The sequence below is a fragment of the Artemia franciscana genome, unplaced genomic scaffold, assembly GCF_032884065.1.
Source record: "Artemia franciscana unplaced genomic scaffold, ASM3288406v1 PGA_scaffold_50, whole genome shotgun sequence".
In the NCBI taxonomy this organism is placed as follows: Eukaryota; Metazoa; Arthropoda; class Branchiopoda; order Anostraca; family Artemiidae; genus Artemia; species Artemia franciscana.
In genome coordinates this window covers 103-72,191 of record NW_027062691.1, presented here as the reverse complement: position 1 = coordinate 72,191, position 72,089 = coordinate 103, and the positions used below count along the sequence as shown (strand labels likewise).

General features: G+C 35.6%; 2 long non-coding RNA genes across 2 annotated transcripts; one reads left to right on the top strand and one right to left on the bottom strand.

The window, feature by feature from the left end:
* Positions 1 to 29: 29 nt before the first annotated feature.
* LOC136041938 (uncharacterized) lies at positions 30 to 37,840 on the bottom strand. The gene is made up of 7 exons (XR_010621133.1): positions 37,732 to 37,840; positions 34,205 to 34,307; positions 32,398 to 32,496; positions 27,257 to 27,569; positions 17,987 to 18,089; positions 11,386 to 12,970; positions 30 to 469 (listed from the first exon to the last, which is right to left on the bottom strand). It is a non-coding gene; the product is annotated as an uncharacterized LOC136041938 (long non-coding RNA).
* A 3,372-nt stretch (positions 37,841 to 41,212) lies between these two features.
* Positions 41,213 to 70,463, top strand: LOC136041943 (uncharacterized). Its single transcript, XR_010621134.1, has 2 exons — positions 41,213 to 41,302; positions 70,229 to 70,463. It is a non-coding gene; the product is annotated as an uncharacterized LOC136041943 (long non-coding RNA).
* Positions 70,464 to 72,089: the final 1,626 nt, after the last annotated feature.

Here is a 72,089-nt window from a genome sequence, read left to right as displayed (position 1 = left end):
AGGCTTTGCTGGATAAAATGCCTTCTAGGCTGTTAAGCCTTGGTCTTGTCATCGTCATACCTTGATCCAAGTTTATTAGTAGTAGTAGAACAATTTTATTAGAAATAAACATTTCTTAATCAATGGCACAACATAAGCGAAGCTTGCGAGAATGTGCTAAATTCAAGAAAAAAAAAGAATATGGAGAATGAGACCATATACCGAAACCAACAACCATAAACAATACATTACCTTACGTGACCCCAAGACAACAACAAATTACATAAATATTACAAATGAATAACCTATAGAAAATTTAAGCTCCGTATATAAGCTCTCCCCGTAAATACTCTCGTTAAACTCTCCGTATATAAGCTCCAATTCCTCCATGTTTTCGAAGTTGACGATTCCTATGATAAAATGCATACCCCGGGATATCCAAGAGAGCAGAGTTATGCTCATTTAGCCATGTTTCTGTGAGACCAATAACCTGAAAAATGGAAAGTTCACATATCTCGCTTAAAAAATTAAAAGATGAATTCAAACCCTGGCAGTTAAGATTGAAAACTCTGAGATCTTCAGAATCACCACCACTATACCCGGACCTCAAACCCTCTTTAAATAGGTACTTCAAATTACAAGAAACATATTGACCAGCAATTCCAATATCATAATTCCGGTGGAGCTGCTCCGTAAACATACTAGCAAAATCCACAAATGAAGCTTCCGACAGTTGTTGCCCGGGGTGCCACGATCACCATCAACCATATTCATATACTTTTACAACAAAGTAATATGGCCTCATCTCCACAATAAGACAAAAAAAAAAAAAAATAAAAAACAACTAAACATGAACAAAATAGAATATAACAAACAACAACAAAATGACACTTTCCATCTCGGAAAAAAAAAGAAACAGGCCGTATTTGATTTGCCCGTAACGACTCCATATACAAGTCACCAAATACAGCGGCTCCAAGTTCCATAATCACACAACCATAATTATTGGGACAAAATAACAAGTTTTATTTTTTTTTTAAATTGGTTATTTTCAATAACAAATAAACACTCACTAAATTTAACAGCAGCAAACAAAATTTAAGAAGCCAACAAACTCTTAGCATTGTACCAAGGCTCTTTAATAACACGGTTGTCCTTTTTAACAGAGATGCTGTGTGGTAGGGTAGGAGGTACCCAGCATTCCACACCTTTATCCACCAAACGCTTACGTAACCTAAGTAATTCCTTACTCAAAGCCAGTACACGCGGTGTAACGTCGTCACTAATAAAAACAGACTTATAAACACCGAACCCTCCCTTTTAATTTTTTCGTGTTGCTTAGAATCAAGAAACGTGCCTGGACACTGTTCACCCTAATTTTAACAAAATTCTTGGAACAGTGAATGGTGGCAACTTGTCAGTTGGGAGGGACAAACCATCTACAATCACTGCCTCATTCAAGGGGACATCATCAAGGCCCCAAAACAGCAATTTGTACAACTTGTCCCAATTTTCATCAACAAGAGACTGGGACACAACCACTTTCATTTCCTCGTTGCATTTCTTAATCAGCTGTGACTGGGCTTTCACAAAACTTTGTAGAGCTAGAAGTTCCGATTTCACTGTTGTAATTTCATTGTCCGTTGCACTACTTTTATTTTTTAGCACCACAACACGACTGTTAACTATACCCAAATCATTCTGAATTTCAAGTACACTCTGTTTTAGGGTTTCAATGTTTACATAGATGGATTGGACTATTTCCAAAATTTTAATGATGTTCTCTGCATTCGTTTTCTGGCAATCCGCATTGACACACTTACTCGAATTACTAGTCGAATTGATAACCGGATCCGATAACTCAGCTTCTGTCCGGTTGCGTTTGAGTCTGGATTTCCTTCCCATTCTGACGTTATCCAAAATAGTATAAGTCACCTACCTTGACAAAAACACCCACATCCGGATTCCTCAGGAACTATCTGGAACGTAGAACTCACTCCTTTGTATCCAAGATTTCAATTGTAATAATTAATTAAAGCAATTATCACAATATCATTCATATAAGTCTACAACATAGCATAGCAACCGTTGTAGCCGGGCAAAAGCAGTCAGACAAGTTTATCCATTGACGGTTAAATGCTAACTGAAGTTTCAAGAAAACGCATATCTCTCCCGAGTCATCAAGTCCCTTTAATCCCCATTCTTATAGATTATGAACAAGTGTTTGACTCAGCTAGTAGAAAAGCTTTAGTGAAGCTCCTATCCTTGTTTTACATACCCGATAAATACATTAAGGTGATCAGTGCTATACACAAGAATAATATTTCTGGGGTCAAAGTTGGAGATTAGGTTAGGATTAAATCAGGGGTTTAGCATATTTAGGTTCTGTCCTGTTTGTATGGATATTTTTTGATGGACTTTGTCCTAAGGAGCTCCGCAAAGGCAATGCGAAAACACGGAATCAATAGAGGAAGTAAAACTTTCCTAGACTTTGATTATGCTGATGATTCGAGCCTCCTAGAGGAAAAGGTTGGCAAAATAAGTGGATTTTCATTGTTGATGATTAAGGGTTTTCATTTTTTAAGAAGACCAAGTTGCTAAGATTGGGAATAAGTGAAAGTGAAGAGGTGATGTTGGGTAAGGAGAAGATTGATGAAGCGGAAAGCTTCCCGTACCTAGTACTATTAGTAAAGAAGTTGGGTGCAGTGAAAATGTTAAAAGTAGAATTGCCCAGGGTGTTTTTTCACTGTTGAAAAAAGTTGGGAAGAATAAAAAGATTAAAATATTAGAAGTTGCAGTGATGACAGTGGTCAAGCATGTTTCCTCCCCAAAACGGAGGAAGATTTGCTTGATCTTTCGACAGAAATTGACTGCAGATTGTTTTGGGTGCCTAACTGACTGACCGCATCCGAAATAGTAAGCTGTGCGGAAAGTTTTTCAATCCGGTTTTCTAGGGCTGTAATGAGAAAAAGACTGAGATTGCTAGACCATATTAAGTTGATAAAGGATAAAAACTTTCCAAAGATTATCCTTATGACCAACCATGTAGGGCCGAACAAAAAACAGGTCATCCCTGAAAAGGGGCAGAATTTTTTAAGGGAGGCGTAGTAACATAAAGTTTGGAAACCACTGGCGCAAAGAGTGAGGTATTGAGGAGGTCGCAACCCCCTCATATGCGTAATAATTTCTGTTCGTTTTATGTATTATTGTTGCTTCTTTCTTTCGTTTTGAAAAACCTGCGTTTTTTCTTTAGCTTAATCAGAAATAGTCATGTTTGAAGCCCCTTTTTTTTAATAAACCACAAAACATTGAATAATGCTATAATAGTATTAAAATGAATAATATATATTCACGAACGAACTTCCTATAAAAAACAATTTAAATTGAAACGTCTTCAATAGATAAATAGCTCCAAAGATATCGACTTGGAAAGAAAAGAAAATTGACATCAATATGAAATACTAAAGTAACAGCGTTTGGAGTGAAAAACTTTTGTTTCTCTGAAGATTTTTTTTTTACAATAGAAACGTAAAAGAATGTATTGGGACTTTAATAACAAGTCCCTATAAGTACTATCGGGGCTTTAATAATAAAGACGAAAGTCAGGTATAAAATCATAGAAAAATTCGTAGAAATTAAATCTAAAATTGATCAATGGCTCATAAAGCGGTGAGCAACATATGATGGTATCCGGGCAAAATTAATTATAGCACCCCCTTCCCGACTCAAATATCAGCAAAATTAGTGCGCACTAATTAGTTAGGTGTTTGGTGATTTTTAAAAATCAGTCATTACAAACTTAAAAAACTTATTCGGAAAAAGAAGTTTTGTAAAAATAGTTATCAAATGTTGTTAGAATGATGTTGGTTAGAGTCAGCTGGTAGCTATAACGCCACATTATTATAGTCATCGTGGTTTCTTCAAATAGTTTTGATTCTACGCTATTAAGAAGCAGTCAAAAGAGTAGCATTTGCAATGAATGTTATTAATAGCTCTCATTAGAGGGAGATGTGGGTGGGAGTGCTTGAGCCACCTAACCAGCAAGCCAGCTATGCATTAGACCTTCTATCGTAATTTGATTATAAAATTTCTGGTTCAATCAGTTAGGGGGATCTAGGGTTGGTTTGAGGGACACGTGTACCCTCCTCCAGAAGGTCAAAAGTTGCACTAATTAAAGAGGCAGATAGGCGAAGAACAACACGGGAGCGCAAGATCTGTTGGTACACCTTCCAAACACTAATTTTGTAGCCATCCCTGCAATCAGCTGTTCGAGGATGTCGCACGAGACCCTACTGCAAAAAGATAGCATTTACAGCAAGGGTTTCAAGCTTCTTCGAAGATTGTGTCTCAAAATAAAATCTTCTGACTATGCACGAGACATGTTGTTGCTTTTTGCAAGCCTCATGACAAAATTTATCAAGTTTAATAATAGCACGGTTGTAAATAGTAATACGTATTGGGTGGGTCATCAAGTAATCAAAAGTTTTTGAGCTTATATGTGAAAATTTGTGACAGCAATACTGGTGGCGCCAGTGAACAAAAATGTAAAAGGGGAAAGCCGAGGATTTTTATCAATTTTCAAAGTAGAGAGAAAGAAAAAAAAAACATCACTGAGAAAAGATGCGTAAAACAGCATGCTACACGGTGTTAGGCACCCTTCCCCCACCCACGAAAAATTCCCAATCGGGTAATTTCTCCCCCGCATATTCCTCCAGATAATCCTGGATGTTCATTAGAAAGGAAACTGAAAGTTCTAGTCACCTATTTAAGTAACAACATAAGATTGTGCTATAGTGGAGTGGTATTTTGTGGTGTCAAACCACAATTTTGTCCCAAAGGGTGCTATAAAGCCATGGAGCTAATATTACGAGATAGGTAATTAATTTCAAATTACCAAAAACCACCCGTTGAGCTTTTCAGAGGCAGTAATATTGCGCAGTGGAGCACACGATTTTGAAGATGCACGAAGTCCATACAAAATAAACGGTCAAAATATATATTGGTTTTCAGCTTCATTTAACTAAGTTTATTCGTGTGAGGTTTGATAAAATTACCTACGGTGGTATATAATTTTTCAGTAATTATTATGAAGGATGCCCCCTAGTAGTTTCCATGGGGGATATCCCAAAAAGAGGTTGGTTCGAGGAATCTACCTTGAAATCCGAGGAAACGATGCCCTTTTAAGTAGATTTTGATATTTCATGCCTTCGTCCTGATAAATAATTGAAGGTTTTTTTTCATCAGGGATGACTATCATTGTCGCAATGTTTTTTTTCATATGATTATTAAACAAAGTATTCGCTTAGGCATCTTACCTCCCCCTCCCCCATACACACAATGACATACCGCTCCTATTTAATAATACATCACAATGTTGTGAAGCACATCCATTTAGTTAAATAAAGCAATAAATTAAGCACCAGAAACTAAGGGTGACGTCACCCTGCAGCACCTCTGTGGACATTACCACCTTTTTCCACGGCAAAATCCCGCCTGAGAATTTGATACCCGCTGAAAATGTACCCCATAACCTTCTCTCCATGTGTAAACTTGTGCATCTAAAGAAAAACACAGACAAATTAGAATTAAACTGTTTACGAATTCAGGGAAATTCCTCCCAGAAAATTTCCTCCTCATAGAAAATTTTCCCCAAGGAAATCCCTCCCCCTCGCAAAAAATGTCTGTATTTTTCTCAATAACAAATACTATCTGTAAATAACGGACAAATTGCAATACTTACAGGCCTTTCCCTAGGGAATGGGATGGGAAGAGAGGGGTCATTTCATCGCTAAAGATTTATTGGGCCTTTCAATTATAATGAAGAAAGTGGCTATCTCCAAATTTCATTCGGATATCTTATGGGGAAGAGGGGCATGAGAAGGGTCTAGTTGCCCTCATATCTATTTGATCGCTTAAAAGGGCAGTTAAACTTTTATTTTTTGTTTGAGTGAGCCCTCCCTCGATCTTCCAGGACCTTTGATTCAACACGATCATCCCTGAAAAAAAAAACAAAAAACATATCTATGATCTTTCTTTGGCAAAAAGTACACAGTTCCAAATATTTATAACTAAGAGTATGAAATCTTTACTGTTGTGTTGTTTGATCATTTTGAAATTAGGGAGAGGGGCAGATACCTCGAAGTATGCATTTTAATAACAAATAATTGTAACTCTAATTGAGCCTTTTGATAATTACAGAATTAGTTTTAAAAAAGAGAGGAGTGGAGGTGGAAATTGATATATAATCCCTTTTGATTTCCGGGAATATTTCTTGTCTACACTGTTATTATGAAAGTAAACAGTAGCATGAAATCCCAAATCAGCAGAATTTATTTCGTAGAGAAGACGGGCTGCCCCTTTCTCGTCCCCAGCCTCCACCTCATGGTCTTAGAAACTTTAAAGGATGTACATTCGATTTAAAATTTAGAGTTCTAGTCCTTTTTTAAGTCGATAGTGATTGGATACCTACCATCGCCAGTGCTAGAACTGTTTTTGATATCTGGTCCATTTGTTGCCCCTTAGGACATCTGATTGATGTCCACTGTCCCTTAGGACAGCAGAGATGCCGGTGATTAAAGAAATCGTAGACTAATCTATCCAAATCCTAGGGCAAGGGAAAAGGGGATCTAGATGGGGAAAATCCTTTCTACTTGAAAAACATTACTTTCCTTGTTTTTACTGCATTTTATCCTAGCTTTTATTACGTTCGGTGCTTTAGTCTAACATCCGAATGGAGTTACTTGGAAACAGTCGTAAAAACTATCTCTTGGATCATTTTCGAATATAACTTCCAAAACTATCCAATATTTGGTGTACTAAAGGATGTGTTAGCTCCTAGGGTAACTTTTAAACCTCAACAAAAAATTTTACAAGTTTAAAATAAAACACATAATTTTATTTCTATTTCAGCGATAGCGATAAAAATAGATCTCAACTTGAAATCACTTAATAAAGATCTCTTTTCCTTCTTGTTTGGATTCTTTTGCAGACTATTTTGAATAATCTTGTCTCTAAAACCAAAATTCAAGCGCTGGACTGGGTTGCTGCAGCTGGATTTGGGGTTCGGGTTCCTTATTAACTAAGAGAGATACATTCTGCTGCGTCACTACAGGACTAGAAAAGGGACGCTTATAATTGCTTATCTCTTTTTCTAATGCCGCGATTTCCTTTTCATATGTATGAATATCTTCCATTAAAAGTCTCCTGTCAACCGTTTTATTAATTCTGTACTTCTTAGAGGCTTTCACCCACCTTGGTCTTTTTTCTAGTAAGGATTTCTCTTCTTTATCATTCAGGCAACTATTTGACTTCCTTTGTTGACTCTTTTCCTGAATAGCTGTAGCCTTCTGTTTTTTGTTTAGTGGCTGAAGTTCGATTTCAGTATTTGAAGAAAGATCATCTACATGGTATTCAATGTGGTTTGATGGTAATTTCCTTTTTTGACATGTTCCCTGAGCCATCATATCTTTGTTTTCACGTTTACTATCAAACTCACTATCACAATGATTTTCTAATGCCGCGCCATTCTGCTCCGTCACTACAGGACTAGAAAAGGGACGCTTATAATTGCTTATCTCTTTTTCTAATGCCGCGATTTCCTTTTCATATGTACTAATATCTTCCTCTAAAAGTCTCCTGTCAACCGTTCTATTAATTCTGTACTTCTTAGCGGCTTCTGCCTGCCTTGGTCTTTTTTCTAGTAAGGGTTTCTCTTCTTTATCATTCAGGCAACTATTTGACTTCCTTTGTTGACTCTTTTCTTGAGTAGCTGTACCCTTCTGTTTTTTCTTTAGTGGCTGAAGGTCGATTTCAGTATTTGAAGAAAGTTCATTTAAATGGTATTCAATGTGGTTTGATAGTAATTTCCTTTTTTGACATGTTCCCTGAGCCATCATATCTTTGTTTTCACGTGAACTATCAAATTCACCATCACAATGATTTTCATCATATGCTTTTGGTGGCTTCAATTTATCCCCATCATCTTCGAAATTGCTAATATCATTTAGCAAATCATTTAGCTGATCTCTTAGCAAATCTCCCTCACTTTTTGGTGGTTTCATTTTATGTGCACTGCCTTCCAAGCCATTAAGATCATCCGCGCTGGTTCGCTCTTTTAGTAACTCTTCATGAGATTTAGTTGGCTTCAATTCAATTCCACTGCCTTCTATTGGATCAAAGATGCTTTGTAGATCTCTGAATAAATATTCGTCATCACCTTCATCTGGCTGCAATTCCTCTGCAGGTTGTAATATCAAATCAATGGCGATTTGTAATATATCAGAAGACTTGGGATCGCTAGCTCCTTTTGTTTGCACAACTTGACTGGATTGTTCTGGCATTTCTACTTGCATAATTTGTTAAGGTAAATTGATTATGTATGATGTATCCTGCTACAAAGTAACTCTGGTACTGAACTCTGATAACACTGTAGCTGTATTTATAGCCGATTATATGACGTCATCTATGTTTAGACGACTTCATTCATGCTAATGACGTCATCTATATTTAACTTAGAACCTTTGGATCAGCCTTCGAGTTTGTTAGTATCAGAAAATGACGTCATCTAAATACTATTGCTGTTAGCTTGGTAACTTAAACTAAGAAATAAATTGTCTTTTTTGGTCATACTTTTATTTTAAAGTGTATCAGTTTTAATAGTAGTTATAACTTTATTTACGAAAGAAAGGAAAATAAATAAAACATGCTAAAGTTTATCCTATTAGAATCATCAAACTGATCAGTATAGAATTAGTAGGCAACCTTTTCCTAAAAATTTAGTTTATTTCTTATAAACTATTTGACTTGTAATTAAAACATGATACTTCAGCACTACCTATTAAGAGTTAGTAAGAACAATTCCTTGTAATTTATATAGAGTAACATAATTAGAAAACATCTATAGGCTATTTACTTTTACAATTTTTTCTATGGATTAGGCAAATCAAAACATTATTCCAGGGAAATACTATCTAATGGCTTAGTTAGAAATAGTTAAAGTTGTATTTGAAGGGCTACTTCCTGTATCAGAAAGGATATATAGGCTAGCTTAGATGATCTTAATGAATGACACTTTCAGGGTTGAAAGCTAATATCAAGCTAATATGTCTACCAAGATCTTATACTAATAAATATTGCCTCTACCGGATTCCATTGTTGATGCAGAGGCAAGTAGACCACACTGCTTGATGCCTTTTGCTCTCACTAGGCCCTCTAATTGTCTTGTTTGTAAATCGGATTTGGAGCCCTTAAGTGAATCCTAAAGTGATATTTATCTAATTTCTTACTTTTTAGAAGCTTTTTTGTTCTAGAAAGAACATTAAAACACTTTAAAACTCTTAGCCTACTTAGGCTTGGCTAACTTAGCCCATTGTTTCAGAATGGAGACTAATGCTTTCCCAATGCCCCCCACCCCCATGTGTAGACTCATACATATAAATTACTTTGCAATAAATCAAATCATTTATTACCTTAAATAGCATTTTCCAGCAAAATAAGGATAGGAAAATCCTGTAGAGTTGCTGGTAGGGATGATGGGGAGCCATTGACTCAATTGCATTCTACTCTGTCTTCCATGGCTTAATAGACCAACTCTTGTTGACAGCAATCTTAAAGGTGTCAACAGAGGGAACAATTCAACCCTTTCTGAGATAGCAAGAAGTCAATTAACTAGAATTTTCCCCATCTTTTTACTATGCCCCCTTGTCCTGGAGGATTTATCAAACTGAAATAGCCTAGATTTTTACAGGAGGAGTCAGTATTCAAGAGCTTATAAGTTATTATGACATCCCCTCTGATGCCTGTACACAAGTGTTTTCAAAGGTCTATACAAAAGTTTTATCAAGCTAATATCTCTACCATGTTCTTATTTTAATAAATATTGCCTAGGCTATACCAGATTCCATTGCTGATGCAGAGACACACTGACCACACTTCTTGATGCCTTTTTCCTCTAATTAGGCCTTATAATTGTCTTGCTTGCAAATCAAATTTGCAGCCCTTAAGTGAATCCTAAATTGATATTTATCTAATTCCTTACTTTTTACAAGCTTGCTTATTCTAGAAACAATGCTAAAACATTATAAAATGCTTAGCCTTCTTAGGCTAGACCAACCTAGCATATAGCCTATTGTTTCAGATTGCAGGCTGTAATGCTTTGCCCAGTACCCCCCCCCCTTATCACACACATACTCATACATATACACTACCGTTCAAATACTTTTATATTGGCCAGATCATTTATTACCTTAAATAGCATTGTCCAGCAAAATAAGGATAGGAAAATCCTGTAGAGTTGCTGGTTAGTGATCATGGGGAGCCATTGATTCAATTACAACCCAGGTAAAATTCTAGTTTAGTGACTTCTTGCTATCTTGGAAAGGGGTTAGGTTAGGAAAATGAAACTTTTGGGGATGGGTCTACAGGCTAAAGTATGTCCCAGGAAGGTATTTTGAAGTACCTACCTCCACTCCCTCTCCCTCTAGAGGTCCTGACCTTTGATGAGCTTTAAAAATATGTGTGTTATATAAGTGAAACCATGCAAAATGGATCTTCTGCTTGAATGAAGTACAACAAAGTTGTTTTCAGCTTCACAACTTTGCTCAATCCAATTTTATAAGGTTTTAAAGATATGAAAATACATTTCCTAAATTTTGAAGAAAAAAAACATTGATATGGCTCATAATTCTACTCAAATAACAGGAATTACATTTTCAGAAAAGCAGAGAAAAAGCAACTGGTAACTGAAAATTAAGGTAAAATGTTGTTTTGTCAAAATTTCAATAGGTATAGACCTGTCATGTAGGCAAATGTCAGGGCCCTCTAGAGGGAGAAGGAGTGGAGGTGGGTTCTTTAAAATACCTTCCCAGGATATACTTTAGCCTGTAGACCCATCCCTGAAAGTTTCATTTTCCTAACCTAATCCTTTCCCAAGATAGCAAGAAGTCACTAAACTAGAATTTTACTGCATCCCACTCTGTCTTCCATTGCTCATCAGATCAACTCTTGTTGACAGCAAACTTGAAGTCATCAGCTAAAGTCTTCTACTATTACTAACAATTCACCACAGCACCAAGCTACCTGAGGCCAACACAGCTATGCGCTCCTCCTCCATTCCAAATCTATTCAAAACCTCCCTCTTTACACCCGCCCAGAAAGTTGCAATTTCCTTTAAATCTTTCTTTATGACATCCTCCCACCCCTGATAAGGATGACCTGCTTTCTGTTAGCCCTAGATGGTTGGCAAAAAAAAAAAAAAAATAATCATTAGCAATCTGTAAGATTGAAGCACACTTTTCATACAGCAGACTGTTTGAAATACAGTCAGTCAGCCAAGTATCCAGAACAATCCATAGGCAATTTCTCTGTAAAACATTTAGTAAATCACATTTTCTGCAAAAATAAACCGACCTATTTTCGAGAAACAGTATATGTATATAAATATCTGCACAATTATTGATCTTTGTTGTCAATACAGATAAAATATAACACAAAAAGTTAAACCTCGAAGGTAACCCGAAAAAATTCAAAATTACTATCTCTGCCTAACGCTAAGAAAGCACAATTGGAAAAGCAAGGCACCCCTCCACCCCGGATACGGCTTTGAGTACAACATTCTACTCAAGAAGAAAACAAGTTTTTTTAGACTAAAATTAAATGTAGACACGAGTGAATCATGTAGTACCAAGGTGCCTCAAACAATAAAAAGCCTATTTTCCCGATTATTAACGTAGTAAAGTGTAATAGTATAATTTGATATGGTTGCACTGACGTTAAAACCTGATTAAGTTTGTTCAATTCAATTACGGTTCGAAAGAGAAAAAAGAAGAGAAATAAGCAAAGGATCGACGATTAATTTTCTTTTAAGCTAAAAAGAGACTGTTTGGCTTCCAAGTGCTGGTTCTCAGAAGGAAAAGAAGAATAGAAAGCAAAGAATGAAGAAATGAGGCTAAAATTGCAACAATAGATTCTTCAAAGCCAACCACTCTAAACTGACAATAGAATTGTAGATAGAGACATAACAAAAAATATACTGAGTTAAAGCATCTTAGCTGGTTCTTTTCTTGGAACTGGCAACAACGTTGGAGCTAATAAGAAAGACTATTCTTGTTCACGTAATTCTTAGTAAATTTCTTCAGGGCGAAATAACATATTTTAAGCTATGGTAGCTGAGAAAATGGCCCAGGAAAAAGAAACAAAAAAACTTTTCAAGACCACTCAGTAAATACCTCTCATATTACCTCTCATAATAATAAGATGAAACTTTTCCAAAAATAACGCTCATCACGAAAATATACTTTTAGCTCAGGCAAGTACTATGAGCCTCCTAATTAAACAACCTTAGAGATTGCAGTTGAAACTTACAGCCTTTATTTTCGAGAGAAAATACTATCAGGTACATTCGACTGATTCAAGACTCTTGGATTTGAAAATATATTTAATTTTGTTTCCGTTTTTTTTCTCTTGTTGCGATAGAAATTTTAAGCCCCCTTAAAATTATCCACTTAAATATTTTTTTTATTTTTAGGACTATTGCATTTTATTTTAATAGAAGTTGTATATCCTCACAATTTATACTATTTCGGAAAACCGATTATTCTAGTGATACCTTTAACGCAAGCATTCGACTAACTAGATCAAATTAATAAAAGTATTTAAAATTGAATTAAATGTTAAAAATAAAGTTTGATTTATAATAATGAAATAATCAGATATTGTAACTGTAAACAGTATTTTTTATTTTGTTTCTTTTCCATCGCTTAAATTTAACCATTTTCACATACAACAACTGACTTAGTGGGCAACCCCCCCCCCCCCCCGTACCTCTCTCTAAACTGCCAATATACATGTACTTCACAGACATCGTCACAATAAAATATCCATAAACTCGTGAAAAGTCTATTAGCTGGTATTCTTCTTCGGAGTCGACAAAACACGGAATCAGTCAGGACGACTATCCTTCTTCGGATAATTCCCGGTATCGTGCTTCAGGTATCTGAAACAATGAATTATCGACTTAAGGTAAAAGTAAAGATAGTCAGAAAAAGAAAATCTTTCCTAGAATCACTCAGCTGAAACTTATCTCTCATAATATTCAGAGACTCATCCGATACATATTTCATCATAAACACACTTCTAATCCAGGCAAGATAGAAGTGAATCATGTAGTACAAGGTGCCTCAAACAATAAAAAGAATATTTTCCAGATTATTAACGTAGTAAGGTATAATAGTATAATTTGATATGGTTGCACTGACCTTAAAACCTCATTAAGTTTGTTCAATTCAATTACGGTTAGAAAGAGATTTTAGCTGGTTCTTTTCTTGCAACTGGCAACAACGTTGAAGCCACAGCTTAGATATACAATACAGTTATGAAACTCCTATCTTGCCCACGAGAAGCTTTTGGTACAGAGCTCTGAACTTGGCGCCTCCTAGATCGCACTACAACATCATAGGCGGGAACACAATTTTGTTTTGTTTGTCCAATTGCTCCGATCTTTTAGATTCAGACTGCCAGTTTCCTGTCTCCAGCCGCTAGCATCGCTACCGCGCACTGTGTCCCAAAAATAAATCGAGTTTTCATGACTGTATTGTATATCTAAGCTGTGGTTGGAGCTAATGAGAAAGACTATCCTTGTCCACGTAGTTCTTAGTAAATTTCTTCAGGTGTGAAATACCATATTTTACGCTAGGCTCCTAGAATGCAGGTAAGATGGTCGTTTCACTGTCTCTTGATTCTCGTTTTCCCTTCACACGGAGCATTGTTGTTACATATGACAAGCGAAAATATGTACTTAAATAAAGAAGAAAAAAAAAGAAGAACCAAATAAATTATTCAAAAATTTAATGTTATTCCTAAATGTATTTTCTGATATACATTTTTGTAGCGTTTAAATCTCCGACATTGACTGTAAATCACAAATAGAATAAAAATGGTTAACAATAATTATAGTTGAAATAGAAACAAACAGACCTTTATGGTGGGGTGTATACCTTGTTACATCAAAGAAGCATTGAAGTTTCGGATTAAAAAAATAAATTTAATTAAACACAAAGTAGTTGCACTTCAAAGGATCTCATTTACTTATATGTTTTTTTCCGTTCTTTAATATTTTATTTGTATATCATCCCAATTTATCTTAAGTTGTAAAGATAATTATTCTGGCGATGCCCTGAATGCGCAAATTCAACTTAACAAATCAAAATAGTAAAAATAGCTTAAAAATAATTCAATTTTACAACTACCATAGATTATAACAATGAAAAATTCAAATAAATAAAAATAAAACAGAAAAATTTGACAGAACAATTAACAGCATTTCGTACTTTTGTTTCTTTACCTTCACTCAAATTTGAGGATATTAAGCTACAACTGGAGGGATGTAGGTTTAAATTTCTGCAGTTTCTTGAAAAAAAAAAAAAACGACTAAAAAGTGGCCCTGGAAAGGCAAGAATGACTTCTACTTGAAAGTTGTCCCGTCCAATTTCATTTAAGTGCGCTAGCCAATTGCGCCAAGAGGATTTGCACAAAAGAAAATTTTAATTATTTGGTTGCAAATGATGACAAATAAATGAAATTAACAGACCAAGAAATCCCTGATTTTTCTGGAAATTTAATGTGAAATACTGTGTCTAGATGAACAAATGGTACTCCCATGAAATGGAGGGTCTCATGGGTAGCTAAGAAATGGCTCTGTATTGCATCAAGCAAAAACTTGGGGTTAGTCTGCCTTTCTACTTCAGAAATGTATTAAAGACCCATTACCCTCCCAACGTTAATCTTTAGTAAAAGCCGAAAGATTGACTCCATATATGGAGAGACAATAGCTATGAAACTTGCTATTATTAATTTGGATATTTGAAAATAAATTGGAGCATATAATAAACATTCCTTGAAAATAAATTTTCTAGAAAAGAATATCAGTAATATTCTTGGATTCTTGATAGCATTGATACATGAGCTATCAATCTCCATGGATTTGTTCTAGTATTTGTTCACATTTCTTGAGTATTGTTTCCACTTTACTTTTTAGCCTAAATAAATTACTTGGCTAAATGGAAAGGATAATAAACCAGCAATAGTTACTTTCTATGACAACTTAAAAGAGGACTAACCATAGCTTCGATTTGGCTCACTTTTGCACCGTCCAAGGACTTAGGAAATAAATACAAGAATCGTTTCTTTCTAATCTAGTACAGACCCCTGAGAGAGGGAGAAAGAGAGAAAGAGAGAGAGAGAGAGAGAAAGAGAGAGAGAGAGAGAGAGAGAGAGATACAGAGAAAAAATGTGAATAAGATCACAATCTACCCAACAGAATTAGTTGGAGCGGTTCAAATTATATAAACAATTTTGAGCCTCAAGCTCTTATCTGCTAAAATAAACCGACCTATTTTCGAGAAACAATATATGTATATATTGATGCTTGTTGTCATGATATAGACAAAATATAGGACAAGAAGTTAAAACTTGAAGGTAACCCGAAAAATTTCAAAATCACTAATTTAATCTAGGCTAAGAATGCACAGTTGGAAAAAGAAGGTAACCCCCCCCCCCGGATACGGTTTTGAGTACAACATTGTACTAAAGTAGAAAAAAAGTTTTTATAGACCAAAATTAAATGTAGACACGAGTGAATCAGGTAGTACCAAACTGCCTCAAAGAATAAAATGCATAATTGCCAGAGATTTTTAACGTAGTAAGGAATAACATTATGATTTGATATGGTTGCCCTGACCTTACGCCTGATTTAATTTGTTCAATTGAATTACTGTTCGAAAGAAGAGAAATAAGCAAAGGATCCAAGCTGAGTTTTCTTTTAAGCTGAAAGGAGACTGTTTGGCTTTCAAGCGCTGGTTCCCAGAAGAAAAAGAAGAATATAAAGTAAAGAAGGAAGAAATGAGACTAAAATTGCAACAATTGATTCTAAAGAGTCAATTGCTCTAAACTGGCGACATAATTGTAGATAGAAATATGACAAGATATATCCTGACGTTAAAGCATCTTGGCTGGTTCTTTTCTTGGAACTGGCAACAACGTTGGAGCATATCTAAGTTACTATTAACCTTGAAATTCTTATATCAGATCTAATATTTGGAAAAAAACCTTCGTTTTCAGTTAGTATCTAAATATGAAACACGTTTTTAGAAGAAAAAAATTTGATGGATCATTTCAATTCATCATTTTGAAACGTGTGTTGTTACAAAAAAAAAAAAAAAAAAAAAAAAAAAAAAAAAAAAAAAAAAAAAAATAAATAATACGGACTCGTATCTATATATATTCGGGTTTTGATGGGTTGAGAACTTCAGTACTTCGCTCACTGAAAACTGAATCTAATGATGCCAGTTAGATAACTTAATTTAGGTAACTTAGTATTATTAATTAAAAAAAAAAACAATCCAAAATAATTTTTTTCATGTCCCTTTGAAAGAATGTCCCTTAGAAAAATTGAAATAATAAAGTAAACTCGAGTTGGAATAATAAGTACACAAAGAATTTAGCCCGATATTCTGCCCGAGTTGAAATAATAAAGTTTAAAAGAGGCGTAGTTTGCAACCATATTTTGCTTTGTCAGCGTCTTAGAATAAGCTGAGCAGAAAAACTCCTCAAAGTCTACAGGCTTAGTTCCTGAGAATGCATTACAGCCAGCTACGTTCTACTTATGCAAGATTATATACATACGTATAGATATGCTTTAAAAAACCATGGGTAAGACTAAACTTGATGAAGTCTTGATATATTCAAAATCAGCATTAAAATGTGATTCTTGATGTAACTATTGGTATCAAAATTCAGTTTTTCAGAGATTCAGTTATTATTGAGCCGGGTTGCTCCTTACTACAGTTCGTTACCACGAACTGTTTGATTGTAGGGATTCCAGAATGAACTCTAAGTTTATAACTTGGTCTATGATTTGGGAGACCCATTACCAACTTTATTGCCATGTTGTGAATAGTTTTCAGCTTTGCCAGACTTGTCTTGCAGCGGCCTCCAAATACTTCTAGAGCGTATTCCATCTAGGAAAGTATAAACCTCTTGTAGAAGTCCAGCATCACAATTGGAGGGCTGGCCCATTTTGTGCCTGCTAGTTGTTTCATGATGAAAAGTTTCTTTAAACAAGGTTGTTTTACCAGTTCTATTTTATTTTTTCAGGTCAAGTTAAGGTCTAATATAACTCCCAAAAGCTTTTGCGAGGTATCACACATGATTTGCATACTGTCCAGCCAAATAATAGGGGGCTGAAGGGACTTTTTCATGTGAAAAGCTATAGCCTTGGTTTTCTTGGTAGAAATTGGCTCACTCCAAAGTTGACTGAGAAGGAGAGTCTTCAAGAGAGGATTTTAAACACCAGTTTAAGGGTTTTCGACTTTTCGATCATGGATATTTCAGTGGTAAATCTTTTATGTTTCAAAGCCTTTATACTCTAAAAAGACTTTAAAATTATATTATGGTGCCATAAGGCATTTTATGATGGTATTGTCATGACAGAACTACGAAAAGCGCGTAAATATAAATATTAGCTTTCAAATGACATTGAACAGCTCTCTATGATATTCTAGGGCCCTACTAGTACTGGAGAAATAAAATAGAAAAAGGAGACTTATAGCATTTCCAGCTCTTTTTTAAAATTCCCATAAACTTGTTTCCATAATAAACTGTTACTATTAAGATGAATTTAAACAATAGCTATCATTCCTGTATCAGAATTAACAGCAAGTTTGAACAAGGGCTCAAATGCACAAGCAGTGAACTATATGATGGTTCAGTTGAGTGGGATGAGCTGCATGGGATTCAGTGGCACAATGTTTAAGTTAAACAAGGGTTGGGCTGCCTGAGGGTTCAGTTGAATGGGATTCAGTTAAACAAGGTTTTAGTTGCACCTAGGATCAGATGCACAAGGATTCATTTTTAGTAGAAACCTGATACATCGAAAATGACCCCTTTCTAAACTTCCAATATATCTGTGCTTCAAAGACAGGAATACAAGTTTAAGAAACATCCAAGAACTTACATCAAAGTATGTTAGGTGGGAACCTTCATCAGAGTTGAGAGAAACACAAAACCATTCACAACTATTCATCTTCAGAGAATTCTTGGTGTTGTACTTCACATATCTGAAAGATCAATTTTTGACTTAAAGGAAATGTAAACATAGTCAGAAAAAAAAATATTTCCATAGTCACTCAGATGAAAATTATCTCTCATAATAATCAGAGACTCATCTGAAACATAATTCATCATAAACATACACTTTTAATCCAAGGACGAGACGGCAGAGGCGGTAGTTAAAGTCTACATGCTTAGTTCAAGTGATGTTAAGCAGTAGGGGGGAGGCAATTAGGGTAGGAAGGCCTGTGCCATCTAGATTTTGAAACATTACCCTTATTTGGGCAATCCCTTTGAAAAATGTGTATTTTGCTTCATCAGCCTCCAAGAATAAGCTGAGCAGAAAAACTCATCAAAGTCTACAGACTTAGTTCCTGAGAATACATTACGGCCATCTACATCCTATTTATGCATGATTATATACATACATATAGATATGCTTTAAAAAAATCTAGCCTGACTAAGAGACATGAATGCTATTGTTATGTATATGTTCTACCCAAGAACATTCTTGTTTTAGTGCTCTATTACTTAGTATGTACTATTTAGACCCAACTTCAGTGGATCAAACTTCATATCAATTCTGATATAAATATCGAAAAATTATACTAGCTTAGTAGGTTTATTTTCAAGGACATACAATAAAAAAAAGTGCATAAATTCCTTGACAAACAATAAATTCATAAATTTGACTCAAAATTTGTTTAATTTTTCATCTTGTTACCACTGTGTTCCTAGTTATAATTTTGTCTTCATCTGACAATTAGAGAAAGTTCCAATTGGTATTTTCATTGATATCTGGAAGAAAAATTCACCCCCCCCCCCTGAAATTTGAAAAATTATTTTTTGAGCCTTCATCAAAATTTTGTAACAGCAGAGCCAATCTAAAAGATTGTGATTAGAATAAAAACAGAAGATACATTATTATGCCTCAACCCTCATGTATATCAACTTCCATGAAATACAGCCCCTATAAGAGGTTAGGTCATAAATTCAATCTCAATGTTCACGTACTAGAAGGTCATAGTCCCCAGAACAGGCAAAGAACTCGCTATACTCATGGCTGAAATTTTGGTCAGTCAATTTTCTTGGTTCTAAAGTGCTTCTAATTGGCTTTACTGAAGAAAAATTTGGTACTTGTATGATATAGCAATCAAACTTAGTAGCCTGAGTGACCAACTCAAGAAGTGAATAACACAATATGATCAAAATATAATACTTTATTTACGAAATTACAGAAACTACAAGAGAATTGTGAAAAGCAGGCCACCCAGAACACATTATATTAAATACCTAACCTAACTAACTCTACATATTAAATATTTAATTGAAAAATATCTGGATAGTAGTTTATCTCATTCAGGCTAAGCTGATTCTCCCAAAATTCACACAAAAAACTGGTTTTATTTTAAACAGATCTAAAACAAAGTGTTGTTGCTGTATCATGCAAGTACCTAAAATGTTCTGGAACTGTATTTTTAGCCTCTGGAATAAAATGTATCTATAGACCTAGACTAATTTTGCTTTAGTAGGAGCATTCTGTTTCTAAGTAAAGAAAAGAGAACTGGTGTCAATGAAGACAGATAAAGATTTATTTTAAGTCACAGCACTATCACTAACTATCCGACGTACAGGGCTGACGTCGGTAGTTTATTAAAAAGTTAATGCATCTGTGTTTACAGAACCTGAAAACTAATAAAATATTGATGATTAACTAATAAAAAACTGTTAATTTAGTTTTTCGGTAATAAGATCAACATATTAATAGAATAAAAAGCTTTGTGCCAAAAAATTCTTTGATAAAATGGTGGTGTTGCAGCTTTGTTGTTTTCCAATAAAAGATTGATGAATCATTTATTTTGGTGCCAAAAAAGGTCATATAAGACATAACTGGTAGAGTAACGAAAGAACGCCTTTTTGAGAAGTGGCACAATGCCAAAGTTTAGAAAAGTATAACCAGCATTACCTAACATGTCCTAAAAGCAATAACGAAAAAAAAAGCTTTGTGACAAGTTGAAACGATGAAAAAAAGCTGAACAATAATCAGGATGGAAAATAATGATATTTTTACAATATTTGACATTTTTAAGGCACTTTATGACATTATGGAAGGTGCATTTACTCAAGATCTTCCACATACAGAGCCAAGTCCCACTCTGTCTCTAGATCCCGTTCCCGCTCACGATCTAGATCACATGTTTCAAGATCTGCTTCAAGATCCATTTTTCGTTCTCGTTCGAGGTCTGCCTCTGTGTAAATTTTTATTCTCTTTGATTTTGTACTGGAAATACGGCCATAAGGCCTCAGCTTTGGAATAATTTTTTAGGGTCAAGATATTTGTAGTCCATGCTAGATCACGTATGAGGAGTAACGGAGGACTACGAGGTTAAAAAAAACAACCCAAAGCGCTTTGCATGCTGAATTATTACGGTAGAATTGACCTTTTGTGGTCGGTGCTTTACATGATAATATGAAAAAAACTTCGTTTTCTTAAAGAGTTAAAGAGGCTGCGTCCCAAAGTCGAACCTTAAAACGTACAGGAATTAGAAGAGGCAGTTGGGGGGCTGCCGCCCCCCAAACCCCCCGCTTTTAAAGACTCTTTTGGACAGGTTTTTTTTGTGGGGGGGACTTCATTGTTACTAATTACTAGTTTCGGCGCAATGGTTCTCCTGTCCTCTTGTGTTTAACATTTTTCGAAGTTATTCCATTATTCATTCATTTCAATTATTTTTTAATTAAAAGAGGGCCTTTCCGAAGCCAAGAGCGGGGGGTTAGCAAAAAAACAAAAAACCTGTACAAAAGAGTCTTTAAAAGCGGGGGGTTTGGTGGGCGGCAGCCCCCCAACTGCCTCTTCTAATTCCTGTACGTTTTAAGGTTCGACTTTGGGACGCAGCCTCTTTAACTCTTTAAGAAAACGAAGTTTTTTTCATATTATTTCTGTACGTTTTTCTACAATCCATGGTGGATGTAATTTAATAATTCCTGTACTCCTCGTAGAGGAATTAGGAGAGGAAGTTGGGTGGCTGCCGCCCCCCAACCCCCCCGCTGTTAAATCATTGTATAAAATAGAAAAAAAAAATAGATAGAATGACCGAAATGTTTCTTTTGCTCATAAGAAGCTAATATTCTGTTATCTCTCAAATGATAAGCAGTCCAGGTGTTAACAAAATTATACACTTTTATTTTGATCGCTACGTCCAAAAGCCTATAATAAAGAATTTATTCTAAAAATGCCTTCTCATATAGGAAACATCTTTAGGTAATTATAGTAAATTATATATTATTTATCTTATTTAGCAACTATTTATATAAAATAAGTAAATATCCACGTTTCATTAAATCGAGAAAAACTTAAACTTCTTCAAAACATTTGAAAATTCACCTAAAAATTGGCAATGAGCACTTAAAGGCTATAAAATATATACTTAAAGCACATTTATATCACACTTATTTCGGACATCGCTGAGGATTGCCCCAGTTGCAAAGTCCCCAACAGGGTCAAAAGTCAGTTCTTTTGGACATGTATCTTACAGCTCCAGTCAACTCGTGCACAATTTATAAATTTTTTACAGCTACCAGAATGGGGGAAATTGCCCACATCGAAGCATCTTACACGTCCATTCACAATCTTGACTTTTTCTAACTTATTTTCTTTAAAATTGTCAACAACTTCATCATCACTTTCATCATAATAGTCAGAATTACTTTCACTTAGGAGTGGATCTGGAGTGGGTTGGTGCTGTCTTTGACGAAGAGGTGAGTCATTGATTCTTCTTGGCAAACTTGGGCGTTGAAGACGAGTGAATGGCTGAGGTCGTTTTTGTATAAAAGGTTTCACAACAACTTATTCAGAACTTTGCACAATAGTCAAATTAGGAACAGATGAAACTTCGGCACTTTCATCGATTATTTCATCGTTGTCGAGATCTGCTAAAATTTCGAATTGTTATATTCTATTTCAAAATTAAACTGCTACACACGGGTTGATTTTTATATGGATTTTGCATTCTCTCCTCAGCTATATTGTTTTTAATATCATCAGATTTTCTTGCATAAATTCAATCAAAAACTTATATTGCAAGTGCATTTTAAAGTCGTGTATTCATACACGGGTTGAAATGATAATCGTATTCATGTACGATGACATTTAACGTAAATGCTAACCTTTGCCACTTCCCCGCCACGATGAGGCGTCACTGTTTGTAATCTGTTGTGTGTTTGGTTTTTTTTTGGTACTGCTGTGCTGTGTCATGGTTGACTATGATTCTTAAGCTTGCAAGCTCTGACCGATGACAGACAACAGATTACGGGGAAGAAAAGGTAGTCTCACTGCCTAACCGCGGCAGATCACTGACGGTTTTGGTGTTTTTAAAAAAACAGATGTGGACAGTTGTTTCTAGAGAAACAGATTGTTTACGTTTTGTGACATTTGATGGCAACTGGAATCTGAAACGAGAATTAAAGTACTGTTAATGGCTGATTCACAGTTTCTGAAGTATCATGAATGTCATACCTGAAAAGTCTATTTCTGACGCGTTTTTGGCAACTCTTACTTCAGAGTCGTTACATTTGCACCATGCACCTTCCAGTGTTCTGCGGTATACATAGTAGTGGCCCTGGTTTCCAAAGCTGGACCCTGAGTGAATGACAACAGCAATTGCACGGTATCGTATTGATGACATTGTGCCGAGGTTGTAGATGTTGCCGTGTCTGAGGTCAGCGTCATCTGTTCTATGTAAAAGAATTTGCTCCGGGTCGAAGTCAATGACGCGTCGCGTAATCTTGTGGCAGAGTGTTCGTCTGTCTAGATTGAGGGCCAAGTACTCAGGAGCTTGAGTGAAGACTGTTCTCAGTTTGGTGACGTGACCGTTGGGACATGTTTCGCCGGGCTGCTCTGGGATTAGAACCGAACTGAAAGAAATGTCGTTGTTGTCGATAATTTCGTTGATCGCAGGCTCGTTGGGATTTAGAACACCTGGAATCGGAAATGGACAGTCTGGAGTACCTTCTGGGTGCAATGCGGTTTTGGACCAGTGGCACGTGCTGCAGACAGAAAATCTATGAATCTTGAACTGGTACAGGGAGCGAAGGGGGCTCATGTCATTGGCTTGATGTTCTGCGTCGAGTTGTTCAAATAGGTGGAACCAGAATTCGCATAGCGATTGCTGATCTCTGCCTGTGTAGTTGTGCTGTGGCGGCAGGAGGCTACGCACAGTGTCCATAGTTTCATTCTTTCCGAGCGAACTGAGTGCCAATCGTTTGAGTTCTTCGGCGAAAGGTCCGTGCATAACTGAAAGTACTTCGAACAGCTTGTAGTGCATGGCAAAAAGGCTTTGCATCGTTGCGTTCGCATAGCACGCTGAGCCGTCTGTATTTTTCAGGCCTTTTCTACCCGGGCCAATGCCACTGCGATAGTTTTGTTTGACAGCTGTGTCGTGCTGCGTTTTCTTTGTGGGAAACGAGGTTTCAACTGCTTCCGCGTTCAATCTCTTGGTGGGCGCTTTTTTCTTCGCCTCACTTGTAGTGGGTTTCACTTTCCGTGCGGGAGTTGGGTTAGTCTTGGGCTTATCTTTGGCTGCATCAGGTTTGGATTTCTTTGGCGGTACGTCTATGCTGGTGCTGCTACTCGGTTTTCGTTTAACTGGTTGCTGTTTCGCCACTGGAACTGTGGGAACTTTGAAGGGTTCTGGTATTGCGAACTGGGGCAGATCTGGACGATACTTTTGTCGCAGTCTATTGTACTCGACTAGAGCTTCTGTGTCTGCACAAATTTTCCTTCTGTCAAGATCGATGAGGTGTAGACCTTCGCTCATGGTGACACGAGAGAGAGCTACATAGATCATACCTGGTCCGAAACAGCGATCACCTGCGTCAACTAGTGCAGTCTGTAGACTCAGTCCTTGGGATTTATGGATGGTGATGGCGTAGGCCAGCGTCAGAGGAAACTGTCTACGTGTGTAGTACACCTCTTTGAGAGCCTCGAATTTCACTGTTTCACGCTCGATTTCCACGATTTTATCTTGTCCGTCGAACTGTACTTGTATGCCGACTGCTATATTTGCCGCTGTCATCTTGAATCCTTTAACATAGCCCATGGAACCATTGACGAGACCTTCTTCTACGTTAACGTTTCGCTGTAGCATGACGCGAGCGCCGAGTGCCAGTTTGAGGTGAGAAATTGACCCGGCGGTTCGTTTGCTGTCGTTTTCAAAGCTCTTTACGTTTTCTGCAGCCTCAGCTTCAATTCGCTTGTCACGGAGGACGGTGGAGAGTCTATCGATGGCAGTGAAGGTGGAAATGTTGTCTGACGTTTTCGCAAGTAGCGTTTCGTTTACCGATCTGCAGTCTACGTTTCTTGGCATGAGAATGACTGGTGTTTTCCCAAGCGCCACTAGTTCGATATACTTGTCGGCAATCTCCTCGTTTGTTGCTCTGCGATTAGATTCGATTTTTCGCCGCTGTAGCTGTTCGTGATTGTTGTCTGTGCAAATTCCTACGCGAATATTTGCGAGAAGGTCGGCATAGTCTGTGTCCGTTTTCTGACGCATGTTAATAGTGAGCTCGTCATATTCAAAGTGACTCCAGAGATCAAATGTTCCCATTGAGCCGATCCAATTTTTGATTTCCAGCCGTGTGAGTTGCTTGAACGGTGGGTTTGCGGAGACAGGTCTGAGTTGTAGAAAGTCGCCAAAGACTAGCATATTTGCGTTTCCCATGACAGCGTTGATGCTCATGACTTCTGTGAGTCGCAGATGGATGTACATGAATGCGAGCGCGGAGACCATGCTTATTTCGTCAATGATGAAGAGATGTGTTTTCTGTAGGATTGCCCTGAGTGTCAGCAGTTGCTCAGTGTAGAGTTCAGAGTATTTGGAGGTTCCTGCTTGATCGACGGGCAAACTGAAGCATCTGTGTATTGTTTCTCCTTTGATGCTATATGCTGCAAGTCCTGTGGGTGCCATAACGATGACGGGACATTTGTCTTTGCTGAAATGATGACAGAGGATGTTTCGAATCACTTTTATCACAACTGACTTGCCTGCACCTCCGAATCCTGAGACAATCATACGGAGTGGTGCTGTCTTGTTGGGTGATTTGACTGCGTTCGTCACTTTGTCAACAACACGTTTCTGGTCAACATTCAGAGACAAATATTCTTTTGCCACTTGTTCTTTTGTGTTGGCGTCGAGCAGTCGTCGATTTGCATTCACAAGGTCTTCCATTGCGTCTGCTGCTCTATCTATGGCGGCGCCTTGAATTGCATTCTGTGGGTCGTCCATGTTCTCTTCGAGTGCTGCTTCTTTCTCTTTCTCTTCGAGTTCTTTTGCACGTTCTCGTACTTTGCGTTCAAACTCTTCTTCTTCTCGTACTTTTGCTAAAGAGCGCTCATGATACTCGACCATGGTGGGATAGTTATCGCTCTCGATGCAATAAGTTTCATGGTTGGATTTCCCATCGAAACAGATGTCCTCCGCTTTACGCCACGGTTTAAAAAGCTTCAGAAGCATGCCATAGTATTCCTCGCGTTTTTCGTCCGATTCCACTGGATTCACGCGCCTGTGCTGGATTACGTAGGGTTTTTCCTTTCGTCTGCGCAAATGAAAGGATCCATCTCTGAGCAGTAGTTTTTCGTCTGTGCCTTTTCTCTCGCGTTCGTACCAGGCTAACAGTTCGAACAGGCTTATTAGGACTATAAGAAGACTATTAGGAGAGGCAAACCCCCCGCTTTTAAAGACTCTTTTGTACAGGTTTAATTTTTTTTCATATTAATTCTGTACGTTTTTCTACAATCCATGGTGGATGTAATTTAATAATTACTGTACTCCTCGTACAGGAACTAGGAGAGGAACCCCCCCCCCCCCGCTTTTAAATCATTGTATAAAATAGAAAAAAAAATAGATAGAATGACCGAAATGTTTCTTTTGCTCATAAGAAGCTAATATTCTGTTATCTCTCAAATGATAAACTGTCCAGGTGTTATCAAAATTTTTTTGATGTTGTGAAAAAAAACCGCCCGTAAGGGACTTGAACCCTTGACCCGAGGATTAAAAGTCCCACGCTCCACCGACTGAGCTAATAACTTGCATGTGTGTAAATATAACTTCTCAATAACTTTTAAAAATTTCAAATTAACATGGGCTCTTATGGAGAGAAAATCGTTAATTAAGTAGCTAATGCGTGGTTTCTGGAAAACAGGGAAGGAGTTATCGGATCGGATCTGAAATTTCGCGGATAAGCTCCTGGGCCGTAGGGGACCTTAACTTGTGAATTTCAGCCCGATCGGACAACGTTAAAAGGAGGGGTGGGGTTGGGGGGTCGAAACTTTCGGGGGGTTAAGATTTTCCTACGAAACTTTCCAGGAAAATTACTCGGAGAATTCCGCATCGAATGAGTCTTCGTACACCCATATCCGATGTCGGATGTGACCTGTAGGCGTCTAGAAAAACAAAGAACATGAATTTTAAGTGGCTATGCGTGGTTTCTGGAAAACAGGGAAGGAGTTATCGGATCGAGCTGAAATTTCGCGGATAAGCTCCTGGGCCCTAGGGGACCTTAACTTGTGAATTTCAGCCCGATCGGACAACGTTAAAGGGGGGCTGGGGTTGACGGGTCGAAACTTTCGGCCAGATTTTCCCCATGAAGGAAAAGTTGGAGGGGGATGAAATTTTGCAGGTTTCTTAGTTGGAGCTCGGGCTATGAAATGCATCCCTCCCCATCCCTCTGCGACCACTGGAACCAAAGATCGCTTAACATTGTCATGGGTCGCCTCTTTATAGAGGCACGAGTGTGCCTCCTTGACCTTTTGTGTAATTTTGCGTACAAAATGGAAATTAAACTATTCAGAAGAATCTTGACACTTGGAATCCTAAAGAACATCTGAGACAAAAATAAAGTATTTTAGAGGAGCGTCAGTCAAGCCTTTCTCAGGCAAGAAAAAGTGAGATACTGAAAACTAGACCCATATTGTCTTTTCTATACTAACAAATGATACTGGGGAGATGACATTTCCTCTTGTGTCTTCGTTTTACCCCTAGAAAAGATTTGTGACATTACTAGATTCGTATTATTTTAAGTTGAAAAAGAACACCCATACCCTAACTGACGAGGTACTGGGGAAAATAAATTATATAGATGCTATTAAGCCAAGAATTATTAAGTAAAAAAAAATTATTACCACACAATGGGCAATCCCATTGTTAATTTCATACATCAGCCTATCCTGAAGCCGTCCATAAGTGAGTTCTTGTTGCATATATTCGTCGTTGGGTGTAGTTTACTTTTGACTTCAACAATGTCCACGAGGCTGTAATTGTACAGGAGTGTTTGTAACTCTCTGTTGGCCAGATCAGTAGTACATGTTATTTTGATTAAAAACTTCATGTAATGGTTATCTAATACCATCGCTGAATAATACTGAAAATAGTTCAGTATGGCTTCTTAAAAAGTTTCTAATCCCTTTTAAAAATGAAACTTCAACACTTGACTACCTGCAAAATTTGAGGTAGATTAGGGGCAAAGCTAGGGTTTGGAGTTTGGAGGGGGAATATAAGGAATGTACCGACAATATTTACAAAACTAGTGATGCTTGTTATTAATATAGACAAAATATAGAATCGAAAGTCACCCGAAAAATTCCAAAATTGCTATCTTTGCCTAAGGCTAGGAAAGCACAGTCGGAAAATAAAGATATCAAAACTGTAGATTTCTTGTTCAATTTCAAGGACCCTACAACCAAAGGCGTATCTTAGATTTTCGTTTATGAAGCTTTTTTTGGGGGGGGAGGAGGGGGTAAATTTTCAATAAATACATAAAAAAATTGCTTAAATTCATTTTTTTTCTTTTTTTTACGGGTTGGACAAAATTCCAGGGGGGAGGGGATAAAAATCTTAAATAGATAACAACAAATACTTATCCAGGAATTTGTCAACAGAAATGCTATAAGCAACTAGGCGAACCAAAACTCTAATTCAATTTTACTCCACTAAAAAGCGTAGCTTATTTTAAAACATCTGAAGGTGTGCAACATTTCGCAATTACCGTCCCTTTTTTCTATCTGCTTATAATTTAAATTTTTCTTTTTTGAAAAGATTGAATTTTTTGTTGATATATGACTTTAATTGTCCTGCATTTTCCAGGTTTAGCAGAAAGAGGGAGAGGAAGAGAGAAGGATGAAGAAAGAGAGGTACAGAAAAAGAGAGGCACAGAAAGATACAGGAAAAAAACTATGATCTATCAAACACAATTAGGTAAAGCGGAACAAACTTAAATTGGGTACAAACAAGAAAGAAACACAACAAACATATAAACAATTTTGAACCTTAAGCTTTTATCTGGAAAAACAAACCGACCTGTTTTCGAGAGACAGTCTATGTGTAGACATATTTATGCAATTACTGATGCTTGTTGCCAATATAGACAAAATATAGGACGAAGTTAAACTCGAAGGCCACCCAAAAATTCCAAAATTACTATCTCTGCCTAAGGCTAAGAAAGCACAGTTGAAAAAAGAAGGTAACTAAACTGTAGATTTCTTGTTCAATTCCAAAGACCCTACAACCAAGGGCTTATCCCAGATTTCAGTTTATAAAGCTATTTTTCCAGAGAGAGGGGGAGGGGGGGACAAATTTCTCTACAAAATACATCAAATTTGCTTGTATACAGTTGCATGTCTTTTTTACGGGTCAGACATAATTTCGGGGGAGGGGAACAAAAAATCTTGACAATACACAACAAAAATTGGTCAGATAAAATTTCAACGGGGGTAAACCTGGAGACCCCCCTCCCCCCGCCCGGATACGTCTTTAATTACAACACTGTCAAGCGTTACCTGCAAAAGTAACGTAAAGAAAAAAACAAGTTTTTTATAGACTGAAATTAAAGACAGACACGAGTGAATGAAGTAATACCAAGCTGCCTCAAAGAAGAAAACGCGTGATTCCCAGAGATTATTAACCCAGCAAGGTATTATAGCATAATATAGTGTACACAATAGTATTATGTACAAATGACATATAATATGATAGTATTATTTATAGTATAATTTCATGGTGCAAACTGGGGAAAGGCAGGAAGTTCTCTACCCTCCTACATTTTGAAAACATCCTTTTTGGGGTATTTTAATCAAAAATGGCTTTTGTGCTTTGCGAGCCTCTTAGGGTAAGCTGAGCAGAGATGGTCGTCAAAGTCTACAGCCTTTACTTAAGAGAGCACATTACAGCCATCTATATTCTACTTATGCAAAACTATAAACAAAAGTATGCATAAATTTTTAAGAAACGTTGCCTGAGTAAGAGACAGGATTGCTAGTTCAACGTATATGTTTTGTCTACCCTAAAACATCCTTGCTTTAGTCCACTATTTCTTAGTTTCATGCGCCAGATAAGCCCAATGGCGATAAACTAAACTTTATATAAATTCCGAACTTAATATCGAAAGAAAGTACGAGCTTCGTATGTTTATTTTCAAGGGTATACAATATATACAAGCGCATAAGATAATTAAATTCTTTGAAAAATAACAAATTCGGCTCAAAATTAGTTTAATTTTTCATCCATTACGTTCACCATGCAGGACGTCCATAGTGTTAACCGACATTACAGGGGGAATAGGGCTAATCCGAGAATGATCATTCTGAAAGTTCTTAAGCCGATCTGGCCAGACATGACAATAAACAACAAAGAGAGATAAAGCTCCACAAAAGAAAAAAAAACACAAACGAGACTACGGCCAGTAGAGAGGAAAGTCTAAAACAACGCGGATATTTCGCCTGTATCCAAACTAGGCGTCCTCAGCACAAGATAAAAAAAAAAAACAAAAAAAAAGCACTAAACTAAAAACAAATAAAACCACCACCAATAATAATAAATACAATTGTCGCTACTGATCCACGGAGGGAAAAGAAGCTATTAGAGTTACTTCAATGAGAACATCAAAGCAACTGAGGAAAAATTATGAAAATTGAAACTTTGTTAACTATTATTATATTATTAGTTATATTATTATTAAGCAACTCTTTTTGGTCTAGTAGGTAATCTTGTCCCCTGGTGATTGTGCAAAATTTTAATTCCCTTATTGATTATTGGTTCATTTTTCAAAAGACAATCATAAATTGGGTCAATATTTAAATTCCCTGTGTCTCTATTTATTGAAAGATTAGCAAATATATGTTTTTTAATTTCTATAGCCTCCCTCGTCCACTGAGAAAAGCCTCTATCATTAGAAATAGCTGTAGCCTCATCAAATTGTATAAAATGTTCGGGATGAAAGAATGTATGTTCAGCTAGAGCCGACATAAAAGTTTCAGGAGGCTTTCTTAATTGTAGGGTTTTTTTTTTATTGAGTTGCGATGCTCAATAAATTTTTCAGTAAATTGTTGGTGAGTTCTACCAATATAAAACTTTCCACAAGAACAAGGAATTTTATACACCACACTAACTAAATCTCCCCGGGTTAAATTCTTCCCAGAATTAAGAAAACTACCTAATGGTCTCACTGATTGGAAACAAGTATCAATGTTATGTTTACCTAAACTTCGTTTAAGCATCTCCCCCAAAGTAGGTACATAAGGCAAAGAAATGAACCTTTTCGGTATGTTTAATTCTGTACACTGCGAAACCCCAATAACCCTATTGTTTGTGTTTAATGCGTCTATTTTTTATTATTTTATCAATGAATTTCATCGGGTAACTATTACAAAATAAAACATCCCTCAAATATAACAATTCAGAATCTAAAAACTCCTGGGAACTAATTCTGAAAGCTCTATCCACCAGTGCAATCACAACCCCTCGTTTCACTGAAATAGGGTGGCATGAGTGAAAGTTCAAATACCTATCACTGTGTGTAAGCTTTCTATATACTAAAAAAAGTAAATGGAAATGACTTTTAATCAATAGGATGTCAAGAAAAGGTAGTTGTCATTTTCTTCAAACTCCACTATAAGTTTTACATTTTTGTCAAAACTATTTAAATGTTTATGGAAAAGGTCTAAGGGCTCTAAACCGTGTTTCCAAATGCAGACTACATCATCCATGAATCTGTCCCAGAAACAAGGGGAGAGCCTAAAACTGTGTTTTTTCTTTGTATCTTGTGCTGAGGACGCCTAGTATGGATACAGGCGAAATATCCGCCTTGTTTTAGTCTTCACCCTCTACTGGCCGTAGTCTCGTTTGAGTTTTTTTTTGCGGAGTTTTATCTCTCTTTGTTGTTTAAGAATCATTCTGAAGGAAATTTATCGTTAAATTGTTGACTTTAAACGATTAACTGTAAGACCAACAGTAAATCTTACAAAAGCGGAGAATTAAGTCCTGAAAACACCGAGCCTCCTTCCTTGTTTGTGCAAAAATAACCCAAATCTCGAAAAAAAAACAAGCCTCCTTCACTGTTCTTGCAAAAAAAAAAACAACAAAAAACTACAGACAAAAAGAAGAAATATATTGAACGCACAAACAAGGCAGTTTAAAAAGGGCAGTTTAAGATATCTATAATACGAAAATATAAAAGTAAATGCTACAAAGAAGTAATTAGCATAAATATATATATATATATATATATATATATATATATATATATATATATATATACATTATACATACCTAACAATATCACAATATTTAAATATTATGTATGATAATCAGTACGCAAAAATAAATAGTTCAACGAAGCAAAAAACTATTTTCTGATATACATTTCTGTTTAAATCCTGACAATGACCTTGTAAAACACATATAGAATAAAATAATTAATACAAGTAACAGTTGAAATAGAATTGAAAAAACCATTATGTTGGGCTGTATACCTTGCTATATCAGAAAAGCAACTGACTTTTGGATAAAAAATAAATTTAATTTAATTGGATTTTCGAGCTCTTGATAGAACAGTAGGGATCTTTTACCTCGCCCATATTAAGGGATTTCTTTATAGTTTAAGGGTTGTTTCTTTATTTTATCCTTTTTTCCGTTTTTTAATATTGTAAGTAATAAATCATCACTATTCATCCTATTTAGTAAACACAATTATTCTAGTGATGACTTGAATGCGCAAATTCAACTCATCATATGAAAGTAGTTAAAAAATATTTGAAAATTGATTAAAATTTAAAAATAAATATAGACTTATAACAATAAAATAATTTAATAAATTAAATTAAAATCTAATAGAACTATAAACAAATTTTATTTTTGTTTCTTTCCCTCTGCTCAAATTTAGGCATTTTAACCAACAACTACGGATTTATCAGACATCACCCCCTCTCCAGCTGGCAATATACCTGTACTTCAAAGACAGAGGTTCAATATGAAATATCCAAAAACTTACATTGAAGTGTCTTGGCTGCTTACCTCCATGGGACGACAAAAAGACGGACCCGTCACAACGACCATTATTCTTCGGATAATTCCATCGTACTTCAGGCATCTGAAAAATGAATTATCGACTTAAGGTAAAAGTAAAGATAGTCAGAAAAAGGAAATCTTCCAAGAGTCACTCAGTTGAAACTTATCTCTCATAATAATCAGAGACTCATCCGAAATATATTTCATCATAATCATAAACTTCTAATCCAGTGTAATTGTTGTCTGAGCCAACGTTGCAGTAACTCATATATCAGGGAAACTGTGCATGCAAATCTTGCTGCTTCAATAGCACAGCGCTGTCTGGGCTATAGCACTTAAAAGTTGAAGCAGGGAAGGTGGTGGAGATGGGAGTTAAAGTCTAAATGGTTAGTTCTGGATGTCTTAACTGGAGGGGGGGTGGGTTCGAAAGGTTCTGTATCCTCTTAGATTTTGAAAATATCCTTTTTTGGAATTCCTATTGAAAAATGTCTTTCGTGGTTTATGAGCCAACTAGAGTGAGTTTGGCAGAGATGGTAGTCAACGTCTATAGCCTTAGTTCTCGCGAATATATTACAGCCAACTACATTCTAATTATGCAAGATTATATACAAATGTCTAGATAAACTTGAAAAACATAGCCTGAGTAAGAGATGTGAATGCTACTGTTATAATTATCTTCTGCCTATCCTAGGATATTCTTGCCTTAGTCCTCTATTACTTATTATTTCGCACTACTTAAGCCCAATGTCGATAAATTAAACTTTATATCGATTTCAAACTAAATATCGAAAAACAATACTAGCTTAGTAGGTTTTTCATTCAAGGGCATACAATAAAAACAAGTGCAAAAGATAATTACATTCTTTCAAAATGATAAACTTTCGCTAAAAATTTCCTTAGTTTTTTACAATAATTGTCCAATCTAAAGTTGTAATTTGGTTTTCGTCCGACTATTAGAGAATATTTATGGATTAAACAATGCCCCAAGGATCACCAATGGGGAGAGATCTGTTTTTTTTTTTGGGGGGGGGGGATTTTCATTAAAAATCTAGAGGAAAAAACGACCTCCCTCCTAGAATTTGAACTTACTATTTCTGTATCTTCATTAAAAATTCCAGGACCCCACCCCCAGCATTTTCAAAAGTTGACACCCATGTTGTTTTTGATGTCTGCAAGAAAGCTGCAGACAACTACTTCATGAACTGAGCAGTTAAACTCCTCGAAGTGTAGAATTAATCCCAAGGGTTGAAATAAAAAAAAAAAACATTTTGTTTTACAAATCCACCTACGCCTTTCCTGTAAATTAACCCCGTGCCCTTCAACCCCTAAAACAGGTTAAGACTTAATTGTAATCTCAAGGGTCATATATTAGAAGACCAAATCCCCCAATACGACAAAGACCTTGCAATATTTGTGGCAGTAATTTTGGTCAGTCAATTTTCTCAATTCTGAAGTGCTTCTAATTGGCTTTACTGGATTAGAATTTTCTCAAACTCCTTTTTAACATCTTGAATGAAATATAAACCACAACTGCTCCTGCTTTAGTATAAGCGGACCCGCTTCTACAAGACAGTAAAAAAGTTTTTGCTTCTACAAAAAGTTGGGTTGGCTGAGGGTTCAGTTGAATGGGGTTTGGTTAAACGAGGTTTTAGTTGCACCTAGGGTCAGATGCACAAGGGTTCATTTTTAGTAGAAACCTGATACATTGAACATGACCCCCTCTCAAAGCTTCCAATATATCTGTACTTCAAACACAGGAATATAATTGTAAGAAATATCCAAGAACTTACATTAAAGTATGCTAGCTGGGAACCTTCATCAGAGTCAAGAGAAACATGAAACCAGTTACAATTATTCTTCTTCAGAGAATTCTTGGCGTCTTACTTCACGTATCTGAAAGAATCAATTTTCGACTTAAAGCAAATGAAAACATAGTCAGAAAAAGAAAATCTTTCCATAGTCACTCAGATGAAAATCATCTCTCATAATAATCAGAGACTCATCCGAAACATAATTCATCATAAACATACAATTTTAATCCAGCAAAGAGACGGCAAAGGCGGTATTTAAAGTCTACAGACTTGGTTCTAGTGATATTAAATGGGAGGAAGGAGGCAATTAGGGTAGGAATTCCTGTGCCCCCTAGATTTTGAAAAATACCCTAGTTTGGGCATTCCCTTTGAAAAAATGCATATTTTGCTTTGTTAGCCTCCTAGAATAAGCTGAGCAGAAAAGCTCATCAAAGTCTACAGGCTTAGTTCCTGAGAATACATTACAGCCAGCTATGTTCTACTTGCACAAGATTACATACATAAGTATAGATATGCTTTAAAAAACCATGGGTAAGACTAAACTTGATGAAACTTATATATTTAAAATCAGCATTAAAATGTGATTCTTTTGATGTAATTATTGGTATCAAAATTCAGTTTTTTAGAGCTTTGGTTATTAATAAGCTGGGTCGCTCCTTACTACAGTTCATTACCACAAACTGTTTGAGTGTAGGGATTCCAGAAGGAACTCTAAGTTTATAACTTGGTCTATGATTTGGGAGACCCATTACCAACTCTATTGCCATGTTCTGAATAATTACCAGCTTTGCCAGACTTGTCTTGGAGCAGCCTCCAAATGCTTCTAGAGCGTATTCCATCTAGGAAAGTATAAACCTCTTGTAGAAGTCCAGCATCACAATTGGAGGGCTGGCCCATTTTGTGCCTGCTGGTTGTTTCATGATGAAAAGTTTCTTTAAACAAGGTTATCTCACCAATTCTATTTTATTCTTCCAAGTCAAGTTAGGGTCTAATATAACTCCCAAAAGCTTTTGCAAGGTATAATACATAATTTGCATACTGTCCAGCCAAATATTTGGGGGCTGAAGGGATTTTTTCATGTGAAAAGCTATAGTCTTGGTTTTCTTGGTAGAAATTGGCTCACTTCAAAGTTGACTGAGAAGGGGAGTACTCAAGAGGGGATTTTAAACACCAGTTTAAGGGTTTTCGACTTTTCGATCATGGATATTTCAGTGGTAAATCTTTTATGTTTTCAAGCCTTTATACTCTAAAAAAAGACTTTAAAATCATATTATGGTGCCATAAGGCGTTTTATGATGGTATTGTCATGAAAGAACTACAAAAAGCGCGTAAATATAAATATTAGCTTCCAAATGACCTTAAACAGGGGATACAATAGTGTATCCCCTTAGTCTTTAAGGTCCTAACAAAATACCTCATTTTCACATATATCCACTGTAGTGGTTCTGTCTCAAATTTAGACCACTGTATCTGCTATCATTCATTAAAAACTTCAGCAGTACATGTTAATGAAGATGAGAGAGATTATGATCACTAACTCTGTATTTTGATATTATGGTTACTTCTGACATATGCTCCAACCAACACTCAATGTCACATAAGTGGTTTGCAAAACGTGATTGGTCTAGTGCAAACATGCCTCTTTCCCTTGCTACACTTGGAGCTCTACTGTCCACTGTACGTGTCCCTTTCCATCTTCTTTGCATAATGCGTACCCTATTATTGACAATGCTTGTGCTGATTTGAATTGCTACTATCGTGACATTATCTTATGTATAAAGCAAGCTGAAGATGTGGCCATCCTTCTGATCTGTGTCAGGCAGAATAACCAAAAACCAATTTGGAAGTGTGATCCTTTGCTGAAAAAAGTCAAGAATAAGGCCAAATTCTGGTTAAGAATCTGGTCTGCCAGTGGTCAACCTTCTTGGGGTACTGTGTTTGATCTAAAACAAAAGACAAAACTTGAATATAAATGCTATATTTGTGCAGTTCGTTACTCTGGTGAAACTTTTCCAAAAAGCAATAGTGATTGGCAAAAAATGATAAATTCTGCCAAGTTTCTGGATGCAAGTTCTAGTGACATTATATCTTGTCCATCTTGGATCAAGCATTATTCAAAAATATTTTCAAAAGTTAATTATGCAGTGTATAAGTGTTTCTCATGTTTGCTCAAAAAAAATTTGCCATCACATTTATGTCAGAGATATGTGATTCCAGTTGAAAAGCGGGCTATTGTTAAAGGTATTAAGGGTTTAAAATCAAAATCTTTGGATATTGATGGGATTAGTGTTTTGAATCTTGTTCCAAATTCTTTTGAACTGGTATCTCATCTCCAACTGTTTTTTTCAAATGTGTTTGAGTAGTTTGTGTGTGCCCAACTTGTTCTTATGCAGTAGTGTCATGTCACTTCTAAAAAAAGGAAAAGATCTAGTTTCTTGTAGCTCTTATAGGCCCATAACAGTAGCTTGTACTCTTAGAAAGCTGTTTGAACACCTCCTACTACCTTATATCACTAAGCTTGCTCTAAATGATGATAATCAATTTGGTTTTAGATCTGGGCTAGGCTGTCAGCAGGCTCACCATGCTTTGACTTCTTTATTAAAAGATGCCCATCTCACTCATCACATACTTCATTTTGCAACCCTAGACTTGTCTAAAGCATTTGAGTGTTTGTCATACTCAAGCATGGACAGCATTATGCCAGAGAGGTGTAAATCAGTTGGTAATTCACGTGCTTCATTTTTGGTACTCCCATTCTTACCTTCGCCTTAAGTCATTAGATAATTCTTATTTTGGTCATATCCCTGTTTGTTGTGGTGTAAGACAAGGGGGAGTTCTTTTGCCATATATTTTTAATGCTTGTATTGAAAATGTATTATCAAAAATATCAACTACATGCCTACTAGGACCATCTGATATCTCATATCTGGCTTATGTGGATGACCTTCTTCTGATTAGTCAAACTGAGTCTGGTCTTGCCTGTTCAGTGAAGTCAGTTACTTCTGCTTTCTGCAATATCACCCTGTACCTAAATATTAACAAGTGTGAGTTTCTTGTTTTCATTGGTAATAATTGTTCAGAATCACTATAGGCTACTGTGGTGGTTTTAGTATTCCTCGTGTTAAAATGTTTTGTTGGCTTGGTATAACAGTTTGCGATTCTATGAATGCTCTCCAGTCTCGTGCTATCAAAGATATTAGTGATAAGCTGAGGCTCAGTTACTCTAAGATTGTAGCAAATCATAGACACTATAGAAGAATGCTAACTTGGCTTTACTCAAATTTTTGTGACCATTCTGTGCTCTTCTATTCTGGTATTAGGCCACTTCTGTTGACTGGTGATCTAAAATGTATTCACATAAATTATTACCAGTAGGCCTACTGCAAATTTCTTTTATATCTACCTTGTTCTTACCAGAATACAAAACTTTAGCCAAACAAGATACTAAGACAATGAAATGTTTCTATATCCATCTTATACTTCAAGAGTATGAAAGTTCCACTTACCACCTTTTCATTCATTTTGGACTCCATAAAAATCAGTTAATTTTTTGGATCACACCTAGCTTTTGTATTCCTTCTTCTAGAAACTTCGGGATATTTTTAAGAAGAAAACATAGGCAATTTGCCTGGCATACTTTTTCCGTTCGCTATTTTCGGTTCGACTAGCTCTATTAACTTTTGATTAAGGGGATATAGGATAGGAAAGGGGATAGACTCAAATGTGACTCTAACTCACTTTTATTCAGACAAATTTTGCTTAGTTTTCAACCACATATTTCTGGTTCAACAACAAGACATCATTTACAACTATTCCCCGTGAAGATACAGAGAGCTGTCTTGTACCCATAAACACAGTTATTAAACTTTTCAATCCTGATGAACTTAACGCATATCTTGATAGTTTTATCTGATGCAATTAGTGGCTGTAAGGGTACCAGGGGGTGAAAAGGGTACGATTGGGAAGCTGATCCCCTCCCCATTAATGCCAGACATATATAAACTTTATTGGCACTGTTTCTACAGCTCAGTGGCCAAACAATAATGGATTAAAACTGTACCCTTTTCGTCGGATTTTTCAAGCTAAATATCATGGAAACAATTCCATGAAACACCATGGAAAGGGGGTAAATTAATGCCAGGTTTTTCTTCACATTCAATTGGACTATCTGTCTTGGCTTTTTCTACAATTAGCCATGACTTGATGCCCACAACTATTCCATTTTAATTCAAAAATCAATGGACTCGTCAGTATAGTCAATCGCATTTCATTAATAGTTACGTGATTGATTTCAAATTAGTTTCTTTTGATTTTCCTGCTGAATGTTTCAGTCCAATTGAGGACTGAAATATCTCAAGATGAGCATTTTTTGAATACTTTTTGGTGATCGGGATAAAATCCAGTGCCGTTTTTGTAAATCAGTAACAAAAAGTAGAAAATTCTTTAAAACTGAATCACTATTGTTTTCTTTGCAATTTGGAAACGAAAAAATTCATTCATGTCCAACTCTTAAATAATGCGGAGCTAGTTACCATAAGTCAAAATCTGAATCCCCGTCTAAGAGCATTCCTTTTTGTGTAAGCTGTAAAGCTACAGGCCATACTTGCTACAGCATTAACCGACTTAAAAACTGCAAAACCGTGAGCCAATGACTCACTGTGATAAATTTTCTATCTTGGAACATAAATTGTTCTTTCGCGAATAAACTACCAGTGCTGACCACGCTACTTGCGAAGTATGACGTTATGCGCGCACAAGAGCATTTTTTGACAAAGCATAGCAAAAATCTAATGAGATTAGATGGTGCAACATCTTACTGCGTTCCCGCAAAAAGACTTAATACTAGAGGAAGGCCTCCCGGAAGTCTAGGAATTTTTGTGGTGTCGTCACTTAGGTCTAGTCTACTTTAGGCAAGTGATTGTCATTTAGCCACTAGAGTTGAGATTTGTGTCTTAATTATATTACGATAATGATGTATCTGAAGGTCTTATTGCCCTGTCATGTGAAAAATTAGGATTCTATTTAGAAGATCTAGGTCTTCAATATGCAATTCTAGGGGATTCTAGTTGTGATTTAAGTGAAGTAGGTTACAAACTATCTATGAGGGCTAATCTGATTAAAAACCTTTTTGGTGATTCTTTTTATGTTGTTGATAAAGAATCTATTTTTAGTTATATACATACATCATTCCATACATCGATTCTGGATCATGTTGTAACTTCCTCTGGTTTTGTTATTAATCGAATGAAAGTCCCGTGCAAATTCCAACTTTCGGATCATCTTTCAATAGCTTCTTCTTTTCAAATAGAAAAGTTGGTTCCTCATCCATCGTAATATCTGAGTCTCTCAATTTGTTCGCGATTGGTCAAAAGTTAATTCGGAATTATTTATGCTTTCGTCAGACTTTATTCTGGACTAGATACGTATTCCCTCCCATCTTTTACATAATTCATTTCATCCTCCTGACACTGAAATACAGCTATGTATGGATGTTTATTCTGCGGAAATTTATTCATGCTCTTCGATTTGCGGAAGATTGTTCCCAGCTGGTCTTCAAATCCTGAACTTATTTCCTCCTGCCACCGTGCAAAACTTTGTTTTTCATAATAAAAAGGCTGTAGTCGTCCGAAAAGTGATATCCTAAATGATCTGCGAGTCCGTACAAAAAAAAATGTTTTCAAGAGCTCTCGCAACTCATAAGGAAAATCTGATAAATATAATTCTGCTTTGGCAAGGTTAGACCCGAATTATCTTTTCAGAATTGTTTCACAAATACAGGTTGATGCTGCTTCTGCTTCAAATGATGAATGGTATTCATACTATGAATCCGAATTTTCTTCACCGGTCCTGAGCTTGAGCAACTTTACAAAGCAAAGCTCGAAGAAATGTTGGCTGCTTGAATAGGATTTTTCTTGGTATGATTTATAAGATTTATTTTGACCAAAAAGGAACAATGAGTCAAACTGTGTACTCACTGGTAAAATAAAAAGGACACTCTTACTGTTTAGCAATTGAATAGCACCTGGATTGCCCATCGTATGGATATCAAAGACCTTCAGCATTTCTTCCGTATTATACATTAAACCATCTTTCAGGTCTTCAGTTAATAGTTCAATTGGGATATTATACATTACTATTCGGATAATATTATTTTAGAGTCGGAGTCAACAATTCAGAAGTAACTGGTATTTTACCAATTCTATGTTGGTTAAGAGCTTAGAAGGCATCTTTTCTGTCTTGGAGCCTAACTGTAAAAGAGCCATCTCTATTAATATTCACACTGAAACTAAATATTTAAGATTCGAATAGACTCATTATAATGTTAGTGATATTTTCGTAGCAAACACTTGGTCTTTTATGTTGAGGTGAAAAGGATGATGGGTTTGTTTTTCAATTCCATAACTGTAACCCTGTTAGGGATTTCTGTTATTTTAGGAGGACTTGTGGAGTTTTTTTTGTGTTTCTGCTTTCTAATAACTGTCTGAAAGTCATCGTTCAGCTTGGAATCAGTTTTGGGGTTTGGGAACTCTAAGACTACTTGTGTAGTGTCTGGCTGTCATCGCTAGAGATTAGAGATACAGCAATGGCAATGGCAGGTAAGGGGATGTCAGATTCTCTATACCAGCTTAATGTTTGACCCCCATCTCTGAGGGGGTTTAGAAGAGCTATGATAGATACAGTTAAGGAAAAAAAAATCCTGCCCACAATAAACTTTAAGGAAAAAGCAATAATATACTTCCCGAAAAATGATAATAAAGACTTAATTCCTACCACTGAGAATAAAAAAGGATACCAATAATATAAGTTTTCCCCCCAAAAATCCAGGTTGTTCCATAATCACTTTTTCATGCTTAACACAGTTGATTGTGTTGGATTCATCTTGACTCACAAGCGGCGAAAATGTCTTTACCTATTTTGGGCTCTACCGTTGCCTTTTTGGCGGCATTGTTTAACTTTCAGAGATGTAATATCAAGTCGCTTGAAATTCAAAATCATAAGAAACGTGGGTGTAGTTGAAACTAGGCTAAGAAGAATCAATTCCAGCAACTGTAGCATCAGCTATTTAAAATTCAACTGGTTTGCAATTATTTATTTACTATCTTATATTTATTTACTTTAAAATTGATTTTTAACACTAATGGGGCATTAATGGCCCATCATGCACTTCAGGAACTCCTTCTCATCAATCTATCCTTGGTTTTATTTCAGTTTTGACAGAATCAAACTAAATCTGATGTGTTTTTTTAACATCATCATCATGTTCAAAACATCATTTCACCTAAAGTTTGGTGTTAAAGTAGAATTACTCCTCTCCAGAATGAAACAGAGTAAAGGTGAAGACTAGGGGTTAAATATTACCTTGAGATTGTTTTGCTACTTGTCTGACTGACATATCCTTAACAGTAAGCTCTGCAAATAATGTGGTTCTATCCCATTATTAAGAGCAATAATAAGAGAAAGATTGAGATAGGCTAGTCAGGACATGTTCTCCAAATGAAGGATGGGAAGTTGTTGAAAAGCACTCCCCTATCCATTGTAGAAAATTTTGTACTCAACATGAATCACTGCAATAAGCAAGTACTCAACCAAAGAAAGCAGCAAGTAGGGGTGAATCAATAGGGTAAACCCACCTGTTGTCGGTCACAGACTAAATCCCGGGCAGAATCTTTGATTGGATTGCAACATGCCCAATACTCGGTCTCTGAGCACCCAATACTCGGTCTCTCAAGTCAGAGACTTGCTATTTCTGAGTCACTTCCGAAAAACCTGTTTAGATATTCTTTGCTGAGATCTATGACTCAGGCTCTTTGTCTGGTTATTAGACATTTTAATGTCTTGAAATTTGTTATTTTAAATTCGATTTTCAGAGAGAAAATATTGGATCCAGGATTTTCTTTGGGGGAGGGCATAATAGGTTGCTTAGATAAACTTGCAAACAAAAAAATGCCCGCAAAATAAAGGGAACCTCAACAATTATGCGTTGTAGGGTAGAGGAAATAGTCTAAAGTATTAAAGAGTTTGGCCTTTATTTAAATGTTTTAAGATGAACAGAGGAGGTGATATGTTGTATAATGCGGAGCTTTGATTAGATGAAAATAGGCAGTAAAGTGGCCATCATTTCTCACAAAAACTTAAATTGATAAATTTTGCGCTTCTCGTGCATTTATTTTCTATTATACAAATTCGCTAAAAAACTACTAGGCTGTGTTGTAAAAGCCATCCCTCTTTGCAAAACAAGCAAACCCAAATAACCAAAACAGACTACCAAAAAAGTAATGATAGGCCTATCAATTTCTTTGCCTTAGTGCCATAGCAAGACAGACTCAAAAACAAATTTTTGACAGTAAAAAGAAGTTATGATTTTAATTTCTCCTCCTTGTTACTACAAAATGAAGATCTTCGCCTTGCAGTTGGCTTTTGCAGTAATACGGACAGATTCCGTTGATAAACCTAAATTTAATTAAATAATTTTTGGCGGTATGCGACATTAGTAAAACTTAACAAAGACTGCACAAAGTGACTAAAATCTTCTTTCAAACTGGTTTACAAAAAAAAAACAGTCTTAATATTGAAAAATTTATGAAAAACTCAACTATTAAAAATCAATTACAAAGAAAAATCACTTTCGTCCAGGCCCAAACCAGAGCAAGCTGTCCCAACCAAAAATACAACATCATGTCATGGGGGGGGGGGGGTGCTCCCGTGCCCTCCTTGGATCCGCCCCTTTTCTGAATGAAAGATTTAGCTGTCATTTGAAGACTGGGCTGCTTTGAGGTGAAGACGCTCACATGAGTGAATTTCAAATGCTTAAAACAAATTTAATCAAAGAGTTTATGGTAACAAATTGTAGTAAGGAGCGACCCGGCTCAATAATAACCGAAACTCTTAAAAACCGAATTTTATATAGCAGTAGCTACAACGAAATAATCGAATTTTAATGCTGATTTTAAATATATAAGTTTCATCAAATTTAGTTATACCCATCAAAAGTTACGAGACTGAGAAAATTTGCCTTATTTTAGAAAATAGGGGAAAACACCCCTTAAGAGTGATACAATCTTAACGAAAATCACACCATCAGATTCAACGTATCAGAGAACCCGAGAGTAGAAGTTTCAAACTACTATCTACAAAAATGTTGAATTTCGTTTTTTTTTTTTGCCGTATTTTTTCCAGGGGTGATCGTATCGACCCAGTGGTCCGAGAATGTCGCCAGAGGACTCATTCTGACGGAAATTAAAAGTTCTAGGGCCTTTTTTAAGTGACCAAAAAAATGGAGAGCACCTAGGCCTCCTCCCACGCTCATTTTTTTCCTAAATTCACCGCATCAAAATTCTGAGATAGCCATTTTATCCAACTTAGTCGAAAAACCTAATAACTATGTCTTTGAGGACGACTTACTCCCCCATAGTCCCCGTGGGAGGGACAGTAAGTTACAAACTTTGACCAGTGTTTACATGTAGTAATGGTTTTTGGGAAGTGTATTGATGCTTTCAGGTGAATTTTTTGGTTGGGGGAGGTTGAGCGATTGTGGGGAAGTTTCCATGGGGGAAGAGAATTTCCATGAAGGGGGCGCAGAATTTTCCAGCATTTAAAAAATATGAAAAACTTTTCAACTGAAAGTAATGAGGAGCATTAAAACTTAAAACGAACAGAAATTATTACGCATATGAGGGGTTCACTTCCTTCTAATACCTCGCTCTTTACGCTAAAGTATTTTTAGTATTTTCAACTATTTATTCTACGGTCTTTGTGATTCAGGGGCCATTCTTAAGGAATTGGGACACAATATAAGCTTTAGTATGAAGACCGAGGTATTCACGAGGGGGCGAACCCCCTCATATAAGTAGTAAAAACATACGAATATAGAAGTTCGTTACGTAAGTTAATTCGTAAGTTACAAAAACGTTCGTAAATAATTAAAAGTTCTAGTTGCCTTTTTAAGTAGCCGCAAATTGGAGGGTAACTAGGCCTCCTCTGCTCCTTTTTCTCTAAAATTATCCGATCAAAACTATGAGAAAAACATTTAGCCAAAAAAAAAATATATAGGCAAATTTCGTTTTAATTATTCCAGTGTGGAGAGCCAAAATCAAAACATGCTGTAATTCAAAAACGTTCAGAAATTAAATAAATAAAAAACAAGTTTTTTTTAACCAAAAGTAAGGAGCGACATTAAAACTTAAAACGGACAGAAATTACTCCGTATATGAAAGGGGCTGTTCTCTCTTCAACACCCCGCTCTTTACGCTAAAGTTTTTTAATGTTTTTAAAAATGGAGTGGAGAGAAAGCGTCAAACTTTAGCGTAAAGAGCGGGATATTGAAGAGAGAACAGCCCCTTTCATATATGGAGTAATTTCTGTTCGTTTTAAGTTTTAATGTCGCTCCTTACTTTCAGTAAAAAAAAATGTTTTTTTATTTAATATATCTTAAAACCATATAACAAATGTATCTTCACAAATTTAGGAAACATCCAATGCGCTAATTCAGCCACATCAAGGAGTTCTCACCACCTGCCAATGATCTATCTTGAAGATGCAATTAAAGAGATTTAAACGAGAAATAAAACCTAGTAAGAGCTGGCTCGACAACTTATGTTTGATAGTATATCTTCCAACTTAAAAAGAACAGAAAATATTCTGTATATGAAAGGGATTGTCCCTCCCTCATCGCCCTGCTTTTTACGGTAAAACTTCGTATAAGAATTCTAGCAAATTCCCTTGGTGTTAAATTTCTCCTGAAAATTTCACCCCCTAGAAACTTCCCTCTCATTGGAAATTCTCCCCGTGAAAAATTTTACTAGCAGAAAATCTCCCCCACTCATAAAATGTATGTATACTTCCCTATAAAAGACTACGTAAGCAACAGACAAAAGGTATGACTTAGACATATTCCCAGGAGGATCGTGGTGTTACGGCAAAATTTCGTGTAAGAATTCTAGCAAATTCCCCTGGTGTAAAATTTGTCATGAGAAATTTACCCCCTAGTAACTTACCTGCCATGGGAAATTCTCCTCGTAAAAAATTTCACTTGCAGAAAATACTCCCGCATTCAAAAAATGTATGTATACTTCCCTGTAATAGGCTACGTAAGCGACGGGCAAATTTAATAACTTAGACCTATTCCCAGAAGGATCGTGGTATCTCGAAAGGTATAATTGTTCGGCCTTTCAACTATTCTGAACAAAAAAATACTTCTACTACTAACAAATTACCGCAGCACCAAGCCCTCTGAGGCCAACACGGCTAAGCTCAGTCCTCTTCCAATCCAATATATTCAAAACTTCCCTCTTTACACTCTCCCAGAAAATTCCCATTTCATTTAAAGCTTTCTTTATGAAATCCTCCCACCCCAACCGTGGATGACCAGCTTTCTGCTTAGCCCTAGACCGCTGGTCAAAAAGGACAATCGTCGGTAATCTGTCATCCTTCATCCGCAAAGCGTGCCCTAGCCATCTTAACCTTTCTCTCATTAGAGCCATAGAAAGCAGGATGCTATCTCAAAATTTTGATTGGACTATTCAGATAAAAAAAATTCTAGTTGTGGATTCCTTCCAGAATTCTTTTTGCATAGGCTACGAATCCACCTCAAAAATAGCCTACTTATATTTGAAGAAAGATCTGTTTTCACTCAAGTTAATTACCCTATTTATTTATCTGACGGTTCAATGAGAGCTGGGATGTTTTGACATTAAAATGCACTGTTGTGAATCATCTCCCTCTCTAAGTACGAAACAATCAGATAACTAATCGCCTCGCGGGTGATATGCTATTGAATATTTTAAACCCAACAAGGAACCAAATAATTGCACATGAAACGACAACAGTAGCTTGTTGTCATTTCCTAGGTTAATTGAAATTCATTTGTTTAGCCTGAAACTTTGTGAAATTTTTAATTTCCCAATGGTTTCTTGGGATTTCTGGCAAAAATAGGACGTTTATTAAGAATTAGATACATTTGTGAAGCCTTTTTTGGGGGATTTACAGCATGCAATTATCCGGTCAAGTCACTGCCCAATTATTAATACGTTTTCTGTCCAACTTTTTACCCTCTTTGAAGTAATTAGCAATTGTACTGTTGTTGTTTTTTTGTAAAGAGAGTTTGCTTTCCACGGCAAAATAGAATTATCCTTGATACTAGGGCGTTTATCCCCCCTTTTCAGGATAAAGTACAGCTTTTATGGATCAATTTTGGAAACTATTATTTTTCATTAAAATCTACGTTTTTGCATTAGGAGAACTACCCCCTGCAACACCCATATCGCACTGTTAACCCTAAAATTTCCCTTTCAGTGGGATATAATAGATTAATCACTGATTCTAAATCGCTATGAACACAACCTGAGCCTAAAACGTACTTTTGAGGCTCCAGTCTTCTTCCCCCCATCCGCTACAATACTACAAATTAAAGTTAATCTGTATTTTCCGATATACGTGCTTTTTGCATTACTAAATAAAAAATTACTACTTTATATCTGCTGTTTCGAGGTTCCCCCCCCCCCCGAAAAAAAATTTCTTGCGTACGTGCCTGCTATATATATATATATATATATATATATATATATATATATATATATATATATATATATATATATATATATATATATATATCCTCCCCATATTCCCCATGAATCCCCATATTTCTTCATGAAATCCTCCCACACCAACCGCGGATGACCAGCTTTCTGTTTAGCCCTAGACGGCCAGCCAAAAAGGACTGTATTTGGTAATAATTCATCCTTTTTCCACAAAGCGTGCCCTAGCCATCTTAACCTTTCTCTCATTACAGCCATAGAAAGCAGGATGCTATCTCAAATTTTGGATTGAAACATTCTGATAAAAAAAATTCTAGCTGTTAATTCCTTCCATATTTTTTTTTTGCATAGGCTACGATTCCAACTCAAACATAGGCTACTCTTGTAGCATACTTATATTTGAAGAAAGATCTGTTTTCACTTAAGTTGTGATCCTTTTTAAGATCATGAGGGATCCCAACGTGCGACAAATATTTTCGGGAAATCGAATTACAAGCTAGAAAAAAAATTTTCTTAGAAAAACAAGTTAGAAAAACAGTCCCCTCCCTCCAAAAATTTCTCCAACACAAAGACGTTTAAAGTATAAAACGTGTGAGATCCAACGTTTAATGTATAAAAAATTTTATGGTCAGGGGAAGTGGGATACGTGAGAGGATGTTTCTATGGGTGAATTTACCACAGGGAAGAGCATTTTCATGAAGAGTTGCTGGATTTTACAGCATTATTTAAAAAAAAAAACATTTTTGTTTACTTTTTAAGTAACCAAAAAAAATCGGAGGGAATCTTCCACGCTCATTTTTCTCCCAAAGTCAACGGATAAAAATTTTGAGATAGCCATTTTGTTCCGCATAGTCGAAAACCATAATAACTATGTCTTTGGGGATGACTTACCATATCTACGTCTTTGGGGAGGGGCTGCAAGTTACAAACTTTGACCAATGTTTACATACAGTAATGGTTATTGGGAAGTGTACCGACATTTTCAGGGGAATTTTTTTGGTTTGGGTGTGGGGTTCAGGGGAGGGGGCTATATAGGAGGATCTTTCCTTGGAGGAATATTTCATTGGGGAAGAGAAATTCAATGGAAATGGCGCATTGTTTTCTAGCATTACTATTAAAAAAAAACAGCAATGAAAATATAAACATGAAAATTTTTTTTCAATTGAAAGTAAGGAGAAGCATTAAAACTTAAAACGAACAGAGATTATTACGCATATTAGGGGTTCTAAAAATACTTTACCACAAAGAGCGAGGTATTTAGGAGGAGATAAATACTTCGCTCTTTATGCTAAATTATTTTTAGTAATTTCAACTATTTATTCTACGGCCTTTCTGATTCAGGGGTTATTCTTAAAGAATTGGGACAAAACTTAAGATTTAGTGTGAAGAGCGAGGTATTAACGAGGGGACAAATCCCCTCATATATATAATCAAAAATATAAGAATATAAAAGTTTGTTACGTAAGTTAATTTTTAAGTTACGTATATGTTTTACAAATAAAAACGTTCGTTAAAAATTAAAAGTTCTAGTTGCCTTTTTAAGTAACCGAAAAATTGGAGGGCAACTAGGCCTCCTTCCCCACCCCTCATTTCTCAAAATCGTCTGATCAAAACTAAGAGAAAGCCATTTAGCAAAAAAAAAAAATAATATGCAAATTATATTTTAATAATTTATGTATGGAGAGCCAAATTCAGACATGCATCAATTCAAAACTTTCAGAAATTAAATAAAAAAAAATAAGTTTTTTGAAATGAAAGTAAGGAGCGACATTAAAACTTAAAACGAACAGAAATTACTCCGTATATGAAAGGGACTTTTCCTCCTCAACGCCCCGCTCTTTACGCTAAGGTTTCTTACTGTTTTAAAAAGTAGAGTTAAGAGAAAGGGTCAAACTTCAGCGTAAAGAGCGAGGCATTGAGGAGAAAAAGCCCTTTCATATGCGGAGTAATTTCTGTTCGTTTTAAGTTTTAATGTCGCTCCTTACTTACCGTTACAATAAACTTTTTTTTTAATTTAATATTCAATGAGATCCCAGTGGTCGATTCTTCTCGGCGAGTTTATTTATATTTGGTTATATTGATGTTAATGATATCGAAGATCACCCCTTTTCACAATGTCAAGTCTATTGCGATCTTTTGATAACATTTGAGAAACACGACTAAATGCCGCTTCAACAAGATAAGACGTAGGAAAAGCAATAACGTAGAACTGCGCTTTATCCCAGAGCAAAGGGTACTTTGTAGCAATGTCGGTTGTTTTCCATATATTGTACTTTTCACCTTTGAATTTTGCATGCATTATTTCATCACTTTGTATTTCGTTGAGGGGCTCATGCAAAGATATGTCTATAAGGAGCAGCATTAAAACCTCGTTATACCTCACTCTTTCCGCTAAAGTATTTTTAGTAATTTCAACTATTTATTCTACGGCCTTTGTGTTTCAGAGGTCATTCTTAAGGAATTGGGACACAATCTAAGCTTTAGTGTAAAGAGCGAGGTATCGACGAGTGTTGAACCCCCTCATATACGCAATTAAAACATACGAATATAGAAGTTTGTTACGTAAGTTAATTCGTAAGTTACGTATATTTTTTTACCAATGAAAACGTTTGTAAAAAATTAAAAGTTCTAGTTACTTTTTTGAGTAGTCAAAAACTTGGAGGGCAACTAGGCCTTCTCCTTCGCTTCTTTTTTCTCAAAATCTTCCGATTAATTGCAATTAATTAATATGCAAATTTCGTTTTAATTATTTATGTGCGGAGAGCCAAGATCAAAAAATGCATTAATTCAAAAACGTCCAGAAATTAAATACAAAAAAACAAGTTTTTGTAACGGTAAGTAAGGATCGACATTAAAACTTAAAACGAACAGAAATTACTCCGTATGTGAAAGGGACTTTTCCTCCTCAACGCCCCGCTCTTTACGCTAAGGTTTCTTACTGTTTTAAAAAGTAGAGTTAAGAGAAAGGGTCAAACTTCAGCGTAAAGAGCGAGGCATTGAGGAGAAAAAGCCCTTTCATATGCGGAGTAATTTCGGTTCGTTTTAAGTTTTAATGTCGCTCCTTACTTACCGTTACAATCAACTTTTTTTTAATTTAATATTCAATGAGATCCCAGTGGTCGATTCTTCTCGGCGAGTTTATTTATATTTGGTTCTATTGATGTTAATGATAGTCGAAGATCACCCCTTTTCACAATGTCAAGTCTATTGCGATCTTTCGATAACATTTGAGAAACACGACTAAATGCCGCTTCAACAAGATAAGACATAGGAAAAGCAAAGGGTACTTTGTAGCAATGTCGGTTGTTTTCCATATATTGTACTTTTCATCTTTGAATTTTGCATGCATTATTTCATCACTTTGTATTTCGTTGAGGGGCTCATGCAAAGATATGTCTATTTCGGCAACATTAACTTCGAAAGGAATTGAAACCTAAATCGGTATATCCATCCCGAGTAGGTCACTAAACCGAGTTTGCATATCCTCATGTATATTTTCCAAATATTCACAATATAATGCAGATCTTCATCTTGCAAATCAATGCTAGCACAGGCCAAACAAGGAAACTGTTCAAAAAATTGGATGGCACCTAGGCCCCCTCCAACGCTCATTTTTTCCCCAAAGTCAACGGATCAAAATTTTGAGATAGCCAATTCGATCAGCATAGTCGAAAACCTTAATAAATATGTCTTTGGGATGACTTACTCCCCCTCAGTCCCCAGGAGAGGGGCTGCAAGTTACAAACTTTGACCAGTGTTTATACACAGTAATGGTTATTGGGAAGTGTACAGTTTTTCAGGGGGACTATTTTGGGTTGGGGGGAGGTCGAGGGGAGGGGGATATGCGAGAGGATCTTTCTTTGGAGGAATATGTCACAGGGGAAGAGAAATTCAATGAAGGGGGCGCAGGATTTTCTAGTATTATTATAAAAAATCAATGAAAAAATAAATATGAAGAAGTTTTTTCAACTGAAAGTAAGGGATAGCATTAAAACTTAAAACGAACAGAGATTATTACATATATGAGGGGTTCATCTCCTCCTAGATACCTCGCTCTTTACGCTAAAGTATTTTTAGTAATTTCAACTTTATTTTACGGCCTTTCTGATTCAGGGGTCATTCTTAAAGAGTTGGGACAAAATTTAAGCTTTAGTGTAAAGAGTGAGGTATTAACGAAGGGATAAACCCCCTCATATACGGAATAAAAATATAAGAATATAAAAGTTCATTATGCAAGTTAATTCTTAAGTTACGTATATTTTTTACTAATAAAAATGTTCGATAAAAATTAAAAGTTCTAGTTGCCAAAAAATTGGAGGGTAATTAGGCCTCCTCCCCCACCCCTTATTTCTCAAAATTGTCTGATCAAAACTAAGAGAAAGCCATTTAGCCAAAAAAAGAATTAATATACAAATTTCATTTTCATAATTTATGTGCGGAGAGCCAAAATCAAACATGCATTAATTCAAAAATGTTCAGAAATTAAATATAAAAAACTAGTTTGTTCCCTTCTCAACGCCCCGCTCTTTACGCTAAAGTTTTTTACTGTTTAATAAAGCAGAATTGAGAGAAAGAGTCAAACTTTAGCGTAAAGAGCGGGGCGTTGAGAAGGGAACAGCCCCTGTTATTCACGGACTAATTTCTGCTCGTTTTAACTTTTAATGTGGCTCCTTACTTTCAGTTACTAAAAAATAGTTTTTTTTTAATTTAATTAACTTGCAATTCAAATCAAAATATGGCTCATTCTTTTTTATATTTTTTTGGCAGGCCACACGACTCTACACAACTGCTCATTTATTTCATTTAACTGCATAATTACACCATGTGCATCTTTTTCATTGTCCTCTAACGCTTTCAACTTATTTTTTACATGCGATTCCAAGAGCTCTCTTTTAAATGCCTCAATATCTTATCTGTTAAATAATTTATAATTCGTTTTTCTAAACCTACTTTTCTAAACCCCACATTGTAGAAATTTCTTACTCGTGGGACGCGGTCCTGAAACTGCCCAACCTTCAGCTGAAGCTTAATAGCTCTACGATCAGATCTAACTAAAGCTAATGTTCCCATATTAATTGATTCAGGTACAAATAGCGTTTTAATTAGCGCATAATCTACAACACTAGGAGTTGGTCCCGAAAGGCAAGTAATCATCAGATCATGTTCCCCACAAAGCGCCAGGAGCTTTCTTCGCCATATATTTATTTTTGTTTTTTCATCCTTGTTACTTCGTGGTATTCTACAACAAATTGGGACAAAATCACCTAAATCTGGGATCAACACATCTAAGATCTCAGCCTCCATACCGGTATTCGCATTAAAATCCCCCATCAACACGCACTCCAGATCTCTCGAACTTTCTTGTATTAACGATAATTTTTCTTCAATAATTTCCCTAGTATTTTCTCGACTGTACGAACTATTCCGTGCACGTAAATTAATTGCTTTGGGAGTAAACCCAAAATTAATTGCTTCCCATATTCAAAACAATTACGCAGTCAAAGCGTTTTCAGATCTACTATTAATTCTCTTACAACTTTCAATAGCAGGTGCTTTGACCAAACCCGAAATGCCACCCTAATATTTATTATTTCTTGATACATTACGCACAAACTTTATTCGTTATCTTTCCGGTCTTGTCGGTTTAAAACCATAACCTGTCATCGGATCTCAAAATGCAATTTAGAAGTCTATTAAAAGTTTAAAAAAAAACTTGGGTTGGTTTATTTTAACTTTAATACCATTTAAGGCTTGCTGGGGGGAGGGGTTGCAAAAAGAAACCTTAAAAAACAAATGTATTTTTAATACGTCTCTTGTGTTGGAGAAATTTTTTTGGGGGAGCAGGAAGGTCTAATCCCTTCATCCTCCTTTATGGGTTCAGTATATGAAAGGGGCTGTCTCCTCATCAACGCCCCCACTCCTTACGCTAAAATTTATCTCTTTGTCACAGTTGTACTTTTTAAAACAATAGAAAACTTTAGCATAAAGAGCGGGGCGTTGAGGAGGGGACAGCCCCTTTTATATACGGAGTCATTTCTATCCGTTTTAAGTTTTAATGCCGCTCCTTACTTTCACGGAAACAAACTTTTTTTATTTAATTTCTGAACGCATTTGAATTAATGTAGATTTTGATTTTGGCTCATCGTAACTGAATAATTAAAACGAAATTTGCATATTATTTTTGTATGGCTAAATTGTGTTTTCAAACTTTTGATCGGACAATTTTGATCAATAAGGGGCGGGGGAGGTGGCCTAATTTCCCTCGAATTTTTTGGTTACTTAAAAAGTAACCAAAAATGTTTTTTTTTCAAATAAAGCTGGAAAATCCAGCATCCCCTTTTTGGAAATGCGCTTCCCCGTGATAAATCCACCCCTTGGAAGGATCCTCCCACGTATCCCCCTCCACCCGACCATAAAATGTTTTATACATAAAATGTTGGATTTCACACGTTTTATGCTTTAAACATCTTTTTGTGTTGGATAAACATTTTTTGGAGGGAGAGGGAGGGGACCTAGTCCTGGTTCCTGGGTTCGGTCTTGCTATCATTGATAACCTATATTTTTATGGCACTTTGTATTAACCAAGTGACATATAGCAATAGCAAATTCTGTCGGTCTGTCGCGGTTTTGCTACTTTAGGCACTTCCAGGTAAGTTAGGACGATGAAATTTGGCAGACGTATCAGAGACCAGACCAGATTAAATTAGAAATAGTCGTTTTCCCAATTTGACCATCTGGGGGGGGGAGTGGGGGCCGGTTAATTCGTAAAAAATAGAAAAAATGAAGTATTTTTAACTTACGAACGTGTGATGGGATCTTAATGAAATTTGATGTTTGGAAGGATATTGTGTCTCAGAGCTCTTATTTTAAATCCTGACCAGATCCGGTGAAGTTGGGAGGAGTTGGAGGGGGGAACCTAAAATCTGGGAACACGCTTAGTGTGGAGGGTTCGGGATGAAACTTGGTGGGAAAAATAAGCAGAACTCCAAGATACGTTATTGACATAACCGGCACAGATCTGCTCTGTTTGGGTGAGTTGGGAGGGACGGTTAATTCTAAAAAAAAATAGAAAAAATGAGGTATTTTTTACTTACGAAGGAGTGATCGGATCTTAATGAAATTTGAAGTTTAGAAGGATATCGTGTCTCAGAGCTCTTATTTTAAATCCCGACTGGATCCGGTGACATTGGGGGGAATTGAGGGGGGAACTTAAAATCTTGCAAAACGCTTAGTGTGGAGGGATTGGGGTGAAACTTGGTGGGAAAAATAAGCACAAGTCCTAGAAACATGATTGACATAACCTAAATGGGCCCACTCTCTTTCGGGGAGCTGCGGGGGGAGGGGAGGGTTAATTCTGAAAAATTAGAAAAATGAATTATTTTTAACTTACGAAGGAGTGATCGGATCTTAATGAAATTTTATATTTGGAAGGATATCATGTCTCAGAGATCTTATTTCACATTCTGACCGGATCCGGGGAAGGGGAAGTTGGGGGGCGGAACCTAAAATCTTTGAAAATGCTTAGAGTGGAGGGATCAGGATGAAACTTGGTGGGAAAAATAAGCACAAGTATTAAATACGGGATTGATATAACTGGGACGGATCTGCTCTCTTTGAGGGAGTTGGGGGGGGGGGAGATTTAATTCTAAAATATTAGAAAAAATGAGGTATTTTTAACTTACGAAAGAGTGATCGTATCTTAATGAAATTTCATATTTAGAAGGACCTTGAAACTCAAATTCTCTTATTTTATATCCCGACCGGATCCAGTGTCATTGGGGGGGCGGGGCGGAAATCTTGGAAAACGGTTAAAGCGGAGAGATCAGGATAAAACTTGGTGGAAAGAATATGCACAAGTTATAGATACGAGATTGACATAATTGGTACGGATACGTTCTCTTTGGGGGAGCTGGGGATTATTAATTTGGAAAAATTAGAAAAATTGAGGTATTTTTAACTGGATCTTAGTGAAATTTGATATTTAGAAGGAACTCATGTCCTAGAGCTCTTATTTCAAATCCTGACCAAATCTGTTGATATTAAGGGGAGACCGGAATTCTTGGAAAACGCTTATAAATGTCGTAGATACGTGACTGACGTGACCGGACTGGATCCACTCTCTTTGGGGGAGTTAGGTGGTGGGGTTCAGTGCTTTGGCGAGTTTGGTGCTTCTGGACATGCTAGGACGATGAAAATTGGTAGGCGCGTCAGGGAACAGTACAAATTGATTTGATTTCCTTGATTCCCCGATTCGGCCATATGGAGGCTGAAGGGAGGGGAAAAATTAGAAAAATTGAGGTATTTTTAACGTACGAGTAGGTGATAGGATCTTAATGAATTTTGATATTTAGGACCTCGTGACTCAGAGCTCTTATTTTAAATCCCAACCGGCATTAAGCCCCTGATTTTCCTTTTAAAACAATCTATTGATTCTTAGACTTTTGCTAGAGCTCATGCCATATGAGCTCTTGGCTCTTCCGACCTTGTCACAAGTGCCATATGAGCTCTTAGCTCTTGTTTTCATGTGTATCCCAAAATGACCAGTAAATTCAAGAAAAAATTTCAAGAGAATTCAAGAGATCCAATGAATTAAAATCGAATAGTTGCTGACGTCAAATTATGGCTAATCAAACAGTTCGTGGTAACGAACTGTAGTAAGGAGTGACCCGGGTCAATAGTAGCCGAAACTAAAAAACTGAATTTTTATAACAATAGTTACATCAAAAGAATTGCATTTTAATGCTGATTTTAAATACATAAGTTTTATCAAGTTTAGACTTACCCATCAAAAGTTACGAGTTTGAGAAAATTTATAAAAATTTTGTTTATCCAAGCAGCCTATTATGCGCCCCCCCGCCCCCAAAAAAATTTCCTGAATCCACTATTTTTTCTCTAAAAATCCAATTTAAAATAACATATTTCTCAAATTTATCCAAAAATAATTAACCTTTTAAAAATTAATATGTATTGAGACAAAGAGCTGATGCATTGAGCAGTTTGAACGGTTTGTATTAAATAATGTATTAAATATAACCGGTTGTATTAAAATAAAGGCCAAACTCCTTACCACTTTAGACCATTTCCACTACCTAGGCCTATGTATGACGCATAATTGTCAAGATTCCCTTTTAATTGCAGGTATTTCTTTGTTCGCAAGTTTATCAAAGCACCTATTATGTGCCCCATCCCCCCAAAGAAAATCCTGGATCCACTATTTTCGCTCTGAAAATCCAATTTGAAATAACAAATTTCAAAACATTAAAATGTCTAATAACGAGACAAAGGGCCTGAGTCATAGATCTCAGCAAAGAATGTCTAAACGGGTTTTTTGGAAGTGACCGAGAAATAGCAAGGCTCTGACTTAGATACTGTATTATTGCGTAATATCTTTGTCAATAGGAGAAACTATATGACGAGTATTAGCTGAACTGATAGCTTTTGCTAAATTCAAAAATATGTAGCGCTGTATAAGCAAAACTATTCAAATTAATGACCTACTTGTTCAAAAAACAGAGACAATTCTAACAGTAGAAAAATCAAATTTCTAGGTGGTATAATAAAGTAGTTATAGTAGATTGAATGTCAAAAAGTGTGAAGAGTGAACAAAGTGACCGAGTACCGGTCGTCTTACCCTATCTTGGAAAGGGTTTAGATTAGGAAAATGAAACTTTCAGGGATGGGTCTACAGGCTAAAGTATGTCCAGGGAAGGTATTTTGAAGTACTTACCTCCACTCCTTCTCCCTCTAGAGGGCCTTGACCTTTGATGACCTTTGAAAATAGGCTATATGTGTTATAAAATTGAAACCTTCCAAAATAGATCTTCTGCTTAATTGAAATGCAACAAAATTTTTTTCAGCTTCATATCTTTGCTCAATCCCATTTTTATAAGGGTTTAAAGATATACAAATACATTTCCTAAATTTTGAAAAAAAACATTGATATGGCTCAAAATTCTACTCAATAAACAGGAATTGCATTTTCAGAACTAAAGGCAGAGAAAAAGCAACTAGTAACTGAAAATTAACAACAGAAAAAACAGACTAAAGTATGTCCCAGGAAGATATTTTGAATATGTGTGTTATAAATGTGAAACCTTGCAAAATAGATCTTCTGCTTGAATGAAGTACAATGAAATTGTTATCAGCTTCACAACTTTTCTCAGTTCCATTTTATAAGGTTTTAAAGATATGCAAATATATTTCCTAAATTTTGAAAAAAAAACATTGATTATGGCTCAAAATTCTACTCAAGTAACAGGAATTGCAGTAAAATTCTAGTTAATTGACTTCTTTCTATCTCAGAAAGGGTTTAGGTTAGGAAAATGAAACTTTCAGGGATGAATCTACAGATTAAAGTATGTCCCAGGAAGGTATTTGAAGCAACTACCTCCACTCCTCCCTCTAAAGGGCCCTGACCTTTGGTGACCTTTTAAATACATGTGTTATAAAAGTGAAACCTTGCAAAATAGATCTTCTGCTTAATTAAAGTACAACTAAATTGTTTTCAGCTTCATAACTTTGCTCAATTCAGTTTTATAAGGTCTTAAAGATATGCAAATACATATCCCAAATTTCAAAAAAAAAAACAACATTGATATGGTTCAGAATTCTACTCAAAAAACAAGAATTGCATTTTCAGAACTAAAGGCAGAGTAAAAGCAACTAGTAACTGAAAATTAAGGTAAAATGTTGTTTTGTCAAAATTTCAATAGGTATAGACCTGTCATGTAGGCAAATTTCAGGGCCCTCTAGAGGGAGAAGGAGTAGAGGTGGGTACTTTAAAATAGCTTCCCAACACATACTTTAGCCTGTAGACCCATCCCTGAAAGCTTCACTTTCCTAACCTAAGCCCTTTCTGAGACAGCAAGAAGTCAATTAACTAGAATTTTACTGTTGTTGGGCTAGTGAATTGAAACTTTCAGGGATGTGTCTACAGGCTAAAGTATATCCTGAGAAGTTATTTTGAGGTCCCTAACAATACCCCTTCCCCCTCCTCTATATAACACAGCTTTTTGTGCATTACAGCTTATGTTTTGGTCAAATTTGATCCTATATTACTATTATAAGTGTAACTCCATGCTTACCTTTGAAAAATTCAACTTTTCACTGTTTTTTAAGCTACTATATTCCATAATTAGTTCACCAGCATTGAAATACAATTATTACCTTGTATGGTATAGTTCAAAATGGAATGTAGGCATTTAAATGAACTGCTGTTTAAAATGTCTTATCTTTAAATGGCTTTACAAAGGGTTAATAGAGGCATGACATTGAAATTTTAAGGGGCTTCTCACTCAAAATTATGATTTGTTGCTATAATTGGGTAAGGCTTATGTTATATGTGTGTCAATAACATCTATTTTGTAAATCATAACAGCATAGAAAAAGTCAATTTTTTCAAGAAGGCCCAATAATGATTCTTAGAAACCTGAAGAGAGGCAAAACATAAATTTAGTGGGAAAAATAAGCACAAGTCCTAAATACATGATTGACATAACCATAACAGATATGCTCTCTTTGGGGGGGGGCATAAGACATAAGACTCATGGCACAATGTATAACACAATTATGTACCACACTTATTTGATGTAGGTGCAGCAGAAAACCATACAGTCTATTTCTGCTTGGAAATTGAAAGAAGAACTGGGAGACTAAGAAAAACAAGTGTCCGCCCTCTGGATATCCCTTTTCCAAGTGAATTTGGTTATTTCTTTCAGTACCCACACCTTAACCTCCTTAAAAAGAAAGATAGGAAGCATGATTTTGAAGATATTTGATCTAATGGATTTAAAATAAGAGCTCCAAAGCAGAAGATCCTTCTAAATATCAAAGTTCATTAAGATCTGATCACGCATTTGTAAGTTACAAATACATCTTTCTATTTTTTTTTAATGAACCTCCCCCAAAAAAAATTCCCCCAAAGAGAGCATATCTGTTACGGTTATGTCAATCATGTATTTAGGACTTGTACTTATTTTTCCCACTAAATTTCTGTTTTGCCTCTCTTCAGGTTTCTAAGAATCATTATTGGGCCTTCTTGAAGAAATTGACTTTTTCTATGCTGTTATGATTTACAAAATAGATGTTACTGACACACATATAACACAAGCCTTACCCAATTGCAGCAACAAATCATAATTTTGAGTGAGAAGCCCCTTAAAATGTCTTACCTGTATTACCACTGTGTAAAGCCATTTAAAGATAAGACGTTTCAAACAAGGGGTTCATTTAAATGCTTACATTCCATTTAGAACTATACCATAAAAGGTAGCTTAAAAAACAGTGAAAAGATGAATTTTTCAAATGTAAGTAAGGATTTACACTTTCAATAGTAATATAGGATCAAATTTGACCAAAATATAAGCTGTAATACACAAAAAGCTACATTATATAGAAGTGGGGGTAAGGGGTATAGTTAGGGACCTCAAAATAACTTCTCAGGATATACTTTAGCCTGTAGACATATCCTTGAAAGTTTCAATTCACTAGCCCAACAGCTTTCCAAGATAGCAAGAAGTCAATGGACTAGAATTTTACCAGTAAAATTCTAATTAATTGACTTCTTCCTATCTCAGAATGGGTTTTGTTTAGGAAAATGAAACTTTCAGGGATGAATCTACAGACAAAAGTATGTCATGGGAAGGTTTTTTGAAGCAACTACCTCCACTCCTTCTCCCTCTGGAGGGCCCTGACCTTTGATGACCTTTAAAAATATGTGTGTTATAAAATGGAAACCTTGCAAAATAGATCTTCTGCTTAATTGAAGTACAACAAAATTGTTTTCAGCTTCATAACTTTGCTCAATTCTATTTTATAAGGTTTTAAAGATGTACAAATACATTTCCTAAATTTTGAAAAAAAAAAACAAAACACATTGATATGGCTCAAAATTCTACTCAAATAACAGGAATTGCATTTTTAGAACTAAAGGCAGAGAAAAAGCAACTAGTAACTAAAAATTAAGGTAAAATGTTGTTTTGTCAAAATTTCAATAGGTATAGACCTGTCATGCAGGCAAATTTCAGGGCCCTCTAGAGGGAGAAGGAGTGGAGGTGAGTACTTTAAAATACCTTCTCGGGAGCTCAAAATTCTACTCCAATAACAGGAATTGCATTTTTCAGAAATAAAGGCAGAGAAAAAGCAACTAGTGACTGAAAATTAAGGTAAAATGTTGTTCTATCAAAATTTCAATAGGTATAGACCTGTCATGTAGGCAAATTTCAGGGCCCTCTAGAGGGAGAAGGAGTGGAGGTGGGTACTTTAAAATACCTCCCTGGGACATACTTTAGCCTGTAGGCCCATCCCTGAAAGTTGCATTTTCCTAACCTAAGCCCTTTCCGAGATAGCAGGAAGTCAATTAACTAGAATTTTACCCTAATGGAACCCAAAAATATAACAGTGCAAATTATTCTAATCAAAAGTTTTCAAACAAGTTTCTAAAAAATACTGTAGCCTATATTGCCACATGCCTAGGCTATATAACGCAGGTAAAATTCTAGTTTACCTACTTATTGCTATTTTGGAAAGGGGTTAGGTTAAGAAAGTGAAACTTTCAAGGATGGATCTACAGACATTTGTCTTGGAAAGGTATTTTGAAGTACATCATTCTGCTTCTTTTCCCTCTAGAGTACAGTAAAAGTAAAACCCTGCAGAATATACCTTCTGCTTTGATAAAGTACAAGAAAAGAGTTTTCAGCTTCACAACTTTGCTCAGTTCCAATTTATGAGGTTTCAAACATCTGTAAATACATTTCTTAAACTGAAAAAAACAAAAACAATTGCAACTGCTTATAATTCTACTCAAGTAAAAGAAATTGCATTTTCAAGGTTGAAACCAGAGAAGAAAAGCCTGAAACTGAAAAATAAGCTAAAATGATGTTTTGTCTAAATTCCTATGTCTTATCTTTCTGGTAGACGAATTTCTAAGACTCAAAAACTAGATAAGAGTTAACTTACAAGCTTGACCATTCCTCCCCAGAGTATGCATTTGGACCTAGATCCATTGCTGAAAATTTCATTTTCCTAACCTAACCCCTGTCAAAGATAGTAAAAGTAGCTAAACTACAATTCTACCTTTTCTTCAAAACAAAATTTTGTTATTGAGATAAAAAAAAACAACAATTACCATTTCTACAAATACCAATTTTTTCTCACTATGCAGTTATTTAGAAACAGGCTTTAAACTTTTAGTTCCCATGAGCTGTTTTGAGCCTTTTAAGGGCTCATCCTGTACTTTACTGCACAAGCAATAATTAAATTATAAAAGTGCATAAAAAAGGTATCAAATAATATAGCAACTTTCCTACTTATGTAATTGTGTTGTTAACTTACAAATTTCAAAGGACTGTATTAATGAATTCATATAAACTACTATAAAAAATCTATAGTATAATGATTTAAAAATAAATACCATACTATATTTACAGAAGAGTTGGCTTCTATACCATTTGACTCACTATTCAAATATGTTTCTAAATAAAATGGATACTGCTGTGACAGTTGAATCTTGGCAACCCTAAATGATACTAATCCTAGTAAAGATACAAATATTGGTAATTCTGTCTAACATTTTCATCTTAATAAGTAAGTAGTAATATTTTTAATTAACATAATATCAAGATAGCTTTAGAAGCAGAATTTGATAATGTATCTTAATGTACAATTATTTTGTGCTAGAAAAGAACTTTGCCCCACCCCTCAAATTTTCAAATATATACCCTGAAATGTCTATGCAAACCTTTATCCAGAGGGATAAGGGGTTTAAACCTACAGTTGCAAAATTGCTGTTAAATATAATCCTAGTTAGTAAATCTGGTAAAATAAGGTACTTCTTATGAATTATAGGGTAAAATTTGTTTAGTTTATCTTTAACCTTGTACAGACTATAATTCCAGTAATATCCCAACATTTCAATACTTTATGATAATTTATTGTCTTTATATGCTTTTTTAAGTATGACAGCCTTTTAGCCCCCTGACACACTTGGTGTGTTTTTTTTCAAGTATTTCTTAAAGGTGTATAGGATAGGATTGTGAAGTCATAAAAAGAAAACTAAATTAGAAGTCATAATTGATTTGTTTTTTTCTTCCTAACATTTCAATTCTTTATGATAATTTATTGTCTTTATATGCTTTTTTTAAGTCTGACAGCCTTTTAGGCCCATGACACACTTGGTGGTTTTTTTTTTCAAGTATTTCTTAAAGGTGTATAGGATAGGATAGGGCTATCATAAAAAGAAAACTAAATTAGAAGTCATAATTGATTTGTTTTTTTCTTCCTAGGAAGGGAGAAGATGATAGTGAAAAATGCTAGATAATTTGATTAGGGAGTGTCCAGTAATTCAAAGAAGTTTGAAGCATCAGGGGATTGGGTCCAAATTAGCCCCTGCCTTTGACCCTATGCAAATCAAAGCTAATTTATAACAGATAGTTAAAATGGGTGTTAATCTAATTCATGTGCCCTAAATTAAATATTATTTTTACAATACTTGAATTAATTGAACTTAAAGCATCGTATGTGCCATTAGGGACATGTCCCTGTTTCAGCATTCTCTCAGTGACTGTCAGTTGGTTCATCATTGTTGTGTATCTCTGAGTCAATGGCTATCTGAATTCCACATTTAATCCAAGGCCAAGGGACCCTTACTCTAGTCTATGAGTCATGTGTGTAAAAATGTTCTCTCCAAAATTGATTGAACCATTTTTGAAACTATTTAAGGCTTCAGATTTCATAACTTTTTCTGGGAGTGATTTCCTGTCAACAACTGCTCAACCACTCCAAAATTTGGCCCTTGATCTATTTGCTGTTATGGGTTTTAATAAAAAAAAATTTATGTCCTCTTGTGGTGTATGTTTTTGAAGGGTGAAAATACTTCTGGAAAGACAATTTCTCCAGGTTGTGCTTTATTTGTCTAGCTATATCTAGTCTCCTCTCATTTGTATATATTTCAGGGTGGGTTTGTTCAGTTTGGATAGTCATTCTTCATAGCTTTAGTCTTTCCAACCCAGAAGAAGTTTGGTGGCATGTCTTTTGACCATTTCCATGGCAGCTAAGTCTGTTTTATAGTGGGGTCGCCAGGTAACATTCCCCTACTCTATTGTTGTTCTGACAATCCTTTGAAGAGTTTTACAAAAGCATGGTTGTCCAAGTGCTTGAAACTTTTTCTGATGAGCCTGATGAGCTTTGATGCTTTGGAAATAGTTTTCTGGATGTGCCCATAAAATGGGCACACCTGGCTTCACCCTTACAATTTGGCTTCATCCTTCCAACTTCTTATGAGTTGACAACTCAGATAGGTCCTACTGTGCACCAACCAACATCTTAAGCCAAAAGCAATCTCCCAGAAGGTATTCATGGAAGGCCAGACAAAACAGAAGCTGTGCCAGAAATCATACTATGACAAAAAAATGAAAGTACTGCCAAAAATACCCATGGGAGACAAAGTCTAAATGCAAGAAAGAAAAGACAGTAACTGGACCAAGGCAGAAATCATCTCTTACAAGTAGAACCTAGGAACATACATGGTCAGGACAGTGACAGGGTCCCTACTGAGAAGAAACCGCCTTCCACATCTCCCAACCCTCCACAAAAGAACCAAGGCCCCACCCTGACTCAACCTTACCAGAAATATCATCTACCTTTCCCCACCCAAATGCCAAGGAAGAGCAACAAACTGACTATCAAGATTGCAGCAAAAGATTGGACAAAGAATCCACACTGCCAGGGGCTAGCTCTACATCCCAGTTGTGCTTTCCAGCTGGAGCCATGATGCTGTTAAGTAAATGAAGCACAGCTTATATATTTCAATGCTATTCCTATGCTACATTTTTGTGTATCAAGTCATGAGTCATGTGAAATCGCTTCTAAATTAGAGAGTTTTGAAATTTTATAGGTCTTTTTATTGCTGAATTTAATAAAGCTAAAGCCAAATATTTAAAACAAAACAGAAATTTCCTGAAAGATTAAAAAAATTAAAAAAAAAAAAAAATGGTTCTAAACACACTGTACTTTCATAATTGAAGAAAAATTCTCTAACTTTTGGATGGAAAATCCAAGTGTCATAAAATTAGTCAATGATTGCTATTTCAAACGTCTTTTTTTTAAGTATAGAAACAGGAAAGTATCATATATCCTTGATGATAGCACCAATAGGTTTTTTTTATGGCACTTGGTATCTACCAAGTCTTTTGGTCCTGGTTTTGCTAGTTTAGGCACTTCCATGTAAGCTAGGACGATGAATTTGGCAGGCGTAACAGAAACCAGACCAGATTAAGTTAGAAAATGTCGTTTCCCCAATTCAACCGTCTGAGGAGGAGTGGGGGGACAGTTAAATTGGAAAAATTAGAAAAATGAGGTATGCTTAACTTAGAAATGGGTGGTTGAATCTTAATAGAATTTGATATTTATAAGGATATCATGTCTCAGGTCTCTTATTTTAAATCCCGACCGGATCCAGTGACATTGGGGGGAGCTGGGGGTGGCGACCTAAAACCTTGGAAAATACTTAGAGTGGAGAGATTGGGATGAAACTTGGTTGAAAAAATAAGCAGAAGTCCTAGATGTGTGATTCATATAACCGTAACGGATCCACTCTATTTAGGGGAGATGGGGAGGGGGGGGGTTAATTCTGATAAAATAGAAAAATGAGGTATTTTTAACTTATGAAGGCGTGATTGAATCTTAATGAAATTCCATATTAAGAAGGACCTCGTAACTAAGATCTCTTATTTTAAATCCCGACCGGATCCAGCGTCATTGGGGGGGGGGGGCAAATCTTGGAAAACACTTAAATTGGAGAGATCAGGATGAAACTTGGTGGGAAGAATAAAAACAAGTGCAAGATACGTGACTGACATAACTGGACCGGATCCGCTCTCTTTAGAGGAGTTGGGGGGGGGAGTAATTCAGAAAAATTAGAAACAGGAGGTATTTGTAACTTACGAACGGGTAATCAGATCTTAATGAAATTTGATATTTAGAAGGATCTTGTGCTTTAGAGCTCTCATTTGAAATCCCGACCAGATCCGGGACATTGTGGGGAGTTGAAGGGGGAAACCAGAATTCTTGGAAAACGTGAAGATTAAGGTAACTTTATCTTATGAATTGGTGATCAGATCTTAATGAAACTTGATATATAGAAGGATCTTCCAGTTTCAAAAATTGTAGGGAGGTATATGGACTAACAACAAGTCCTTTCACCCACTGAAAGCGCTATTCTCCTCCAGTCTGCAAACAATGAATATATGCAATTATGAACAATAATACACTTTTATTGATTGTGGGAAGTGCGTTGTGGGATTCTTATGTCTCAGATGCTCCATTTTTAATTCGAATTGGATCTGAGGACATAGGGGGCTGGAGGGGGAAACAGAAATCATGGAAAGCAGAAATCTTGGAAATGCTTAGAGTGGAGAGATCGCGATGAATCTTGATGGGAAGAATAAGCACAAGTTATAGATACGTGATTGACATATTTGGAACGGATCCGTTCTCTTTGGGGGAGCTGGGTGTGTGTGTGTGTGTTCATTGGGAAAAAATAGAAAAATTGAGGTATTTATAACTTAAGAATGGGTGATCAGATCTTAATGAGATTTGATATTTAGAAGGAACTAATGTCCTAGAGCTCTTGTTTCAAATCCTGACCACATCTATTGACGTTAAAGAGAGTTGGAGGGGGAAACCGGAAAGCTTAGAAAACGCTAAGAGTGGAGAAATTGGGATGAAACTTGGTGGGTAGAATAAGCAAATGTCGTAGATACATGATTGATGTAACCGTACTGGATCTGCTCTGTTTGGGGAGTTAGGGGGCGGGGTTCAGTGCTTTGGTGACTTTGGTGCTTCTGGACGTGCTAGGACGATGAAAATTGGTAGGTGTGTCAGGGAGCATCTGGGGGGCTGAAAAGAGAGAAAAAACTAGAAAAATGAGGTATTCATAACTTACGAGTGGGTGATCGGATTTCATTTTGATATTTAGAAGGACATCATGACTCAGAGATCTTATTTTAAATCCCGACCGGCATTAAGCCTCTGATTTTCCTTTTAAATAAATCTATTGATTCTTAGAATTTTGCTAGAGCTCATGCCATATGAGCTCTTGGCTCTTCCGGCCTTGTCACAAGTGCCATATGAGTTTTGAGCTCTTGTTCACTTAAATTAATGGTGTGGATAAACTATTGACAAACAGTAGAAGCTATTTCTTGATCTTATGCTTGTTCTATTCCTCCATTCTGATGTATGGGGCCACATAGCCATTCAAGACACTGCCAGTCAGTTTTAAGTATAAGTTTATAGCCTAGTGGTTTCAAGTTACCCTCTACAACATTAAAAAGTGGTTGGATTTTCTTCAAGTAATTACTAGCTTTTCAAATATGAGAAAGGCATGGTAGTTTGATGTCCCTAATTAATAAATAAATGAAAAGGGTATGCTTTAGCCTGTAGAAGTACTAGTCTTGGCTCTACATGGTATGTAATTCAACATCCAAAATTGAGTGATTAAACATTTTCCTGTTTTTACTTGCATCCCTATCTTGTCATAGCTTCATTTAAAGAATCTCATGTAGTAGCTCAGAACCTGGCCTTTAATTTAAGCTATAGTGGGACTCTCTATAAGGTATAGTTAGGCAACAATACCTTCTTTGCAGTCAAATCTTTGCAGATTTGACTGCAAAGAAGCAACATTGATAAAATAAAAAACAGAAAATATGGGAAATATATGATTTAGACTATATATTTGCACATTTGGGGTGGGAGACAAAGTGAAGTGGTTTTAGAAATTATAGAACTATTTGGAACTATCAGTTAGAATTGAATGACTACAACAGTTTTTTTTTCGTTTACGCTTAAACTAAGTTAGCCTTGCATTCAAGTCCAGTTAAATGCAATAGTTCTGCTTCTGCTTCACAACACTTGTCTTAGATTGAAGATATCCATGCTAAAGCCAGTCCTATGATTTAAGTTAAGTAGAAAATACTGTTTCCTCAAAAGAGATACTGTTTCCCCAAAAGAGGTTTTTTGAGAAAAGCAAAGAACAACATTATACCAAAGGTGGCCAACAATAAATTCAAATAATTTTTCAGTGAAGGACCACAATGATTCACTATCAATAAACTTTTGAAACCAAGAACAGGGTGAACGCAAGAACAAATTACAATGAATAACCCAGTCCAATTCAAAATGGGTAGAACTACCACAAACAGGAGCAGGGTAATGCTCCCTTTCCTTCTAAAGGGTAGAACATAATTTGCACTTTGCTGAAAACTGTCTTTCTTGCTATATATGTAGTTAAGTGCTCACAGATTAACTTATTGCTGGGTTTATCCATGCGTTAAATATTTTAGTAGTTATATTTTATATTTTAGGAAAAAAACTGCTTAGAAGTTTCATCCTGTTGGAAATTTTTCCAATGGAAATAATGCTTAAACAAGAGCACAAAGTACTATTACTGCTAATATTTGTATCTTTATTAATTTAATGTTTTTGTGTTTTTTTTAGACATAATATCATTGTATTGACCTTTTCTGTCATTAATGCTTAGAAACTGCTGTATACCCAGATATTTTCTTAGGGCTGGTGGCACCTGGGGAATATTAATTTAAAAAAAGTTTTATTTTAATGGAATTAAAGAGTAAAACTAAAAATAAATAAGAGTTAGGCTATTGCTGTACAGTCATTATCTCATGTATCTGTAAAACTGGTTCAAATAAAATTGCTTGTCGCGCCTTTCTTTCGATACAGAATTTTGTAAAACTGACACTAATATACTGAAAACCCAAATAAAAATAACAGAAGAGGAATAGGAGTACACAAGACCCTAGGTAGCCTGCACAAAATAAAAAGACTAATTTATAAGGCTCTCAATAGTATCTTGCACTGTACAGTTTATTTCCCAAAAAACTTAAGCAAGCTCAGTTTTGTACAAACTGCTAGCTTTTCAGAATTCTGCAAATATAGGGAAATATCACAAGTCAGTTTATTTGACTGGTTTTGTAGAATTGTGTTACATAAACTCTAAGGCAATAATCATTGTTTGTTTTAGTCTAAACACTGCTTTTCACTTCCATCAGAAAAAAATCTTTCTTTTTTAAATTAATGTCGGTTAGAATCAACTAGTTTGTGGTAACAAGACCACCAAGAAAACACTCTTCATAGGTAACAAACCAGGTTCCTGAATCAATTCTGCATGCCATTGTCTATTGTCTGTTACAAAAACAGCATATTCAAAACCATCAGAACCAGAAGAATATTTACGCCATTTTTGAATCCTTTGATTAAGAGACAGGGCTAACACTCTTTTTATTGCTCTTTTTCTTGCCTTTTTTTGGTGATTTTTTGAAACTTTTATTGGGGAATCTTTTTAGGATCACAATAATACTGCAAACATCAATGGAAAAAAAAGTATAAACTCTTTATTCAGCATAAATTTAGTGACAATATTCGAGTTTTGAGAAGACGTTCTCTAAACGTCTGAAAAATCATGATCTCAAGGACCATAGTTTTGCTCGTTCACTATTTAAATCGACTTTTCGAAAATATAACAACTAATGCGATTGCACAACTGAAATACTCAGACAACAACCATTGGAACATTAAACTACCAAAATCTTATTTATGGTTAATTTTACCTACTCAATTTCTGAATTGAGTAGAAGAAAAACTTGAAAAATGACAGAATTATGGGATTAAATACTGTCAAAATATCTACCATGGTCTACATAAAACTCAGTATTTGTAGTAGTTTGATCATTGCTTTTAACTGTAAAACAATTAAGTTTGCCAACCGATTTCTAATAAATAATGACTGTAAAATTTTCTAACAAATCAAGATTAAAATAACTTTTTTTTATATAGTTTACATAGAATGTTTAGTTGGAGTTAATCTAAATTTTCCTCAACCCAAAATAAGTTTTTGCTCATTAGAACCTGAAGTCGTTCGGGTACATTTATATTGTATATTTCTGTGTCCAAACGCCAGTTGAGCCAAATGGTGGAAAAACGAGGAAAACTGATAAAACATTTTCAATGACTATTCCATTTTCTGAAGGCAAGTCATTGAAGTATGAGAATCGTTCCATGTTTGTGTAATCCAAAATGGCTTCAGAACTATTCTAGTAAATGGTGTGTGTGATAGAGTCCTTAATGTCTCCTCCTTTCTGGAGCCAGCATACTATTGAACAAGGTCTATTATGTGAAATATTTGGTATCTAGGGGATACTTTTCAAGAATGTTAAAGATGTTTCTATAGAAAGGCCTTAATTCCTTAGGAATCATCAAAATTGTACAAATCCCAGTTTATCTTAGAACCAGATCATGTGGAGGTTAAAAAAACAGCAAATTTAGTTGAATTCGACTTTTTCCCTTTACAAAATCAGAGCATATTTCATACTATATATCTGACTTTGTTCCATCCAAACTATCAAGCTAACTCTTCCTAAAGCATTTCACCTACGTATGCCTACTGTGGAGACATTTTCTGAACCCTCTTTTGCTCCACTGCTGAATGACAGTATTTGTACCACCATCGATGACATGCCTAAACCTCTCGTATCCTAAAGAGAACTGCCTCAAATTTTTTGTATAGAGATAGAGATTCAAAACTAGGTCTCTTTTTGTACTTTTTTTTTTAGAATAAAGCAGTCACATTTTCAATTTGTTGATTTTTTTCAAGAGTTTAGTGATTCTTATTTTGACCTGGAGTTTGACCTCTAAATGTTTTATCTGGCAGCCCCCTCTATGAAGCTACTTAAACCTTTGGAAATGATATTGACAAATGTTTAAATGCACAAAAAAACCATTAAAACTAGTAGTATTGATACACTTTTAAAAAGGTATTTATAATTTTGTTAACAAAAAATACAACTTATCAGAGCTAAAAAACTGTAGACTTCAATTCACTCTATTGAAATTTAATCTGGAAATCTGGAAATATATCGAGAACGACTGAGGGTATTAAGTGGAAATTTTTGGGATTACTATTATTAAGTTTTTTTTTTAGCTCAGTTAGAGGAGGTATAATATAAAGATTGAACAATACTTTTTGTGTCAGAATTAAAAAAATTTGGAAAAGTTTTTTCAACATAAAAATAGCAAGCTAAATTATATATTCTTATAGAAAAAAAACTAAAGAGCTATAAAATATATTTTTTTCCACGAAAACAATATGTCATTAAAAACAAACAGGAATTGATTTAAAAAACTTTTTCCACGAAACAAGGGTTTCAAAGAAGAGTAAAGAGCTCCATTAAGCCAAAAATCTGTAAGAGCCATAGATATTTGAATCGTTTTTGGATGTCCTATGGTCCCCTTTGATGTCTTTTATAGATGCCCTTTCTTTATTAAGATAGATTTAAAATTATTCTTAAGTTGTCAGCCATTATTGACTTGATGTTGCCTCTACTTTTTGCTAATATGGTCTATATTATCTTATCATGTCTTGGGTAGCGTTTTATGTATCATTAAACCCTCTGTATTTCAGAAATGATGGATCCTTTGCAAATTAAGACTGATGAAGCCTTGGAACTTCCAAATACTATCAATTCATCCAATGATTTGGACCTGAATTTGAGCAATTCTTGCAGCTCGCCCCAGCTTCTGGTCGGCTCTTTTACACTAAAGGAAGAAGGTATGCTTTCAAAAAGAAAAAGTGCAAAAGCCTCTTTTTGATTATTTTACGCATCTGTCTTTTTTGTATAAATTGAAGTGTAAACATAGATTTTGACACTGTTCGTCTTAGTCTATATGAATCTCGATGGGATTATTCTTTTCATTGGCGGGAGTAGCTGCCTAATTTTTGCGGATAAAAAATAATTTGTACTTTTATTTGTACTTTTTTTGACAAAAGAAGAACATAAAGAAATAATTACGCTCGAGAGAGAAGATTAAACACAATTATGTTGATTGATTCAATTAAATTCAGTAATAGATAGCTGATTATTATGAGATTCCTTGTCTAAAAACTATAATGTTGAATGTAAATGCGAAAAATTTCAGTCCTTTCGAAAATTCCTCCATTTCAGGGTTTTGATACAACATTCCTGCTAACGTACATATAATTTTTCTTTGCCAATATGATTTTTCCAAACGTATTGAGAATTAAAAAGATTTAAAACTAAAGGAAAAACGCTTCTTGTTATCCTAACTTATGTGGCATTTGAAATAACTTGTCATTAAATAAAAAAACAAGTTTTTTTTTAACTAAAAGTAAGGGGCAACATTACAACTTAAAACGAACAGAAATTACTCCGTATATGAAAGGGATTGTCCCTTCCGCAACGCCTCGCTCTTTACGCTAAAGTTTGACTCTGTCACAACTCTACTTTTTAAAACAATAAAAAAATTTTAGCGTAAAGAGTAAGGCGTTGCGGAGGGTGCAACCCCTTTCATATACGGAGTAATTTCTGTTCGTGTTAAGTTTTAATGTCGCTTCTTACTTTCAATTAAAAAAGCTTGTTTTTTTTGTAATTTCTGAATGTTTTTGAATTAATACATGTTTTGATTTTGGGTCACCGCACATGAATGATTAAAACGAAATTTGTATATATTTTTTTTTGCCAAATGGCTTTCTCTTAGTTTTGACTGGATGATTTTGATAAAAAAAAGGGGCGGAGGAAGAAGCTTAGTTGTCCTCCACTTTTTGGCTACTTAAAAATGCAACTAGATTTTTCATTTTTTGTAAAAAACGTTTTTGTTAGTAATAAACATACGTACCTTACGAATTAACTTACGTAACGAACTTCTATATTTGTGTATTTTTATTACGTATATGAGGGGGTTTGCACCCTCGTCAATACCTCGCTCTTTACACTAAAGCTAGAATTTTATCCCGAGTCTTTAAGAATGACCCCTGAATCACAAAGGCCGTAGAATAAATAGTTAAAATTATTAAAAATACTTTGGCGTAAAGAGCAAGGTATTGTGGAGGACACGAACCCCCTTATAAACGTAATATTTTATGTTCATTTTAAGTGTTAATGCTACTCATTATTTCCAGGTGAATTTTTTTTATTCAGTTTCTCATTTTTTTTAAATAATGCTAGAAAATCCGGCATAGAAACTCTCTTCCCTCATGATAAATTTCTCAATGGAAAGATTCTCCCATGTAACCCCGTCCCCCGATCCACTCCCACCCCAACGTGAAAAAGTCCCCTGAAAACGTCTGTACACGTCATAATAATCATTACTATAAGTAAACAATGGTCAAAGTTTTTAACTTGCAACCCCTCCCCCGGGGACTGTGGTGGATTAAGTCGTCCCCAAAGACATAGTTATTAGGTTTTCGACTAGGCTGAATAGAATGGCTATCTCAAAATTTTGATCCGATGATTTTGGGGAAAAAT